The sequence below is a fragment of the Cololabis saira genome, chromosome 3 (assembly GCF_033807715.1).
Source record: "Cololabis saira isolate AMF1-May2022 chromosome 3, fColSai1.1, whole genome shotgun sequence".
Classification (NCBI taxonomy): Eukaryota; Metazoa; Chordata; class Actinopteri; order Beloniformes; family Belonidae; genus Cololabis; species Cololabis saira.
Window position 1 is genome coordinate 7,604,877 of NC_084589.1, and position 59,362 is coordinate 7,664,238.

At 43.3% G+C, this 59,362-nt stretch overlaps 1 protein-coding gene across 1 annotated transcript; it reads left to right on the forward strand.

Moving 5' to 3' along the window:
• The first annotated feature begins 4,585 nt into the window (after positions 1–4,585).
• LOC133440847 (anoctamin-10-like) lies at positions 4,586–36,023 on the forward strand. The gene is made up of 13 exons (XM_061718174.1): positions 4,586–4,741; positions 4,814–5,011; positions 7,385–7,519; positions 10,525–10,644; positions 12,099–12,283; positions 13,352–13,736; positions 14,977–15,032; positions 15,116–15,190; positions 16,107–16,295; positions 17,469–17,660; positions 21,661–21,789; positions 34,366–34,482; positions 35,750–36,023. The coding sequence occupies exons 1-13, from the start codon at positions 4,603–4,605 to the stop codon at positions 35,798–35,800; spliced, it is 1,971 nt and encodes a 656-aa protein (XP_061574158.1). The 5' UTR covers positions 4,586–4,602; the 3' UTR covers positions 35,801–36,023.
• The last annotated feature ends 23,339 nt before the right edge of the window (positions 36,024–59,362 follow it).

Sequence of the window (59,362 nt, forward strand, 5' to 3'; positions counted from 1 at the left end):
TTCTTCTACAGAGAATGTGTATTGCATTGTATGCACAGGATCCAGTTTAAGGGGTTTGAAAATTGCCAAAAGGGAAAGTAAAAACAATAAACTGCTTAAAAATAAAGCAGGAAGTCACTAATAAACATAAAACTTTGAACAGAGGAAAGGACTAGAGGGATAAAGTCAGAAGAAAACCCTGAACATGACAACGCTGGTAGACCGTGACAGGCCTTTTCTCTTCTCAACCTGTTTAGTGAAACTCGTACAATCTCTCTTTATGCTCTTCAAGTATTCACACTTTACACTTTATTATATTATATCATTATGTCAGGATGTTGTGCACGTCAACATGTCCAGGAAATCTCTCTTCCGACCCTCGTCAGTGTCCTTGCTGGACCAGTGAGGAAAAGACGAAGCTCGGCCCCATCACGTTCTTCCTGATCCCCTCTCCCCCTCTCCTGGTTGACTAGGGGGGGGGGGGGCACCTTTCAGAAATAGAAATAAGGGATACCCATGAGAGCCAAAAAATGGACATCCCCAAAACGTCTAAAATGCATAGAAATTTATACATTTTACACAAAAAACAAAATGCTTTGAAGTGCTTTAATAGCATTGAACTTGCATGACATTATATTATATTATTATATACCAATATTATAATATTAATATTATATAATAATATTATTATACTTAATATTATACTTATGACATATACGTATCACTTAGCAACCAAACACCGCTGCATTGCATTGTGGGAAGTTTCTGCTCGGCTAGTGTCCATCAATCCACACTAATAGATTTCTCCGAAATGAGTATGGATAGCGTACACTCTTTCTTTCTTTCTTTCTTTCTTTCTTTCTTTCTTTCTTTCTTTCTTTCTTTCTTTCTTTCTTTCTTTCTTTCTTTCTTTCTTTCTTTCTTTCTTTCTTTCTTTCTTTCTTTCTTGTCTATTTTGGTCATCCAAAAAACGATGTTTTTACATCGGTGCAACCATCATCATACAGCACACATGAGGAAAACAGCAAAACCAGAGAGGCATTACAGAGATGGCTCAAATAGATGTGACCAAAAAAGGTGTAGGCTGAAGCCTGAGCTTGTGATGCCTACCCTATTATCATACAATCAATACACACACACACACACACACACACACACACACACCCACAGTGCAATAATACATCTGTTACACTATCATATATTGTATGGTGGGTGCGAAGAAGCAAACCAAAGCCCAGTAATAGTTACACTATGAAATTTGGTGTCAATGAATTACAATATATCCGTACAGTTTATTACAGTTTTTTTTTTATACCCGTTGATAGTCTTAATTTTAAACGTTCTTTTGAAGGTATGGATTGAACTACACATTCTTAAGTCCTTTTCGCAACAATTCCATAGTTTTACACCATGTACTGTTCTTTTGACTTTGTTCTTGACTTTTGGTTTTTGAACGAACCGGCATTTCTCAGTTCATATTTGTTTTCCTGGATTTTGAACAGCTCCTGGATGCTGAGTACGTACTAATGTTTCATATGCACTAAAAAATCTCACATACTCATTTTGCATACCGTACTCATTAGGGTGGAAGTATGCAGCCATTTCCAGGAAACACATGGCAGCACCGTGCCCAAACATCCGGGCGGTTCTGTCATGTGGAGGCCTCAGATGAGGAACAGACTGTGTCATAGTTAAAAATAGAAGGAACAACATCCAGGAGGGTTTAATGGCTGTCGCAGCTGACCATTAAACCTAACCTTTATGTGATGTGATTTCCTCTCATCGGGGGGCGTGTCCCGGGCTGGTCACGTGACGAGTCTTCTGCCACGTCACTGCGCTCAAGCACGAGCACGTGGTCTCCGGACCGACAGACAGGGGTTGTGACGGTGATTAGTCCCGGACCAGCTCAGCCCCCCACCCCGGACAACGAGCACGACCGTCCCGACACGTGTCCCGGGTAGAGCAGGTGAGTCCCGCCGGGCCCGACACCTCAGAGCGCGGGTCCTGGAGCTCAAGCCCCGCCCCCTCCCCCGCGCGTGCCCGCGGCCGCTCAGCTGTTCCCGTGCGCGGCCCCGCGCTCCTGTCCGTCACTCTGCTGGAGCTGCCAAAAATATTACTTAAGTGAAAGTACTGTTACTTCAGAACAATATGACTCAAGTAGAAGTAAAAAGTAGTCATCCAAATAATTACTTGAGTAAAAGTAAAAAAGTACTTGGGGAAAAAACTACTCAAGTACTGAGTAACTGTTGAGTAACGTCTGATTTATTTTTTTAACACAACCATTCAATCAGACATAAGTACAAAATAATCATCTTCAGGCAAATTAAATCAAGAAAATAATAAAATAAATTAAAATTAATAAAAAATAGCTTAAATTTAAATAAGCTTAAAGTAAATGTATTACATTTATTTATTACTTTAGTACTTTAATAAATAATAAAATAGATAAAAGAACAGAATAAAAAAATAAATTAAGCACAAGTAGCACAAAATTTCAAGCCTTTGTACTTTTCTTACAACAAGCCCATGAACTCATAGAAACTCTGTGTGTGTTTGAGTCTGTGTAAATGTGACAAAACATGCAAAAACAAACATTTTTCCCAAAGAATCACCAGTGATGTCATGAGATTGACGCGTACGTGGATAAAAGGGATAAAAGAAAAGTAACAGCTCAACGTAGCCCAATGTAGCGGAGGAAGAGTTTCTTCTTCACAAATCTACTCAAGTAAAAGTAAAAAGTATAGTGATTCAAAACTACTCCTAAAAGTACAACATTTCCCAAAACTTACTCAAGTAAATGTAACGGAGTAAATGTAACTTGTTACTACCACCTCTGATGATCCAGGTGCCATAAAGTAAAAATCCTGTCCAGCAGTTGTTCCAACCCTCTGGAGAAGCATGTGAAGACAAGGCTGCAGCAATTTCTGCTGTTTGCAACATGGGAATTGGTTGTTTTTTGCAGAGGTGTTTAATCCAGGGGCCATAAAGTAAAAACCCTGCTGTGTTTCTGGATCAGCCTGTACATTTAGAACAGGTGTTTTCACTAACGACCTACCATCTACCTCCAGAGGAGCTGGTTTAGTGGTGTTTGGAACAACTGCTGGACTGGGTTTTTACTTTGTGGCACCTGGATTATACACCTCTGCTGGAAACACAGGCAGATTCCTGTAGTCACTTTCTGAAGGTCTACCAGCCACAGTGGAGCAGGTGAACACGTGACACACCCCGGTTCTACCTGCCACACACCTGCATTTAGGGAGGGGCGGCAGTGCACACACCTGCCACATACCTGCCACACACACCTGCCAGGTAGTACGTCTCAATAGGTTCTTTCTTTCTTTTGATAGTGTAGTATGTTATGTAATAAATACACCTGTATTTGGTTGCTGTAACTGTTCGATTTTATGACTACTAATCCATTTAATATTAGTTGTCTAAATCTTTGCAGGTGTGCAGTAATCCCTCACTATAACGTTCACCTTTCACGTCTAGCTGCTTCACAGATTTACATTGTGCATCGTGTTCTGCATTCTGATTGGCTAAACAGTCTCCCCACTTCTTCACTTCCTGTGTCTATAACATTGGTTGCTTAGCAACAATGCTGAGAACGGCCAATGAGCTTCAGCAGCAGCTCAAGAACAGGACCTTTGATGAATCGTTCATTACAGTCTCAGATATAATCCATGGTGGCATGTCGGTTTATAAGAATCTTTTTGCCCAGAAGAAAAAAGAGCGACAACAACGACCCATAACTATGTTCTTCTCTGGAAAAAACCCACCTGCACCACAGCTTTAGAAGAAAAACACGCTAAAGAGCGAGACAGGATGCAGCAGGAGTCAGAAGAGTATGGTGGCCGAGTATGCTTCAAACAGAAACAAATGCAGCTGCAAATAAAATTAACGCTTAGCAAATAAAATAAACGCTGCAAACAAAAAGAAACACTGCAAATATAAAGAAACCCCGCTGCAAATAAAATAAAAAAACGATGCAAATAAAAAAGCCACAACGGCAGTGAATTACCGGGGACTATTTTTGCCGATGCACTGGTGTTTTTATGTGAGAACATGGCCTAACACATTCAAAATTACACGTAGCAACGTTGAACACTAACCTTTTCACTTATTTTCTCGTTCGTTTGCAGTGGCGTTTATTTTATTTGCAGCGGGGTTTGTTTTTATTTGCAGCGTTTATTTTATTTGCAAAGCATTTATTTTATTTGCAGCGGCGTTTCTTTTTATACGCAGCATTTCTTTTATTTGCAGCAGCGTTTATTTTATTTTCAGCAATGGCGGGTCTCGGCCACTGTAGAAGAGCAGTGAAATACACGCCAGTCACAATTTGTCCTACTGTACTTATTGTATTTTTTTCATAATCATTTTTCATTTTCTCCCGTTCAAATTCAATAAATCGGGTTGCAGTGGGGTGGGGCTGATCTCTGCAATTTGAAGCCTTGTATAATAATTGTAAAAAAAAAAAAAAAAGGTTGCTACTTCGAGGATTTCACGTATCACGGGTTCTTCTTGGAACGTAACCCCCTCAAAAAACCAGGAATTACTGTATGGGTGATTGCAGCATGACTGGACCTCTGTTCTGTTTCCTAGGGCAGTGTACCTGTGGCTGGGATGATGCTGCAGGGGCTGCCAGCAGACGGTACCGGCCCCAGGTTCAGCCCCCTGGTGGCTCTGGAGCTGGCCGCCGACGCCAAAGAGGAGGCCGTGGCCTGGCTGCTGGGCAGGATAAGAGACAAGCAGCAGAATGGAGGTGTGGAGATGCTCTGTTATGTTCTGTTTCATCGTCCTGTCGCAGTTGTTAGTCTTATCCTCTCTCTCTCAGGCGCTGAGCTCCTGGTGGAGCAGCTGGGTCCTGGGGCTGGAGCGCAGGAGAAGGACAACCCCAACATGTTCGTGGTGGGGGCGTCCAGGCAGAGGCTGCTCTCCGGGGCCGAGGACGTGGGTCTCTTCAAGGAGTACAGCGATGGATCCATGAGGGCCTTCACATGCACCAACAAACACCAGTTCAAAGACTTTAAAGGTATTACAGAGTCAAACAATACAAAGTTAGCTGCACAATCAAACTCATTTCTACCAGTTATGCGTTTAATTGTTGACAGCCAAACTGTCACTGGTAAGTGACGGTCACTGTAATGGTCTGATGAAAACGTGAAAGAGGATATGGAAATATCTATAGAGGGTCTGCACTGATGTCACTTCCCTACTGGACCAGCCCCCTTACTCTCACTGAGTGGTAAAAACATCAGTAAAAACAGCTGCAACTAGTGGAGAAGACGGGATAACAGCTGATTATCAGCTTAAATTAAAGGCAGTCGGACTTGACAGTGGCCACGCTTACATGATGTTTTTTAATTCGGAAATTAATTATTCAGAATTAAATAATTCAGAATTAAACTATTTTCCTTCGAGTTTACATGGAAATAGTAATTCTGAATTGAGGTTTACATGGAAAACACGTTTGATGGTCTTTCTCCAATTCCTCTCCAGGTCTGGGGGTTGGGAAGGTTCTGATTGGATAGGGGGGGGACCGGAAGTTAAACTACCGGAAGAAAAACTAACTTACTCGATTAGCAACAACATGGAGGACCACATTATTAGATCATTATTAGCATCCTTTTGTATTTTTAGCCACTACAACTTTGAAAAGTTCACCATTTTGATGTTTCTTGTTTCCATCTGTTCTTTTAATGATTTCTATTTATTAAATAAATGTTCTCTGCTCTTGACCAGCGTTTACTGCTGCTGCATCTTGAAACTTTGTTTGGAAAACCAGCCCAGCAGGAATATAATCGTCATGGAGACAGACGGGCGAGGGAACGAGCAGAAAGAAAGACCGGGATTAATTTAAAGAGGAATGAGTGGATACATGATCTGGAATTATTCTATTCAGATTTAAAATCAGAATAAACCAGCCACTTACTTCGGAATTAAGTTTAATTCTGAATGGCCATTTTCATTCGGAATTAGGTGTTTACATGGTCATTTTTACTCATTTTAAATCTGATTTCATTTTAATTCTGAACCAAAGAGGAATTAAACTTCCCATGTAAACGTACTGAGTGACCCGTACAGTTACCCCAAGAACCAGTGGTCCATGGACATTAATATTTGGTACAGTTACCAAGAACCAGTGGTCCATGGACATTAATATTTGGTACAGTTACCAAGAACCAGTGGTCCATGGACATTAATATTTGGTACAGTTACCAAGAACCAGTGGTCCACGGACATTAATATTTGGTACAGTTACCAAGAACCAGTGGTCCATGGACATTAATATTTGGTACAGTTACCATGAACCAGTGGTCCATGGACATTAATATTTGGTACAGTTACCAAGAACCAGTGGTCCATGGACATTAATATTTGGTACAGTTACCAAGAACCAGTGGTCCATGGACATTAATATTTGGTACAGTCACCAAGAACCAGTGGTCCATGGACATTAATATTTGGTACAGTTACCAAGAACCAGTGGTCCATGGACATTAATATTTGGTACAGTTACCAAGAACCAGTGGTCCATGGACATTAATATTTGGTACAGTTACCCCAAGAACCAGTGGTCCATGGACATTAATATTTGGTACAGTTACCAAGAACCAGTGGTCCATGGACATTAATATTTGGTACAGTTACCAAGAACCAGTGGTCCATGGACATTAATATTTGGTACAGTTACCATGAACCAGTGGTCCATGGACATTAATATTTGGTACAGTTACCAAGAACCAGTGGTCCATGGACATTAATATTTGGTACAGTTACCAAGAACCAGTGGTCCATGGACATTAATATTTGGTACAGTCACCAAGAACCAGTGGTTCATGGACATTAATATTTGGTACAGTTACCAAGAACCAGTGGTCCATGGACATTAATATTTGGTACAGTCACCAAGAACCAGTGGTTCATGGACATTAATATTTGGTACAGTTATCAAGAACCAGTGGTCCATGGACATTAATATTTGGACACAAATCCAGTTTCCTGATATTTATATGAACTTAATTTCTCCGCCGGGGAAATACATGAAGCAAAGCTTGAAGGCTTACAAAAGTCTTGACTCTTGGTCCGACTTCAAGGCAGGATTTGTTGTAGAAATTAAAGTGATGAGGACACCGAACTTTATGATTTAACCGTTTAACGTTAGCTACCCAAAAATCCAACATTACCTGATACAAAATGGGAACCACAAATCCACGTTTTGGTGCCTGGAATCCAGTTGTTTCTGTGAATTGCAGAGATCCATTTGTCTCTCTTAAGTTTATTTTTCGGCAGTCTGTAAAACGATAACTCTGATTTCTTGCTAAATTCCCCCTATTGTCACTCCACCGTGATTTTGTGTTTTGGCATTTCCGCCTCCCTTGCCTGATGTTCTGTGTTCTTCCAGGGGACGGAGACAGCTTCCTCAGCACCGCCGAGTGCCAGTACGTCATCAAACATGAACTAGACACACTACGAGCCAAAGATGAGACTCACGTACCCGGATACAGCCAAGCAAAGCTCTACCCTGGGAAATCCATCAGTGAGTCTCACACAGCTGCTTTACACTCACGTTAAGGTGCCCTTCATGTTTACTACATTTAACTTACTGCAAAGGCAGGAAAGGAATTGAACCTTTTTTTTTTCATTGACACAGAAGATAGGAATTACAGCTGTGTAGAGTCCTTATTCTCTCATTGTAATTAGAAAGATGGACAGGGTGGGCTTTTGTTCTGTCCTCTCATCATCAAACAATGTGAATATGAGTACGGGTTTCCTTGAAAAGCTATGATAACACAAACTTGGTCTGTGAGTCCAGATGTCTGTGTTCACAGTCACATGTAAAATTAACACTCGTTACTAAAATGAGGACCCTTTTCTAAATAATCGTCAAAAATAGGGCTGGGGATCGATTCAAATGTCAAGAATCGATTGGATTCCGATTCTTAAGATTCAGAATCGATTATCACTCTTTGATTCGATTCAATCCGATATTGATTTGGGTTAGTGTTAAAAATGTTTTTTCAGCTGTTGCATGAATTATATGACTGTAGTTATGCAACATATTAATACTAGTATTATATTGAGATTCAACAGCAAGTATTGCAGCTAATGATGCTTTAAGGACCAATCAGCTCCCAGAATGCTGATAGAACTGCTTTCAGAAACATCGTGGGTCAGAATTATCAAACAGATCCAGGGAGGAAACAGAGGTAGGGCCCTATAAAATTGTTTTTATTTTTTCCCCTTTTTGAGAATTTGGTTTTTAGCATTTTTTTTTGTAAATGTAACCCCAAGACAGTATATAAAGTAATGAAATATAGACAATTTATGCAATTATAAGTGAAAACTGTAATGTTTTCATACCTTTTAAACATATTTAAAGGAAAAAACATGGCACTAGTTATTCTCGTGTCCAACAAAACATTCCTTTTTTGGGCATAAACAAAAAAATACCAAAAGTTGTAATGTAATGATGAAAAAAAAAAATCGATCTTTAGACATATGAATCGATTTTTAGGAATTAATATGAGAATCGATTTAGAATCGGAAAATCGATTCCTCAACACATGCTTAGTCAAAAACCTGCATGATCTCTAGACGACATGTAGAGAATGGTCAGAACAAGAGGATCTTATACGAGCAAAACTCAGTATTTAGGACAGAGTTTGGATGTGCCTCATGCAGATGTTTGCAGAGCCTGCCTGTGTCTCCAGTTTCCATCTCAAAGAGACTGGAAAATAAATATGGATGTTATTAAACCTTTCTCAAAACAGAAAGACTAAAGGTGCCTACCATTTCAGCATAGTACTGCGTGAAAAGAAGCTTGGGGAGCAGACTGAGTTCAGCCCGTATCTCTCCACTCTCGTCCTTTCCATCCCCTTCTCCCCGGCTGCAGTATGGAAACAATAAATATGCAAATGCGGTGAGATTTTCCCATGGCCGAGATAAGAAAGCGATGAACTTGCAGAGGAGACGTGCCTCCTCTCAGCAGCCCGGAGCTGATGAGTCGTGTTAAAGCTGAATGTAATCATTTTCCACAAATGACGCACTCAGTAAACGTCAGATGAAACGATAGAGTTTGTATTTAGTCACTTTGTGTTGGACAATAGGGATTAGCGCTACAGACGATGTATGTCGTGCAGTGGGAAAGCTCTCGGCTGTTTATTCAGCGGTGAGTTCAGACAGACAGAAGTGAGCGACAGATGCAGCAAGGATGCCGTCTGAAGGTCATGACCTTGACTAGATGACAGTTCCCTTCATGCACATTTCAGCTGGGAGGGAATATGTCAACATCATAAAGATTGTGCACTTGGTGACAAGTTTTTGATATTTGGCATGGTTCTAGGTATGGACATAAGGCTTTCAAAAAGCACCGCAAATAAATGGGAATGGCCCCTTAGTGGCTGGTTTGCAGAAAATTCAAATTGGCTCCCACCAAAAAGACCAAAGGTCATATCTCAGCTTCTCTTCGTCCTAGATACGAGGTCGGTAACCAAAAATGTTGAAAGAGCCATATTGGACCAAAAAGAAAAAAACAAATATGTCTGGAGCCACAAAAAATGAAAAGTCTTGTATAAGCCTTAGAATGAAGACAACACATGCTGCATGTATCTATATTAGTTATAACTGGGGGAAGATTTTTTTTTCATTATGCACTTCGAGAAAAAAGTCGAAATGTCGAGAAAAAAGTCGAAATTCTGAGAAAAAAGTCAAAATGTCGAGATTAATGTTGAAGTACAATCTTGAGGAAAAAGTCGAAATGTTGAGAAAAAATTCAACATTTCGAGAAAAAAGTCAAAATTTCGAGAAAAAAGATGAAATGTCGAGATTAAAAAGGAAAGGAAAAAGGAAGAAAAAAGAAAAAAAGGGAAAAAAAAGAAAAAAGAGGAAGAAAAAAAAAGGAAAAAAAGGTCAAACATTTTTGAAAAAGCTCCAGGGGCCACTAGGGCGGCGCTAAAGAGCCGCATTCGGCGCTAAAGAGCCGCATTCGGCTCTAGAGCCGCGGGTTGCCGACCGCTGTCCTAGATTGTTGTATATTGTCACTTTCTCTACTTTTTTGGTGCTAGGAATTCAATTCTGAGATACATTTCCTATTTCAAGGTCATGTTGAAGGTCATATTTAATTTTCAAGGTCATTTTTTGCACAAAGAACTCCATATCTCTAGAATAAAATCACATAGAAAGATTATATAGGGCTCACTATCGCTGTAGAATCAATCTGATTGGGTGAGAACAGTGGCCTTCATTCAGGCTTAGGATGAACAGAACCTCAGAACTAAGTCACAGTGAAAGAATAGGATTTTATTAAAATAAAACACAAAAAAGCCGTCCCAATTTGTTTGCAGTGGTTTTTGAAAACCTTATGTCCAGACCTAACACGATGCCAAATATCAAAAACTTGTCCCCAAGTTCACGATTTTCATGAATTCCCTCCCAGCTATTTTATTCATCAGGATTTTCTTTATTTAACAGATCAGAATGGCATCAACGTGCAGCGGCGGTAGAAAAATTGTGCATGAAGTAATTTTTCTTTTTTCTCCGCAGTCCGCAGATTACAATCCAAAGGAATCCTGATCCAAGTTTTTCCTCTCCATGAAAGTGAAGAACTGAAGAGACTTTCTTTTACTTGGTATAAAAGAGTCAAGTTGTCCTTCCAGCCACTCGGTAAGTGGAGGATGTGATGGTTTCTCCTGATCTGTCCAGTAAATGTGACGTTAGCGCAGCCTTCATTCGTGTGAGCACGACCTAGACAGAGACGGTGGTGAAGACGCTTGTTAGATCTCTCTACCTCCTTTACCCCCGTCCTCTCTCTCATAGTTGTCATTTGAACCCTTTCCAGCTTGAGAACACGGCTAGGAACCAGGTTTATCTCTGATTCTGAAACACCGGTGGCTGCAGCGCTTTAGACGGATAACCAGATGTTTATCGCAGTGGGGAACCTTCAGGGCCTTCTACGCCTTCAGAGAAGGCCTATAAAAAAAAAAAATAATAATAATAATAATAATGATAATAATAATAAAGTATTCAATCATTTTTTTTAAATCTCATTTAATTTAATACAATATATTTAACAGATTTTTACAGAAGCGTATTGCATTCACTTGAGAAAAAAAAATTGCTCTGTTTTTCTGAATTAACGAGATAATTATCTCAGAATTCTGAGAAAAGTTGTAATGAAAAAAAATAAATCTAATATATTCGAGAGAAAAAGCATGTTATTTTGCCTCATTCAAATCATCATCTTGAAGTTTGCATCATAACTTCTCCTCAGCTGTCGGTTTACCTGCTGATCTTCCACCCACTTTTCTCCAGATTGTCGCTACGTTTCTCCATTTTCTGTTATCTCTGTCTTATTTTTAAGTCTTATTTCAATGAAAAAAACACTGTCTTATATTCGGGCCAATACGGTAATTCCCTCGGGGCGCTCTAACCGGAATTAGAATCAAAACTAAGACAAAATAAATGCAAAGAAGAATACGCTACTTCTTCTTTAGCAGATAGAAGTAGAAGCAGATTTCAAACAGATAAATAGATACATAAATAGCGGTTATTTTCTCTTGGTTCTGTCCCGTTTTAATCAGCAAAGTTGCTGCCATGTTAAAAGACACTGTTAGGAAAGGATCTATTTAGGTACAAACATGTACATCATTTACAGTTCAAAATCCTTCTGTACATGTAGTAAATATCTAATCTAACAACATAAATATCTGAGGCTTGCATATCTTTTTTTTTTTTTTAAATAGAGTGGATGCTGCTTGTATGCAGGTGCAGTTTATAGTCCAGAAAATATGGTATACATTAATAAAATAAATATATATGATATATATTATATATTAAAAATGCATATATATATATATATATATATATATATATATATATATATATATATATATATATATATATATATGCGTCTTAGCTTTTTACAAACTTGGTATTAACCATTAATATATATGCAGACAAAAAAACGGGGAAAAAATGGTGGCAAAAAAAATAGTTGTAAGTTAGACGTGGACTCTGCGTCTAACTTTTTTAGTTTTTAGAGTTCTTCCGGCACTGGAAGCTCTCTGGGACGGTGGACAGGCCTCTCGGTGATGTTGCGGGTGGTTTTCTGTCCTCAGATGAGATCAGACACTACTACGGAGAGGGCCAGGCTCTGTACTTCAGCTTCCTGGAGTACTTCACCCTGGCCCTGCTGCCCATGGCCCTCATCGGCCTGCCCTACTACCTGTTCGACTGGGACGACTACGACAAATACGTGGTGTTCGCCGTGTTCAACGTGGTCTGGTGCACCGTCATCCTGGAGGTAGGAACCCTGCTCTCACAAGTACAGAAACTAGGGCTGTCAAACCATTCATTTTTAAAATCACCATTAATCGCATGTTGTCCATAGTTAACTCGCGATTAATTGCATATTAATCGCACATTTATTCACACATTTTTTGCAGTTCTAAATTACCTTAAGGTATTTTTTTATGTTTTTAATACTGTTAACAACATGAGAAAGGGCAAATATGCTGCTTTATGCCAATGTTTATTCAATTTTCCACAAAAAAGTTTATTCACGAAATTTCGACTTTATTCTTGAAATTTTATTTCAACATGAATCTCAACATTTATACATACATATAATACTCAATTATATGTATATATAAATATAGTCAAAATCAAAACAAATCAAAGAAAACAAAACAAACTCCCATCATTTAGTTGTGCTACTATGTATGTATGTACTAATAGAAGTAATTATAATGTATAATACTACATTATCATTACTTTACTCTAATACTACAATATAATAGAGAACGATAGACAGCAATGGTATAACAATATACTTGAATAACTATATAAGAGTAGATATGCTATATATACTGGTTCATACATTTACCTCCAATTATATACATAAAAATTACTATAAATCTATATATCTACATATCTACATATAACTATAAATCAATATATATTAATAGAGATATAGATACACAAATACTGTATGTATAATATAACTCAATATATATATATGTGTGTGTGTGTATATATATATATATATATATATATATATATATATATATATATATATATATATATATATATATATATATATATATATATATATACATATACATACATACCTACATATAACATATCTATATACATAATTTTAATCTATATATCTACATATTTATTCGGATCTGTATTTTGAATAGAATGTTTCTTTGTATCTTTTTTTTAAATGGTGATATGTTTTGACTTTGTTTTAGCTCCATGTTCAGGCTGTTCCACAGTTTCACTCCGCAGGTCGACATACGACATAACAGATTTGAAGGATGACTATATTGTTTTCCACGGATTAACCTCATGTCTTCTTATGCAGCTGTGGAAGCGCTGGAGTGCGTCTCTGGCCTACAAGTGGGGCACTCTGAGCAGGAAGAAAGCCTTCGAGGAGCCGCGGTCCGGGTTCCACGGCGTGCTGGGCTTCAACCCGGTGACGGGCCGCGAGGAGCCCACCTACCCCAACGCCCGGCGCCTGCTGCGCATCTACCTGGTGTCCCTGCCCTTCGTGCTGCTCTGCCTCTACCTGTCCCTGTACGTCATGATGATCTACTTCCAGATGGAGGGCTGGGCTCTCTCAGTCCACGACGCCGATCCCGGCTTCTGGACCGGAGTGCTGCTGTTCGTCCCCAGCATCATCTACGCCGTCGTCATCGAGGTCATGAACCTCATCTACAGATACGCTGCAGAGTTCCTCACCGGCTGGGGTGAGGACGCAGGTTTCTTTTGAAATGTTCTGCTTATTTGAAAAAGCAGTTGTTTCCATATAACAGTACCAGGGCTGGGGATCCATTTGAATCTGATTCTTAAGATTCAGAATCGATTATTCAGATTTGGTTCGATTCGATTCCGATATTGATTTAGGTTAGTGTTATTAAAACAGTTTTTTGAGCTGTTGCATGAATGATATGACTGTAGTTCTGCAACGTATGAATACTAGTATTATATTGAGATTCAACAGCAAGTATTGGCAGCTAATGATGCTGTAAGGACCAATCAGCTCCCAGAATGCTGATATACACTGCAAAAACTCAAAATCTTACCAAGAATATTTGTCTTATTTCTTGTTAAAATTTCTCATTTTTAGTCAGAAAATCTCGTTACACTTAAAACAAGAGTCATTACCAGAAAAATAACTTGTTATTTGACAATTTTCACCTGTTTCAAGTAAATTTTCACTTGAAATAAGTAGAAAAAATCTGCCAGTGGAACAAGATTTATCTTCTTATTACAAGCAAAAAAAATCTTGTTCCACTGGCAGATTTTTCTACTTATTTTAAGTGAAAATCTACTTGAAACAGGTGAAAATTGTTGTTTTTCTGGTAATGACACTTGTTTTAAGTGTAATGAGATTTGTTTGACTAAAAATGGGACATTTTAACTAGAAATAAGCCAAATATTCATGGTAAGATTTTGAGTTTTTGCAGTGTAACTGTTTCAGAAACATTGTGGAGCAGAATTACCAAACAGATCCAGGGCAGCAAACAGAGACGTATGAAATTGGTGTTATTTTTTCCCATATTCCGTATTTATTTCTTCGTCCTTTTCGGTTTTAAATTTTTGAGAATTTGATTTTTAGCATTTTATGCAAATATAACCCCAAAACAGTATATAAAGTAATGAAATATAGACAATTTATGCAATTATAATAACTGAAAACTTTAATGTTTTCATACCTTTATACATATTTAAAGGCAACAACATGACACCAGTTATTCTCGTGTCCAACAAAACATTCCTTTTTTGGGTATAAACAAAAAAATACCAAAAGTTGTAATGATGAAAAAAAATCAATCTTTAGACATACGAAACGATTTTTAGGAATTAATGTGAGAATCGATTTAGAATCGTAAAAAATCAATTTTTTCACCAGGCCTAGTAGCTCCTAGTAGTCGTTCACGGGGAGGGTGAGCATTCATGTTGTCCCTGTCCTCCCTATGTGTGTAGAAAACCACCGGCTGGAGTCGTCGTACCAGAACCACCTGGTTCTCAAAGTGCTGGTGGTGAGTGACTCGCCGGCGCCGGCGGCAGCTTCTCGTGTCGTTGACGGAGTTACAGCTTCACAGCTGCTCTTCTCTCCTTCTAGTTCAACTTCTTCAACTGCTTCGCCTCGCTGTTCTACATCGCCTTCGCCATGCAGGACATGGTGCTGCTCCGACAGGTGGGCCGCCCGTCTCCGTCCCTCTGTCCCTCCGTCTCTCCGTCCCTCCGTCCCTCCGTCCCTCCGTCCCTCCGTCCCTCCGTCCCTCTGTCCCCCGCAGTACTGGAGTTGAGGGGGGATGAGGGGGGATGGCATGCCCCCCTGAAATAAAAACGGTCCAAATCATCCCCCCCTGTAAAACTGCCATCCCCCCTTTCCATCCCTTATGTCATTTCATCAATGAATGTGGTTTTACTGCTATTTCTATTTAGAGTCATCACCAGAAAAATAACACCAGAAAAATAACTTATTTGACCATTTTCACCTGTTTCATGTCAATTTTCACTTGAAATAAGTCTAAATCTGCCAGTGGGACAAGATTTATCTTCTTATTACAAGCAAAAAAAATCTTGTTCCACTGGCAGATTTTTCTACTTATTTCAAGTGAAAATCTACTTGAAACAGGTGAAAATTGTTGTTTTTTCCAGTGAAGAGTCTTGTTTTAAGTGTAATGAGATTTTTTTTTACTAAAATGAGACATTTTAACTAGAAATAAGACAAATATTCTTGTTAAGATTGTGAGTTTTTGCAGTGATCCATGTTACTTATCCTGTGAAGGACAGAGTCATATTGATAAGTTCAGAAAAGTGTTTTTTATTGTTGTGTTTTGATGTATTTGATGTAAGCCCAGTGGATATTTAAAGCTTACAGAAGGCTGCATTTAACTGCTGCTATGTCATTCCTGCAGTATTTCTGCAGCTGTTTTGGTCACTGCTATTATTTGTAATATATTATATTATTTGTAATCAGCACAAATGATCTGTCCCCATATGATCAAATCCACCATCCCCCCTGATATTTTTTTACAACCAGAGTACTGGTCCCCCATGTCCTCCTCTCCCCCTCACCTCTTCCTCCCTGTCCTCCGTGTGTGCAGAGTCTGGCCACGCTGCTGATCACCAGCCAGATCCTGAACCAGTGCATGGAAGCCTTCCTGCCGTACTGGCTGCAGAGGAGACGCAACAAGAAGATGATCCGCAGAGCCCAGAAGAGGAGGAGCACGGAGGGCAGGGAGCTGCTCCTGAAGGAGCAGGTCTGCCTGGAGGCCGACATGAGCACATACCTGGTGGGTAGAAAGGAGCGGACAGAAGATCAACGATCTCACACACACTGACTACGTTTACATGCAGTCAAAATCCGGGTTAAGGTCAATATTCCGGTTACTGAAACATTGGGAATAATCTGTTTCCATGCGTGAGTAAACAGGGTTATCCCTGTTTACATGGTAGTTAATCATTTGGGATATCTGGATCAAACCAGCGACGCACGGAGAACGTCATGACGCAATTCCCATCATTTCTGCTTCTTCTTCCTGTATCCAAATTCAAAACAACAACAACAATAACAGCAGCACGGTGGATAATGAACAGCCCAGTAGAAGTCTTCTTCTTTTGTGCTTTGGTTCTGGTACTGTTCCACCAGGACTAACACTGTTCCCCGTCTCCTTCTTCATTAATGGAAGGCTAGAACGTGAATAAATGGCAAATGGAGCCGGAGCTGTGCCATCCATATCCATGTTCCCCGTTTCCACCAGAGACCCCCCGACACTTTGGACTGGTGGGAACGGGTAGAAATGATGGAGTTCACCGACGCCGACTGGTGGGAGAATCTCCGTATGTCGCTTCCTGCACTCAAAAGACCAAGATTCCTTGTGGAAAAGAACATGCGCATAAAACAAATTCATGTTCCGTTTGATGGGGAAATTCCGTTAGCCGTTTACATGACCCAATATTCAGTTAGAAAAGGAGTAACCCAGGGGTCATATTCGGGTTTTTAAAAACCAGAATATGAGCAAATTCCGGTTATTCAAAGGGGTTATTGGTGTTTACATGTTTATTGTTAATATTCCGATTATAAAAGGGTTATTGACTGCATGTAAACGTAGTCACAGTTTGTTATGACGGCTGAGTGTCAGTTATTCTGCTCCTCACCGGTGGAACAAACTTCCTGTAGACCTGAGGTCTGCTCCAACTGACAGCTCCTTTAAATCAGGATAAAAACTGTTTACTGAAGCGTACTCCTAAATTAAATACTTACCTGCTGTACTGTCCTTACTTTTTAACAACTTGTACCTTTTATTATTTTACCTCTTTTCTTATCATTTCATTTCATTTTATTTGTTATTTACTGTTTAATTGTGTCTTGCTGCTTTTAATGTTGATGTAAAGCAATTTGAATTACCTTGTGTTGAATTGTGCTGTAAAAATAAACTCACCTTTCTCCCCCGGTCGTCTCTCAGGGCACGTTTGACGACTACCTGGAGCTGTTCCTGCTGTTCGGCTACGTCAGCCTGTTCTCCTGCGTGTATCCTCTGGCGGCGGTGCTGGTGGTGCTGAACAACATCACCGAGCTCTACTCCGACGCCTTCAAGATGTGCCACGTGTTCAAGCGGCCCTTCTCCGACCCCGCTGCAAACATCGGGGTGTGGCAGGTGGGACACGCCCATGCTTGCTCAGTTTAGCCATGCACGGATGACAAGATTTGATTCGATTCGATTTGATTCCGATATTGATTTGGGTTAGTGTTATTAAAACTGTTTTTTCAGCTGTTGCATGAATTATATGACTGTAATTATGCAACATATTAATACTAGTATTATATTGAGATTCAACAGCAAGTATTGCAGCTAATGATGACTGTAAGGACCAATCAGCTCCCAGAATGCTGATAGAACTGCTTTCAGAAACATCGTGGGTCAGAATTATCAAACAGATCCAGGGAGGAAACAGAGACGCATGAAATCGGTTTTATTCTTTCCCACATTCCGTTTAAATTTTTTCCATTTTTGGTCTATTTCGTTTTTTTGAGAATTTGGTTTTTAGCATTTTTTGCAAATGCAAATGTTTTTATACCTTTAAACACATTTAAAGGCAAAAACATGACACTAGTTATTCTCGTGTCCAACAAAACATTCCTTTTTTGGGCACAAATGAAAAAATTCCAAAAAGTTGTAATGATTAAAAAAAATCTATCTTTAGACATACGAATCGATTTTTAGGAATTAATATGAGAATTGATTTATCCATCCATCCATCCATCCATCCATCGTCCGCCGCTTTATCCGTTCCCGGGTCGCTGGGGCAGCAGCCTCAGCAGGGATGCCCAGACTTCCCTCACCCCAGACACTTCCTCCAGCTCCTCCGGGGGGAGTCCGAGGCGTTCCCAGGCCAGCCGAGAGACATAGTCTCTCCAGCGTGTCCTGGGTCTTCCCCGGGGTCTCCTCCCGGTGGGACATGCCTGGAACACCTCCCTAGGGAGGATGGACATGCCTGGAACACCTCCCTAGGGAGGAGGGACATGCCTGGAACACCTCCCTAGGGAGGAGGGACATGCCTGGAACACCTGCCTAGGGAGGAGGGACATGCCTGGAACACCTCCCTAGGGAGGAGGGACATGCCTGGAACACCTCCCTAGGGAGGAGGGACATGCCTGGAACACCTCCCTAGGGAGGAGGGACATGCCTGGAACTCCTCCCTAGGGAGGAGGGACATGCCTGGAACTCCTCCCTAGGGAGGAGGGACATGCCTGAAACACCTCCCTAGGGAGGAGGGACATGCCTGGAACACCTCCCTAGGGAGGCGTCCAGGAGGCATCCGGTACAGATGCCCAATCCACCTCAGCTGACTCCTCTCAATGTGAAGGAGCAGCGGTTCGACTCCGAGCTCCTCCCGGGTGACCGAACTCCTCACCCTCTCTCTAAGGGAGCGTCCAGCCACCCTGCGGAGGAAACTCATTTCTAAGGGAGCGTCCAGCCACCCTGCGGAGGAAACTCATCTCGGCACATCGACCGCATAACTGCGGACGCTGCACCGATCCGTCTGTCAATCTCCCGCTCCATCGTTCCCTCACTCGTGAACAAGATCCCGAGATACTTGAACTCCTCCACCTGGGGCAGGACTTCCCCACCCGCCCGGAGAAGGCACGCCACCCTTTTCCGATGGAGAACCATGGCCTCGGTCTTGGAGGTGCTGATTCTCATCCCTGCCGTGTCGCACTCGGCCGCAAACCGCCCCAGCGCATGCTGAAGGTCCCGGTCTGATGAAGCCAACAGGACAACATCATCTGCAAAAAGCAGAGATGAAATCCTGAGGTTCCGAAACCGGATCCCCTCCGGCCCCTGGCTGCGCCTAGAAATCCTGTCCATAAAAATTATGAACAGGACCGGTGACAAAGGGCAGCCCTGCCGGAGTCCAACATGCACCGGGAACAAGTCTGACTTACTGCCAGCAATGTGAACCAGACTCCTACTCCGTTCATACAGAGACCGGACAGCCCTTAATAGAGGGCCCCGGACTCCATACTCACTGACCCCCCACAGAATGGCACGAGGGACACGGTCAAATGCCTTCTCCAGATCCACAAAGCCAATGTAGACTGGTTGGGCAAATTCCCATGAACCCTCGAGCACCCTGCGGAGGGTATAGAGCTGGTCCAGTGTTCCACGACCGGGACGAAAACCGCATTGTTCCTCCTGAATCCGAGGTTCAACTATCGGCCGTAATCTCCTCTCCAGTACCCTGGAGCAGACTTTCCCGGGGAGGCTGAGAAGTGGGATCCCCCTGTAGTTGGAACACACTCTCCGGTCCCCCTTTTTAAACAGAGGGACCACCACCCCGGTTTGCCACTCCAGCGGTACTGTCCCCTTCCTCCATGCGATGTCGCAGTGGCGTGTCAACCAAGACAGCCCTACGACATCCAGAGACTTGAGGTACTCAGGGCGAATCTCATCCACCCCCGGTGCCCTGCCACCGAGGAGCTTACGAACTACCTCAGTGACCTCGGCTTGGGTGATGGATGAGCACGCCCCAGAGTCCCCACTCTCTGCTTCCTCAGTGGAAGGCATGTCAGTCGGGTTGAGCAGATCCTCGAAGTATTCCTTCCACCGTCCGACAATGTCCCCCGCCTCCCCCGGGATCTGAGAGAAGCTCTCTCGGAGGTGGGAGTTGAAGATGTCCCTGACAGAGGGCTCAGCCAGACGTTTCCAACAGACCCTCACAATCAGTTTGGGTCTGCCCGGTCTGTCCAACCTCCTCCTCCGCCAGCGCATCCAACTCACCACCAGGTGGTGATCAGTTGACAGCTCAGCCCCTCTCTTCACCCGAGTGTCCAAGACATGCGGCCGAAGGTCAGATGAAACGACAACAAAGTCGATCATTGACTTCCGGCCTAGGGTGTCCTGGTGCCACGTGCACTGATAGACACCCTTATGCCTGAACATGGTGTTCGTGATGGACAAACTGTGACTAGCACAGAAGTCCAACAACAAAACACCGCTCGGGTTCAGATCGGGGAGGCCGTTCCTCCCAATCACGCCTCTCCAGGTATCACTGTCATTGCCCACGTGAGCGTTGAAGTCCCCCAGTAGAACAATGGAGTCCCCAGTTGGAGCACTATCAAGTACTCCTCCCAGGGACTCCAAGAAGGCCGGGTACTCCGCACTGCTGTTCGGCCCGTAGGCACAAACAACAGTGAGAGACCTTTTCCCGACCCGAAGGCGCAGGGAAACGACTCTCTCGTTCACCGGGGTGAACTCCAACACATGGCGACTGAGCTGGGGGGCTATAACCAAGCCCACACCAGCCCGCCGCCTCTCACCCTGGGCAACTCCAGAGTAGTGGAGGGTCCAGCCCCCTTCAAGGAGCTGGGTTCCAGAGCCCAAGCTATGTGTGGAGGTGAGCCCGACTATCTCTAGCCGGTATCTCTCAACCTCACGCACAAGCTCCGGCTCCTTTCCCCCCAGCGAGGTGACATTCCATGTCCCCACTGTGAGGGTTTTAGTCCAGGGATTGGGTCGTCGAGGCACCCCGCCACGACTGCCACCCAATCCACATTGCACCGGCCTTTCATGGACCTTCCTGCGGGTGGTGGGCCTACGGGACGGCGGACCCGCGTCGCCGTTTCGGGCTGAGCCCGGCCGGGTCCCACGAGCAAAGACCTGGCCACCAGGCGCTCGCCAGCGAGCCCCAACCCCAGGCCTGGCTCCAGGGCGGGGCCCCGGTGACACCGATCCGGGCGACGTAGCGGTCCTCTGATGTCTCCTCTTCATGACAGGCTTTGTGAACCGCTCTTAGTCTGGCCCGTCACCCAGGACCTGTTTGCCATGGGAGACCCTACCAGGGGCGAAAGTGCCCCCGACAACATAGCTCCTAGGATCACTCGGGCACACAAACCCCTCCACCACAGTAAGGTGGCGGTTCAAGGAGGGGGAGAATTGATTTAGAATCGGAAAATCCATTTTTTTCAAAACAGGCCTAATCCTAATTATCTGTGTGTTTACAACAATCAGCATCATCCTGATCAGATTATAACTCACATCTTTCTGAAAACTGCTTGTGCCGTCATTAATGCTGGGACTTGTGATGTGGTCAGAGAGGACGAGCGTCCCTCCCTTGTTCCTGCTAACAGTTCCCTGTCCTGTGTGTTGTCTACAGCTGGCCTTCGAGGCAATGAGCGTGATCGCCGTGGTTACCAACTGTGCTCTGATCGGCCTGTCCCCACAAGTGAAGGCGTACTTCCCTGAGTCTGACACGCAGCTCATACTGTGGACGGTGGCTGTGGAGGTAACACACACACACACACACACACACACACACACACACACACACACACACACACACACACACACACACACACACACACACCGGGTCTGGCGGTTCATAACTAGCTGTGATTGCTTTGGGATGACTGGTGTTAGTTGGGAATGTCCGGAGACAGCTGGTCCACTTGTTTTTCCACCGCTACGGTTCCCTGACTTCATCTTTAGTTACTTAGTTTCAATTAATTGTCCTTTCGTAAATTCTTTTTGCATCTGTGGCAGTCAGAATACGTGGTCAAAAACCAAAAAAAAACGACAATTCGACATAGAACGATTAACAACGTGATTAAGTGCAGTATAGTACAACACTATATAATATCATAACTTAACACAATGATCCTTATTATTATTATTTATACCACACATTATACATGTGTATATATATATATATATATATATATATATATATATATATATATATATATATATATATATATATATATATATATATATATATATGTGTATATATATATATATATATATATATATATATATATATATATATATATATACATATATATATATATATATATATATATATATATATATATATATATATATATATATATATATATATATATATATATATATATATATATATATATATATATGTATATACCACATATTCTGACTCCAACCCCCCGACCAATCGGTGGTCTGTAGTGTGATGATGTCAGATACAGCCGATTTAGCAGCTTAGAACCTCAGCAGAATAGTTACAGAAAAGTATCTACTCGGCACGTTAGACCCCTAGTGGAAAAGAACCAAACTGAGTGGTAAAACCATTGTGCTCGGGCTGAGATGGACATCCCAGACTCAGGACACACTAGCAGGACTGGAACCTCTACTCCACCTGTCCTCGTCTGCTTCTTTGTCCTCAGTTAGATTACTGTTATCATGGAGGTGTGGCCTCCTGTGTCTTTCCATGTACGCCATCAAACTGGTGCAGCTGAGGACATTTCTCCTCACTAGATGGAGCCACAGTCCCAATGTGACAGTCAGAGATTAAACAGCCTTCCTTTCTTTTTTTTCAACATGATCTTTGTTTGGTTTTTCAAAATCCTTCCAATGATACACAAAAATAAGAGCTCTTACATAAAAGGAAACATCAAGGGCAGCTGAATTATCGTCCAGCATTCCAATCATATTTCCTTACAAGTCAGGTATTTATGAGATATCATAAAGCAACACTCAGTTTAGTTTTATATGAGAAAAGGAAAAAGAAAAAAGAAAGAAAGTTACAACAATCAAAACAACAAAGGTTTCTCTATTTTTCAAGGGTTAGCCCAAATTATTTCACCGTTGTGCAAAGTTCAGAAATACAAACTCGAATGTACAATTCACACAGAATAAAGAAATCAAGTATCAAAAGAAAGGAAATTATTTTAGAACAGCAGAGGATCATCCGCCCCACACCAGACCACTTAAATCCACACTCAACATATATTCCATGAAAGGACCACAAATGTTTTGAAATAATGATAATTCCCCCTTTATAATGTAAGTAATGTTTTCCACAGGTAAAGTTGTAGACATTTCCTTAATCCGGTTGATGAATTTTGGTTTACTGGTTCTCTTCCATGAGAGTGCTCTGACTCTTTTTGCAAGCTATTTATTATTTTACTAGACATATAGGATATAAACCTAGGATAAACATTTTAGGGTCAAGAACAAATGTTATACCTAGTATAGTCTCTAAAGCTTGTTTAATCTCCCAACAGAATAGTTGAACTTTATTGCATTTCCAGATACAATGGAAGAACGTCCCTTCTCCTCAGGGATGGAACCATTACACTTATTGAGCTTTTCCGGCGTTATGATGAAACAGCCCTTCTTAGGCGAGGTACGTGAGGATGCTTTTCTTTCCCATGATTCCTTATAGGCAGGGGTTTGTGCGTTATTTGTGCCGGATCCTGCCGGAACAAGATCCGGCACCTCTCGATTTTGGCCTCCCTGCGTTCCGGGACTTATTTGGGCAGATCCGGCACCTCTCGTATATATATAAAACAATAATAATATAAAAACGTTTTTTTTTAATGTATAAAAAATAATAATATGCATAAATTCATTTACAGAACAAATCCCAAGCATTTCATGTTGTTTATAGAGATTTAACGTCATTTGAAAGAGTCGAAGATTTGTTGATGCAATGAAAAGATGGGCCAGCAAACCACGCCCCCGACCAAAAAAACTGGAAATTTGCTGGATCTGGGGAGCCAGCAGCGAGCAACGCAAACATGTCAAAAAGACAGCTGAATTTGATGTCTTTTTTCAAAAAGAAGGAAGAGTTGCATGATTCTTCAAAACAAAACCGGAAAAGCAACAAGCGGCGATGAGGGCAGCTGCAGCACAATCAATGTGGTCCTTGCGCCGCGGACACATACACATGAATGGATTTGTGTCGGTTGCTGTGGATTATGTTCTCACTACAAATAAAAAAACGGGCTGAAGCCCCCCATAATTTGATCTCAGCCCCCCCAAAATTAAGAGGACATTTTTCCCTTTCCAACGATACCAATATTGTGTTTGTACAATTTAAAACAGCATTATTTTGGGGTTGATGCAGCCGCGTCTCTGCCTGCCGTCACTGCACTGTGTCCAGCAATGTCCCGCCCACAGCAGCAACCTCATTAAAATCAATCTAAAAGCCCATTTGCAGAAGAATGAATTAAAGAGCAACGTAGACTTGGAACCGATTGTACAGTAATCCCTGGTTTTTGGTGCGGGTTACGTTCCAAAAAGAACCCGTGATAAGTGAAATCCGCGAAGTAGCAACCTTTATTATTTTAATTATTTTTACAATTATTATATAAATATTCCAATTCCAATATAATATTTATAATAATTGTAAAATAATCCAATTGCGGAGATCAGCCCCGCCCCACCGCGACCCGAATAATTGGATTTGAATGGGAGAAAATTAAAAATGATTATGAAAAAAATACAATAAGTACAGTAGGCCAAATTGTGACTGGCGTGTATTTCCTGCTCTTCTGGTGCTGCCTCCTGACTCTGTAGCGTCTTTTTCTCCTAAAGCCGCAGTCAGGAGTGTTTTTTCCAGAGAAGAACATAGTTATGGGTTGTTGTTGTCTCTCTTTTTTCTTCTGGGCAAAAAGATTCTTCTAAACCGACATGCCACCATGGATTAGGCTATATCTGAGAACTGTAACGAACACGGAGAGAAACCAGGGCAGCTCACAGCATGTGATGAGCTATCACTGCACCGGCCAGCGTGGCGTTGCTGTGTAGATGTTATTAATGAGTAGAGATGCACCGATCAGGATTTTGAGGGCCGATCACCGATCACCGATAACCAAAAAGCCGTATCTGCAGATCCCGGTATTTCCAATCACCGATCACAGCGTGAAATACATCAATTCTTCAATATTGTTGTCTCATGTACACGACACTGACATTGTATTATTAGGTATAAAAATTAGGAGATGAGAAAGTATCATGAATTGTCTGTTTTATTGCAGGCTGAGGCAAAGTGCAATATTTCACATTAGAGACTCTTAGAGACGATTTAGACTCAGTTACAAAGAGTAAGTGTAACTTAGTAGTTTAAGCTTTCCTGTAGTAATAATTATGTACAACATGTGCAACAACACAGACAACAGCAAACATGTCACTCTCTAAAAGTTGATACAAGTTGTAAACTATAAAACTTAGTTTTCCTGAGGAAAGAGGAATTACTGTAAATCTTAAAATAAAAATGTATTATGAATTATTAAGCTTTGTGAAAGCTTTAGTGGTAGCATCCGCCGTGTGTGAGGAAACTCTTGTGAGTGAAGCAAAACTCTTCATACTAGAACTCCAAATGTCCCTCGTGAAGCGACTGACACGACTGTCATCCTGCATGAGGGTTTGGACTGTATATAGTTTTCTATAACTCAGACAGGATTTCATCAGTGAAATATTAACGACGCAGCAGCGCGTACTGCGGATCCGCACAGCTAACGACATTTAAACCCAATGTTTTCTACAATGACAAACGGCTGATGATCAAGACGTATGAATTCATTAACTTACGATTTCTTTATTTTTCTTGCTGTCATTTATATGTCTCTGTTACAGCTGAGTTAGCAGCATTGCTGCACCTCCTGTTCTTTCTCTGCCTTAGCGGCAGCCAAGTTTGAAAGCTCAATATACTCCTTCGTGTGAGAAACTTTCAAATGTCCTATCAGGTTGTTGTGTTGAAATTCTTTTGTAACATTCCTCCTCAGGGTGTTTCCTTTGGACCTTGCAAACTGCAAATGTGTTGTCCTATTCGGACATTGTAAAACTCCCGTACCAGCGACGCCATTTTCAGTGTTGATGTTTTTTAGAGACGGTCACGCCCGTTTAGCAGACCTGGGTCTGAGATGTAGGAACAGTAAGTAGTTTGTTGTTGTAAACAAACTGATTATCTGATTATCTGATTATCTGATTATCCGATTATCCGATTATCTGATTATTAACTGATTGGCTGCTTTGGACTATTACTTTCCGATCTCCGATCAAAACCGATAGGGGCGTTATCGGCCGATACCGATCAGTTGCCGATCGATTGGTGCATCTCTATTAATGAGTGGGAGGGCAAAGTTTTAAAATGCTGAGTACCACGGGGCTCCATGTAAATGCACATAGATGCTCATGCATAATAACTGAGAGGTTGCTTTTTAAACCTAAAGTACTCAGCAAACCTTGAGGTGTTTGCATAGTTAAGAGTGAGGTTCTGCAGGTTAACGGAGGCAGACAGCAGTGTTCCCTCCCAGACTCGTCCCCTCTGGTGTCTGCAGTTCTCTGACTGCTGAGATCACAGACAGATCTGTCCATGCTGGCTGGGAGCAGTGATGCTCAGTGAAATATAAATATAGAGCTGGCTGGTGTCAGTGAGAGGTGAGCAGGCGGCCGGCCCGGCAGTGAAACAGACGGGCGTTGTTCCGCGGTCACGGGTCGGCCTGGATCACCTGCTCATCAAACCCACACAACAGCTGAGCTGGAACTGTCAAGTGAGGAGTGGTCACGTGACAGACTGTTCCTTCCCGTCCGTCACGTGACCTTTTCCTCCACGGTTCTGCCCGGCAGCTCGCTCCCAGGAAACTCATTCCTTTGTTTTCTAGATAATCGGATTATCTTACTCCGACAGACTCGGGCTGATGAGCTGCTCTATCAGAGCATCACTGGCTGAACGGGCAACTTAATCCTATAAAGCTTGGTTATGTAAGAGGACAGAAGCTGCCGTTCAGACTGATGTTGTTTCCCTACTTATGGAGCTTTTACACTAGTACCTATTCAGCTCTGCTCGACTCAATTCGGCCTGGTTTCTTTTCCATAACATTTCAGCACCTGCAGCAGAAGTAGGAGGTTGGAGAGAAGCTGCTGCACTGCAAAAACTCCAAATCCTAACAAGAATATTTGTCTTATTTCTAGTTAAAATGTCTCATTTTTACTTAGATTTTCACTTAAAATAAGAACAAGATTTTTTTGTTTGTAATGAGAAGATAAATCTTGTTCCACTGGCAGATTTTTCTACTTATTTCAAGTGAAAATTTACTTGAAATAGCTGAAAATTGTCAAATAACAAGTTATTTTTCTGGTAATGACTCTTGTTTTAATTGTAATGAGATTTTTTTGACAAAAAATTAGACATTTTAACTAGAAATAAGACAAATATTCCTGGTAAGATTTTGAGTTTTTGCAGTGTGTGACATTTTTTTAGAATCAGAATCAGCTTTATTGAGTCAGTTTAGAAAACTGTTATTGACTTCGGATACACCGGCGGCGCACGATGGAATTGTGCGCCTGTTTTCCAAAGGGTAACACTGGGATAGGGGGGGGGAGGAGAAAAAAATACATCTTCACATTGAATATCATATTTATTGTGTGATCTAAAGGAAGAAGACAACAACACTAAAGATGTAGAACCTGGAGGAGATGATAGATGTGCTGCTGGATCTGTGGCTTGTGTTTGATATCAAGTTAAAAAATGAGAGTGAGAGAAGATTCAAGCAGCAACGCTTTTTTTTTGTTAGTTTGTCTCTGTGCTGCTGAAAAGTCAGCTGGAGCCGTGAGCAGCTATGAAGAGACAGAGCTCCTGGTAGATCTGGTTGTTCCTTATCTCCGTCTAGATCCCTTTTTAATTCTCTCCTCAGCACCAGGTTTATGAACATCTGACCCTCAGAGTTGGATCATGAAACAGACTTTTGCTGCCGTTGCTGGTTGAATAAAATGAACAAGAATCCGTCAGAGTCTCTTTCTCTGATTTCCTCCTCCTGACTCAGACGTCTGACTCCAACCCCCCGACCAATCGGTGGCCTGTAGTGTGATGATGTCAGATACAGCCGACTCAGCAGCCTAGAACCTCGGCAGAATAGTTACAGAAAAGTATCTACTCAGCACGTTAGACCCCTGGTGAAAAGAACCAAACCGAGTTGAGTCGGGCTGAGTAGGTTCTAGTGGAAAAGCATCATAAGAGGAAAGTTCTGTGAGCTCTGAGTGATACTTTCTCCATGTGATCAGAGGGAGTCACTCGTCCACCGTTTGCCTGGACTTGTGATTGAGGGAGGTGTTCTGCACAACTTTACACCCTGGCATCATGTCCTGAGGTTTGGCTGAGCCTCTGCAGGCTGCGCAGCTTTGTACGAACATGCAAATGTACTGTGGATTTAGTGGATTTACACGCCACCATTTGTGAAGGACGCCGAGTCATTGTAGAGCTGAGGCCTGACACAGCAACCCCCCCCCACGCTTGCACGCAAACCCCAGAGCCCTGCAATATATCTACATCTATGGTTGGGGTTGATCCCTCTGCTGGGTGGGATCTGATTAAGGATAACAATATACATCTTTATACTCCGGCAACTACAGAAGAGTATCAGGGCCATGCAGGAGAAAATATTTGAGAGGGGAAGATTTTTTTTTATTGTGCAAAAATCAAAATGTCGAGAATAATGTTGAAATACAATTTCAAGAATAAAGTCGAAATTTCACCTTTTTTTCTCAACATTTCAACTTTATTCATGAAAATTTGACTTTTTTCTCAACATTTCAACTTTTATCTCCAAATTGTACTTCAACATTAATCCCGACATTTTGATTTTTTTCTCGACATTTTGACTTTTTTCTCAAAGTGCATAATGAAAAAAAAATCTTCCTCCTCTAGAATATTATTTTTATTTTTCTCCTGCCTGGCCCCAATACTCTTCCGTAGTCATCTCCCGAAAAGGTTGTTTTGTTTTTTTAAATTTTAATTCTTGTATAATCTGAAAAAAAGGCTGAAAGTTGTAATGGCTTCTTCTCACATGAAATGTGTGTTCCTCTCTCCTCATTAGCTGCAATGATAATAGAAATGCTAATTTTCCCATTAACAGTGAAGGGTTGTCGTGACGATGGTATTCAGTTCATTTCAGCTTAATAATTATACAGATTGCAATAAGAAATAGGGGAATATGTATTCTTCTAAAAATAGAAATGGTATTTATGCCCTCCAGGATTATTTCCATCGTCTCTTTCAGAACGTTTCCAGAAGAGACGATTAGTCCTGTCTGCCCCTCCCTTGTTAGGAGGATGTGTGTTTGAGGCGTTGTGATGGCCCCATGCTTGAACCCGGTCATTCATTGACCCATGCTGTACAGTGAGCGGTTTGCAGAGGCAAGGCATAAGCGAACTAAGCGGCTGCTTAGGGCCCCGTGACCACTAGGGGGGACGGCACCGGGGAGTCGCTGGTGGCCCAGATCAGAGCTGCAGCAGGACTCGGCCCCTGAGAGAAGTTACGAACGATGTTGGTGAAGGAGTTGGTCCACGTCCAGTTCTTTCACCGGCTTCATGCGCTCATGCTGGATTCGCACTGAAAGCGTCAAAAACGGCCTGGTGAGGCTCAGGACGCTATCTATATATAGCGTGCATCTTCAGTTTCCTATTTCACCATGGATCACACTTTGGGAAGCCTTCTTTATATTTAGGGCCCGAGCACTTACAGTGCAAAGGCCCTATTGTATCTGTAGGAATTGTTATTCTTTCTTTCTTTCTTTCTTTCTTTCTTTCTTTCTTTCTTTCTTTCTTTCTTTCTTTCTTTCTTTCTTTCTTTCTTCTGACGAAAGAAGGGCCTTTTTTCCCCCTAAACGTCCCCAAAAAGTCACCAAATTTTGCATGCAAGTCAGGCCTGGTGATAAATTTGATATTTAATGGTTTACATTAATGGGCGTGGCCTAACGGCTCAACAGCGCCCCCCGGAAAACTTTGTGCCTCAAGCCCCACAATACGGTTTGACGTACATGCACGAAAATCGCTACACACCTGTATCATGTCACAACTTAAAGAAAAGTCTCTTGGCGCCATGGCCGAAACCAAACAGGAAGTCGGCCATTTTGAATGAATCGTGTCATTTTGGCGAACTTTATGCCATTCCTTCGGCAGTTAATTCAGCCCGAACCGTAACGTGCACCCAGGAGTGTTATGCATCAAAACGTGCGTCTCTGTCCTGTGACAACACGTATTACTTTTCTCTTTCAAAAGCGTTACCGTGGCGACGCTAGAGGCCAAAAAGCGCGCCCACCCTTCATCTGATTGGTCCATATTTGATGTTTGATATTTGATATTTCATGGTTTGCATTAATGGGCGTGGCCTAACGGCTCAACAGCGCCCCCTAGAATACTATTCTCTTAACTTTTGAAAGGTTTGACATAAAGAGTCGTGGGTGGTGTCATCAGATTCTGTATTGAGTCCTTGAACATAATTGGTGAAAATGAGCCCCGCCCCTTCTTCTGATTGGTTGTCCCTATTTTCTGCTATAACATTTGAATGTTTTGACATAGAGAGTCGTAGGTGGTGTCATGGGACTCTGTAATGAGTCCTTGAGCTTCTTTGGCCTTAATTAGCCCCGTCCCTTGTTCTGATTGGTTGTCCCGATTTTCTGCTATAACTTTTGAATGGTTTGACATAGGAAGTCGTGGGTGGTGTCATATCTGATATGCTTATGGGGGGCGGTGGCTGTAAGTGCGAGGGCTCGTTCATCGCTGTTTGCAGCTTTAATTTAGTGTTATTTCTGCGTAGATAAGAGTGAGTTTGATGCTCCTTAACCAGGTTGGTCCTGGATCAACATCAACCATCATCGTTGGTCCCGGTGAAGCTGCAGTCTGTCTGAGTGAACACTGACACACCGGGTCTGAGCGGATTTAGTCATATTGTTTAAACTGTGTTTTGTGATTAATAAGCACAGTTTTTAATTATTTTTATTTTATCGATGTAGCAAATAAACTTGTTCAGACCATCCAGCTCCTCAACCATCAGTTACTGTTTCACATGAGCAGTTCAGGTAAAAACATCAGTCAAATCAGCAAAAATGTCAGTTTGCTGGATGAAATATATTAATTCCTGCACTAACACTTAGAGCTGTGCACTAAGTGTTAGTGCACAGCTATTCTTATGGTTGCATGTGAATGAGTGTACGTTTGTGAACATGAAAGTACAATCTGCATTGAGGGTTCTTGCTTCAGGAATCCCGGTCTGTGATTGGACGCTGCCTCGGCGTCGCCGCTGCTCATTTGCATAAAGTTTAGATTTTTCAACTTCAAATTGACGCTCTGGACGCCTCAAACGCCTCCAACTCCTCCGTGGCCTCAGACGCTTCTCGCAGCGTTTTCATAGACAATGAATGGCAACCGGACGCCTATGACGTCTATGACGCCTGTGGCACTTTCAGTGTGAATCCAGGGTCAGAGCAGACAGCTTTCAGTCTGAGCATTTGTAGTTGGATCACATCCGTTACTTCAAACTAAACGGAACGCGTGGCCAGACTGAGCCCGCTGTCACTCAGCATCCTCCATCTTCAGGCTAACCTTGTGCTGCTCACAAATATAAATGAGCCTGGAAGAGAATTACCAATCAGCTAAAAGCTGGGCGTTTATTGTGCACTTTAAATCAATGTGAGAGTCACTGAGATCAGGGGTTTCTGTTCTGCTGGTTGATTGGCTGCTTTGCTGACTTTCAGCGTCTGCTTCTCTCAGCAGAGATGTCGTCTTTGTGCTGCTGATTTATTAGAGTCTGAGTCTGATTCCTGACACACGGAAACCTGTTCCAGCAATGTGTCCTTCTCTAGTTTTACATCCCAGTTATAATATCTGTCTATCCATCCATCCATCCATCCAACCATCCATCCATCCATCCATCCATCCATCCATCCATCCATCCATCCATCCATCCATCCATCCATCCATCCATCATCCATCCATCCATCCATCCATCCATCATCCATCCATCCATCCATCCATCCATCCATCCATCCATCCATCCATCCATCCATCCATCCATCCATCCATCCATCCATCCATCCATCCATCCATCCATCCATCCAAAGACACATTTTATTCAAAATACAGATGCGAATAAACATATAGATATGTACATTTATATATATATATATATATATATATATATATATATATATATATATATATATATGTAGATATATAGACGTATATTATGGATATAGATATGTTATATGTAGGTATGTATATAGATATATTGAGTTATATTATACGTACAGTATTTATATATCTATATCTCTATTAATATATATTGATTTATAGTTATATGTAGATATGTCGATATATAGATTTATAGTAATTTTTATGTATATAATTGGAGGTAAATATATGTGTATATATATCATATCTACTCTTATAGAGTTATTCAAGTATATTGTTATATCATTGCTGTCTATTGTTCTCTATTATATTGTAGTATTATAGTAAAGTAATGATAATTGATTTGATTTGTTTTGATTTTGACTATATTTATATATACATATAATATGTATTTAATTTTTTTACTTTTTTGTATTATTTTTTTATGTTCGAAATAAAATCGAAATAGTCTTCAAATTCAAATCCATCCATCCATGCATCCATCCATCCACTCATCCATCCATCATCGTCCTATCATCCATCCATCCATCCATCATCATCCTATCATCCAGCCATCCATCCACCCATCCATCCATCCATCATCCATCCTTCCATCCATCCATCCATCATCATCCTATCATCCAGCCATCCATCCACCCATCCATCCATCCATCATCCATCCTTCCATCCATCCATCCATCCATCATCCATCCATCCATCCATCCATCCATCCATCATCCATCCATCCATCCATCCATCCATCCATCCATCCATCCATCATCCATCCATCCATCCATCCATCCATCTATCCATCCATCCATCCATCCATCCACCCACCCATCCATCCATCCATCATCCATCCTTCCATCCATCCATCCATCCATCCATCCATCATCCATCCATCCATCCATCCATCCATCCATCCATCCATCTATCCATCCATCCATCCATCCATCTTCGTCGGTCTCTCGACGAAGGCGTACGCTTTTTCTGCTCTTCTCCCTTCTTATCTGCCCTGCTACTGCTTTTGTCCTGTCTCGTCTTCAGAGCCTCTTCTTTTCACTCCCCTGCAAATCTACAATCATGGAATTGATTACTGGTCTCTCAGCACAATTGACCAAATTTTTGCGACAAGAAGTCAGGGGGTAAGGGAGCCCTCCTGCCCCGATGGGACATTTTTTGCTGGATACACAATGGATTCCTACAAACACTGGAAACCGTTGTGTTTGGCGATTCTGTCTGTCGAGGACATTGAAGATGCCTTCATAATTGGATTTATGATAGCAGGATTTCTCTTGATCGGAGGAGGGGGATTACCGGCGTACCGGGTGTACCGACAAACGCGTTAGTCCTCGACAGCTGTTTTGGCTCTTTCAGAGCTGCCGGACGTGGCTGAAGGGACAAGCAAGGCGATCAACGATCAAACTTTAACGTTGGGGGAGCAAAGCCGTAAGTTGGATGCGATTCTCGAACAGAATCGCAGGCTGGCGGCGGTCTTTGAGCTCATTGGCAAGATGGATAAGACCTTGGAGAAGTTGGAAGCTCGTCTTGGCGGAAATTGATCACAAATTCGTCTGATTGGAGTCGCCATTGATGAACCAGAGACTAAAAGGCAGACGGAAAATTACGGAGTCTGTCTATTTTTGCAATATAATTGTTGATTCTATAATCTGGCCTTGACAGAGCGGTTTGGCCGATCGCTCTGGTCACAATCTTTCTGGTGGAATGTAAACAAGGTGACTCTGCCCCCACTAACCCTCCCCTCTCAGGAACATGCCGACAGGCGCACAATACTATCGTGTCGCTGCAGGTGTATCCAAAGTCAAAAACAGTTTTCTAAACTGACTTAATAAACTTGATTCTGATCCATCCATCCATCCATCCATCCATCCATCCATCCATCCATCCATCCAGTTTAACAACTCTTCTTCTCCTCATGCAGCTTGAAGGGCGTCTGTGTCTGTGTCTCATCTTAGTCATCTTAGTCATCCGGCCACTCCCCACCTCTTCCTCCTCCTCCTCCGTCCTTGTGACGTCTTTGTCAAAACACTTTTTACAACATTAAGGAAAAAGGTTTCTCAGAAAAAGAGGAACACATGATCTAAGCGTAAATCACTTGGAGCCGTGACATGATGTGATGTTGTGATTCCAGCACGGGCTCCTGGCTTTCAAGTTCATCCTGACCTTCCTCATCCCAGACGTCCCCAAACACATCCAGATCAAGCTGGCTCGCCAGGAGTTCGAGTCCCTGGGGGCCCTCAAGAAAAAGGTGAGTCCACACTCGCTGGTCTTTGTGCTTTGTGTGGTGATAGTTTTCAAAGTGTGATGCCGTGGAGTAAAAAAAAGTTGTGTTTGAAACCAGGGGGCGAAAATCCCATTTCATAGTTGGGGGGGACAATAGAGGGAATGTGCATGACGTCACAGTGTCAGAACGACTGAGTGTCAGAGTATCAGCGTAAACTTTCAGTTTGAGCAACTGGAAAACATCTAAAATGGGAAAGAGCTGTTGTGCGATCGACTGTACTCATAGATTTAGCAAGAAATCAGAGTTATCGTTTTACAGACTGCTAAAAAATAAGCTTAAGAGAGACAAATGGATTGCTGGATTCCAGGCACCGAAACGTGGATTTGCGGTTCCCATTTTGTATCAGGTAATGTTGGATTTTTGGGTAGCTAACGTTAAACAGTTAAATCATAAAGTTCAGTGTCCTCATCACTTTAATTTCTACAACAAATCCTGCCTTGAAGTCGGACCAAGCGTCAAGACTTTTGTAAGCCTTCAAGCTTTGCTTCGTGTATTTCCCCGGCGTAGAAATTAAGTACATATAAATATCAAGAAACTGGATTCGTGGCCAAATATTAATGTCCATGGACCACTGGTTCTTGGTAACTGTACCAAATATTAATGTCCATGGACCACTGGTTCTTGGTAACTGTACCAAATATTAATGTCCATGGACCACTGGTTCTTGGTAACTGTACCAAATATTAATGTCCATGGACCACTGGTTCTTGGTAACTGTACCAAATATTAATGTCCATGGACCACTGGTTCTTGGATAACTGTACCAAATATTAATGTCCATGGACCACTGGTTCTTGGTAACTGTACCAAATATTAATGCCCATGGACCACTGGTTCTTGGATAACTGTACCAAATATTAATGTCCATGGACCACTGGTTCTTGGGGTAACTGTACCAAATATTAATGTCCATGGACCACTGGTTCTTGGTAACTGTACCAAATATTAATGTCCATGGACCACTGGTTCTTGGGGTAACTGTACGGGTCACTGTCTAGTCCAACTGACTTTAATTTAAGCCAATAATCAGCTGTTATCCCGTCTTCTCCACTAGTTGCAGCTGTTTTTGTCACTCAGTGTGAGTAAGGGGGAATGTGACGTCAATGCATACGCTCTATACAATTTTAGAGAGTAATTCCAGGGGGGGACAAGGAATAAAAGTTGTAGCCTGCCTTTTATACAGCATCTTTTACCGCAATTTGACATTTTCATCTCTCTATCTCGCCAACAGGCAGGCAGAAGACGTTTCTTAGCACTGGCTGAGTCCGCCTGCATGCAATGAATAAACTAATTATCAGCCAATCTCTCTCATACTTATACTTGTATGAGCCCTTACCCTGCCTGTTTTAACTTCTTGTTTATTCACCCAGTAATACAAAACAACACAATAATACAGCACATCCGACATAATACTTTGTTCACTGACTACGTTTCCATGCATCAATAACCCTTTTCTAACTGGAATATTATCAATAACCCGGTTACACGGCCATGTAAACACCAATAACCCCTTTGAATAACTGGAATTTACTCATATTCTGGTTTTTAAAAATAAGAATTTGACCCCTGGGTTACTCCTTTTCTTACCCGAATATTTGGTCATGTATAACCTAACGGGATTTCCCCATCAAAAGGAACAGGAATTTGTTTTATGCGCATGTTCTTTTCACAAGGAATCTTGGTCTTTTGAGTCCAGGAAGCGACATACGGAGATTCTCACGCCAGTCGGCGTCGGTGAACTCCATCATTACGACCAACCAGTCCTGACTGCACCTTCATCCAAAGTGTCCGGGGTGAAAACTCTGGTGGAAACGGGTAGCAGCTCCGGCTCCATTTACCATTTCTTGACGTTCTCGCCTTCCATTAATGAAGAAAGAGACGAGGAATAGTGTTAGTCCTGGTGGGCGGTCAGTACCAGAACCAAAGCACAAAAGAAGGAGACTTCTACTGGGCTGTTGATTATCCACCGTGCTGCTGTTATTGTTGTTGTTTTGAATTTGGATACAGGAAGAAGAAGCAGAAATGATGGGAATTGTGTCATGACGTTCTCCGTGCGTCGCTGGTTTGATCCAGATATCCCAAATGATTAATTACCATGTAAACAGGGATAACCCTGTTAGCTCATGCATGGAAACAGATTATTCCCAATGTTTCAGTAACTGGAATATTGACCTTAACCCCAATTTCGACTGCATGTAAACGTAGTCACTGTTCTAACTTCCACCACAGTCCATTACATTTTGGAGCTTTTACCTCTTGTAAAAGCTCTAAACAATCCCCAAACTAAAGGAAATACCTTAAAGAATAATCCTACACCAAACAATTTCTAGAATATATATTTATTGTGTTGTCAAACATCTGACAACGCTCTGGAGCGGGTTAAGTAGCTCCTCTCCCCTTCTCTCCTCTCCGTCTGTGACTATCACTATGTGTAGCTTTTAGGTTAGTTTAACAGCACTGGTAATTGAACAGCTTTTTGAACAATGGAGGATATATTTTGCAGACAGCCTGGAACTGGCGCTTTTTATAAGTAGGATGTGTGTTGTTGTAACTTATGTCACTATATCTGTGTGGCATACTCAGCTTTTACACCAGACTGAGTTGTGTAGGTGGCTGCTGCGTTGCTGAGTATTGGTGTGCGTGTGAGCACTGCAAAAACTCAAAATCTTAACAAGAATATTTGTCTTATTTCTAGTTAGAATGTCTAATTTTTACTCAATTACACTTAAAACAACAATTTCCACCTGTTTAAGTAGATTTTCACTTAAAATAAGTAGAAAAATCTGCCAGTGGAACAAGATTTTTTTGCTTGTAATGAGAAGATAAATCTTGTCCCACTGGTAGATTTTCTTACTTATTTCAAGTGAAAATTTACTTGAAACAGGTGAAAATTGTCAAATAACAAGTTATTTTTCTGGTCATGACTCTTGTTTTAAGTGTAATGAGATTTTTTGACTAAAAATGAGACATTTTAACTAGAAATAACACAAATATTCCTGGTAATATTTTGAGTTTTTGCAGTGTGTGGACTAAACCATTTCTAGGAATGGGAGGGGGGGGGGGGGGGGACTAAATCTTTAAAGATGTGTATAGAACATTATACCACGGTCTGTGTGAATACTGGATTCTGATTGGCTGGCAGGTGTATGTAATAACATACACCTAGAAAACAAGTTTGGTCAAATTGCCTGATAACTTAATAATGTCATTGCGCTGGATCAACTGCCAGGTGGTAACCACGGCAACAGAGATTCAGAGAAGAAGAGTCGGCTACCGCAGGACGGAGACATGAGTGATTTTGTAATTTCTTTTAATTTATTTGGTGAATTTAATTGCATAAGGACCTTGAAACTGAGTTATGGCTTGTTACAAAAAACTTTGTAACTTACCAGGTTCCAACGGCTGCAGACGAGAGATTAAATAGTAGCTCAGCCGCTCAGCTGTGGCTGTTATAAAACTAATGATTTACACTGAAAACACATTAAAGCATGAATAACTGATTTAATATTTATGTTTTTTGGTAAGTGACCGTGGTATAAGCGGATAATGCCCTTCTAGGTGAACATTAACATAAATATATGGACTTGGCCCCCGCGTCGTCCACATATTTATGTTAATGGACACCTCGTCGGGCATTAATCCCTTACTTATTGCACCATTATAATGAGCACTGCTTAATAAATACTACTGCATTGTTCAAAAATTATTAATTCTGTCTCAAATTAGGGGGGAGGGGGCAGATTTTACTAATGGGGGGGACATGTCCCCCCTGTCCCCCCGGGATTTTCGCCCTGAAACTCTTCTCAATCTGAATTTCCCAAGGAAGAACAGAAAGATGGTGAGCTTTAGGAGTTACTACGTGATTAACATTCAGCAGGTCTCCCTGCATGAACTGGGTGTGCAGAGAAGCATGTGCATGTCTGGCTGTCACTGAGACAGCTTCTAGTAGAGAGCAGGTGATCACTGCCCTTAAGCAAGGCAGCACGCGGCATCACGCCGCTGACTGTGTCTAAATCATTTCAGAGAAATAAATGCATCATTAAAATGTGAATCGGAAAGTTTTCTTCTTTTTTTTTATTATTTTTCAAAGCAAAGCAGTAAAACCAACACAAGGAAATGAATACAGAGCACATGGGTACAAGTAGACATAATAACTTGGATTTATATAGCTCCTTCAAGGCACCCAGAGCTTTACAGAGATCATTATTCATTCATTCACATCCTCACTGGTGGTGGTAGCTACGTTTGTAGCCACAGCTGCCCTGCAGACTGACAGAAGCGTGGCTGCCATATCGCACCAAACGGCCCCTCCGACCACCACCAACATTCAGACACATTCAAACACATTCACACGTACAGACATACATAATGCCAATCTATACATTTAGATTCCTATTCCAAGCCAATTCTTTAAGTCCAGACTTTATCCTTTGAGATGTGGCGGTATCCAGATAGTCAAGGAAAGGGTCCCTAATCCGGTAGAATGAAGGGTTTATCCCTCATGGCAGAGGCTTCAAACAGATGACATTTGTCACAGTTTGCAGCCATTGAGATAAAGTGGGAGCTTTATCAGAGATCCACAAAACCAGAATGCATTTTCAAGCACAGTGCAACAGAATATGTAGAAGATCTTTGTTACTGAATTCAGCTGGAAGCTCATCCTCTAATCCCAACAGGCGAGTTATTGCCGAACGTCAAGATTAAGGTTGAAATACAATTTCAAGAATAAAGTTGAAATTTCATTAATAAAGTCAAAATTTCGAGAATAAAGTCGAAATACAGTTCAACCTTTTTCTTGAAATTGTACTAAAATATCATTCTCAACATTTCGACTTTTTTCTCAACATTTCGACGAGGCATTTCGAAGTGCATAATGGAAAAAAAAAATCTTCCTCCTCTAAAATATTATTTTTATTTTTCTCCTGTCTGGCCCTGATACTCTTCCGTAAAGAACACAACTGCAGCTGGACATCAAAACTCTTCCAGTCCAAAGTGGAAAAAAAACAATAAACCGGTTCTCAAAACTCAGGAGCTCAGACACGAGAACCAGGACTAAGTTCAGTGAAAGACTGACCCTGCATTTACACTGAAAACGTCATAGACGTCGTAGGCGTCCGGCTGCCATTCATTGTCTATGAAAGCGCTGCGAGAGGCGTTGGAGGCTACGGAGGTGTTGGAGGTGTTGGAGGTGTTGGAGGCGTCAGGAGCAGCGGGTTGGAGGCTTTGCAGGCGTTGGAGGCGTCCAGAGCGTCAATTTGAAGTTGAAAAATCTCAACCTTATGCAAATGAGCAGCGGCAACGCCGAGGCAGCGTCCAATCACAGACCGGGATTCCCGAAGCCTCAATGCAGATTGTACTTTCACGTTCACACAAACTTACACTCATTCACATGCACACATGAGCAGAGCTGTCACTAAAACACTTTAATCTATTTAAAGAATTAATCTATTTCATCCAGCAAACTGACATTTTTGCTGATTTGACTGCTGTTTTTACCTGAACTCTGAATGTGAAACAATAACTGATGGTTGAGGAGCTGGATGGTCTGAACTATTTTATTTGCTGCATCGATCCAACGCAAAATAATTAAAAAGCTGTGCTCATTAATAACAAAACACAGTTTAAACATCAGGACCAAATCCACTCCGACCCGGTGTGTCAGTATCAGCGCAGACAGACTGCAGCTTCACCAGGACCAACGATGATGGTTGATGTTGATCCAGGACCAACCTGGTTAAGAAGCATCAAACTCACTCTTATCTACGCAGAAATAATGCAGAAATATAAAGAAGTGTGATCCATGGTGAAGAGGAAACTGCACTGCAAAAACTCAAAATCTTACCAAGAATATTTGTCTTATTTCTAGTTAAAATGTCTCATTTTTAGTCAAAAAATCTCATTACAATTAAAACTTACAATCATGACCAGAAAAATAACTTGTTATTTGACAATTTTCACCTGTTTCAAGTAGATTTTCACTTGAAATAAGTAGAAAAATCTGCCAGTGAAACAAGATTTATCTTCTCATTACAAGCAAAAAAATCTTGTTCCACTGGCAGATTTTTCTACTTATTTTAAGTGAAAATCTACTTGAAACAGGTGAAAATTGTTATTTTCTTCCAGTGATGATTCTTGTTTTAAGTATAATGAGATTTTTTTGACTAAAAATGATACATTTTAACTAGAAAAAAGACAAATATTCTTAAGATTTTGAGTTTTTGCAGTGTGAAGATGTGCAGCTATATATTGGTATATGCACTTTGTTTCCTCCAGTTCTGCAGCTTGAAAGCCCCGCTACTGCAGGCGTCGACAGACTTTCAGTGTGAATCCACCAAGCAGCGCGATGCAGGCGTCAGGCGATTTTTGACGCTTTCAGTGTGAATCCAGCATAATGGATCAAAACTGTGAAATTCCCCCAGCCTGCTTTGGTGCAGATAGCATGCTCCCTGCATGCTCGGAGGTCTGCAGAGGTTTCACAGAAAAGCTTCCCCATAGTCCAGATGACTATTTTTCAGTGCCAAACCACATTCTGCAAAGGAGAGGTACAAGTTTTTTGTTTGTTAAATAATATTTCACAGGATTTTACTTTTCCCCTTGGTTTAGTTCTAGAAATACAAATACACACACTCAGAGTTAAAATCAAATGAAAAAAGGCTGCGTTTGCTTTGAAGATGCAGAGATGCTGAATGAGAGTCCAACTTTGCTGGACAAAAAAAACTGCTGAAAATTACAACAAATTGCCAAAGTCAGGGGAAAATGTGAATATGTCAAACGTAGCTCAGACATTTAAAAACACTCATGATGATGGAAGAAGGGAAAAGAGAAAGAGGAGTTGAAGACAGGAGAAGGCACTGAAGAGAGGAACTCTGCTAATTAGAAGAAGATGGTCTTAAGATAGGATGATGAGCTGAAAAGAGGCAGATGAAGTCAAGAGGAAGATCAGCTGAAGCCAGGAAGATGACCTAATGACAAAGGGTTGACCTCAAAAGTGGAAGATCACCTGAAGAGGAGAATACAAGCTGAAGACAGGAAGAGAGGCTGGAGTAAACAGAATATCCAACAGGCTCACAGCGCTGCTCTCCCCCTCTCCTGTTAACCATTTAACCACTTTAACTGCATGAGATAGAATATAGATAGATATTGAGATTCCTCAATAGGAAACATCGACAGGTCTTCGATTGCTCTCCCCAGCACTTATTACCTGGCCCCACACTTGGAAACTCCTTGGTGGGTGTATTACTGAGATTTCAGGAGTCAGCATTCAACCAATGAAGACAGTTGCAAGGCAAGCACTGCAAAAACTCAAAATCCTAACAAGAATATTTGTCTAATTTCTAGTTAAAATGTCTCATTTTTAGTAAAATAAATCTCATTAGACTTAAAACAAGACTCATCACTGGAAAAAACAACAATTTTCACCTGTTTCAAGTAGATTTTCACTTGAAATAAGTAGAAAAATCTTGCCAGTGGAACAAGATTTTTTTGCTTGTAATGAGAAGATAAATCTTGTCCCACTGGCAGATTTTTCTACTTATTTCAAGTGAAAATTTACTTGAAACAGGTGAAAATTTGTCAAATAAGTTATTTTTCTGGTAATGACTCTTGTTTTAAGTGTAATGAGATTTTTTGACTAAAAATTAGACATTTTAACTAAAAATAAGACAAATATTCTTGTTAAGATTTTGAGTTTTTGCAGTGAGGCAAGTTTATTTGTATAAGACAATTCAACACAAGGTAATTCAAAGTGCTTTACATCAACATTAAAAGCGGCAAGACACAATTAAACAGTTAATAACAAATACAATGAAATAAAATGATAAGAAAAGAGGTAAAATAATAAAAAGCACAAGTTGTTAAAAAGTAAGGACAGTAGAGTACAGCAGGTACATCTCATTCTTACAATGGCAAGAATTACGTTTCTATACGGTCAAAACTTACAAAGACCGGGTCAGATACAGTATTACAAAAGTAATCTGTAACAATTCATACGGTGAATTAAACCAATTTGACAATTCTATGCCACAATGCCTGTTTCCAGGTCTTATTTCACAAAACTGACGAGAATTACGTTTCTATACGGTCAAAATGTACAAAGACCGGGTCAAATACAGTATTACAAAAGTAATCTGTGCCGATTCGTGTATATCTGGATATTTTCTAGCTGAATGGCGATACTCGATATATATCGATATTTTTTTCTGTGCCATAATTGGGGTTTCCCCCAAAGCATTATAGCATAGCATCTCTGTTAGCATCTCTGTTAGCTTCATTTTTTCTGAGGCAAACCCTTAAAAAAACAGTCAGTTTTAATACAAAGCCTCGTGCCAAATGTCACACAGGTTCCTTTATTAACAGAGGTCTGCACAATATCAAAATGTATAAAACAAATGAAATAAAATAAACTGCCTGCACATATAGAATAAAAATGCTTCTTGAATAAAATAAAACAAATATCCCTTTCCTGCATAACAATTAAATTAAAATACACTGCAATTGGGCCGCTCAGTGGCGCAGTGGGTTAAGCAGCGGCTCATATACTGAGGCTACAGTCCTCCTGCAGCGGTCGCAGGTTCAAATCCCAGCCTGCGCACCTTTGCTGCGTGTCATCCCCATTCTCTCTCACTACCCCTTTCCAGTCTGCATCTCAAAAAAAAAAAAAAATACACTGCAATTAATACAATGTAGACAGTCACAGGGAGACTTTTCCACTGAGGTTGACAGTCGTGCAAATAACAAAACATTTGTGCAAATCTCAAATAAAACATTCAAGTCAATTTGTCACAAAATAAGCTATATCAAATGCATAAAAAAAAAAAAAAATTTAATAATCGATATAAACGATATTGTATCGTACCATATCGCGTTTGAAAATATATCGATATATATTAAAATCTCGATATATCGCCCAGCCCTAATACCACACTGACTGATCATTGGCTCATTGGCTCTCGGCCTTCAGACACTGCGACGTGTTGCAGGTATGAAGTATTAAGTTGTTGGCAGAACTTGTGTAGCGTCTTCACATTCCCGCAGGGGACACTTGATCGGACAGGCAGGGGACTCTCTTCTCGTACTCACTTCTGGTTGTGTAGAGTGAAGGAGATACTGTCACACATACCCCGCTATCATTAGACAAGCAGCAGCTATATCTCCTTCCTTGAATGGAGCAGTAATGCAGAATCTAATCGTTATATAACGGATATAGCCCGGTCAGTTTTATGCACAACTTTGTAAAACTTAACCATGGCATTTAGGCCACGTTTACATATTTACAAAAACAGATATTTTCCCCGCTACGTTTTGAAAAATACCATCATTTACATCAGATCGTTTTCAAAATCTCTTCATTTACACGAACCTAAAGGTGCTATGAGCTGCCAAACCTGCAGGGGGCAGTGTAACGAGAAGATAAAGTCATGCTAGCCAATCAGAATCCTGGAAAAAAACATCAACATCAACAAATGCGACCTGTTGGAAGTAACTTTAGACTGGGCTGTAACTTCAGAATCATGTAACCCTGTAGGCATTTTTGAGGAAAAGATGGCATACAGCATTTTTTGAAAGATCAATGTGTCCCAAACCAGAATCCACCGTATGCCAAAAAAATTAGACCCCTGGTTTTCTATATTCCCACATTCAAGATGGCCACCCCATATGGTAAATTGGACTGTAAACGCTGTTGCCTATCCTGGTATAGGCTCATAGATCAAGCAATTCCTAAGTTACAATAATACTGTGTTTGGTATCATTTTAAAGGAGACATTTATAGCTCTCTTTCAAACCTAAAGTTGAACTTTTCTGACATACTTGGAGGTCAATACAGCTCCAGAAACCCCAGAGAATGTTAATTTTTCACCATTTTCGCCTATGTTATTTTTATTTGTATTAACTCTGTGACACCTAGGAATACCAGAGACATAAAAAACAAGTACAGCAATACTCACTCTCATATACAGTTTCAGAAAATGTATAATATCACCATATTATTTCTATCTTGTGGGTGATTGTGTGCTGGAATTCGTGGGCAGTTAGGATGCTGAAATACCGCAGTCAAGCAGCAGGTGGCGAGTTGCCACAACAACGAGTTAGCGAGACAACTAGCTAACATGGATGTTGCCAGTGCAAATATATGTGGTGGTGTTCATCTCTTCTATTAAGGATGAGTAACAGTAACAATAATTTTGAAAAGATGAATCATGTGTTTAAGTTAATCAAGTCATTTAAAAAAAATATCAACCAATTTCCTGGATTAAAGTTAAAGTTAAAGTTAAAGGGTTCAGTCAGTGAGAACATCAATGATGTCCGTTTGGGCATGTTTGTCAAGGGTCTGAAAATAGAGGGACTACTGCCCACCAGAGATGCTTTGAGCTTTCATATTCAGCGCGTTCACTTCCAGAGCTTGGTCTGGCGGCAGGCCCATTTGCGGTACCCGGTACCCCGCCCCCTGAAAATATGGGATAGGAGATGGAGGACAATGTGCTCATTCCTAAACTGATGTTGCTTCCTGCGATTCCAGATGCCTGTGAGGAACTAATGACCTGTGGTTGCACAACTGGATGCAAGACGGCCTGATGCGGTTGCAAACCAAACCCATGCACTGATTCTTGTCAGTGCCAAAAGTCAAGTGACTGTTGCATGAATATGTAGGCCTAAAGCACTGAAGACAAAAATGTTATAGCTCATCACTCACTCATCTTCTTCCGCTTATCCGTTCCCGGGTCACGGGGGAAGCAAAGTCAGCAGGGATGCCCAGACTTTCTTCACCCCAGACACTTCCTCCAGCTCTTCCGGGGGGAGTCCGAGGCGTTCCCAGGCCAGCCGAGAGACATTGTCTCTCCAGCGTGTCCTGGGTCTTCCCCGGGGTCTCCTCCCGGAGGGACATGCCTGGAACACCTCCCTAGGGAGGCGTCCAGGAGGCATCCGGTACAGATGCCCAAGCCACCTCAGCTGACTCCTCTCAATGTGAAGGAGCAGCGGCCCGACTCCAAGCTCCTCCCGGGTGACCGAACTCCTCACCCTATCTCTAAGGGAGCGTCCAGCCACCCTGCGGAGGAAACTCATCTCGGCCGCTTGTATCCGCGATCTTGTCCTTTCGGTCACTACCCAAAGTTCATGACCATAGGTGAGGGTAGGTGCGTAGATTGACCGGTAAATCGAGAGCTTCGCCTTTCGACTCAGCTCCCTCTTCACCACGACGGTCCAGTACATCGGCCGCATAACTACGGACGCTGCACCGAACCGTCTGTCAATCTCCCGCTCCATCGTTCCCTCACGCATGAACAAGATCCCGAGATACTTGAGCTCCTCCACCTGAGGCAGGACTTCTCCACCCACCCGGAGAAGGCATGCCACCCTTTCCCGATGGAGAACCATGGCCTCGGTTTTGGAGGTGCTGATTTCCATCCCTGCTGCGTCGCACTCGGCCTCAAACCGCCCCAGCACATGCTGAAGGTCCCGGTCCGATGAAGCCAACAGGACAACATCATCTGCAAAAAGCAGAGATGAAATCCTGAGGTTCCCAAACCGGATCCCCTCTGGCCCCTGGCTGTGCCTAGAAATCCTGTCCATAAAAATTATGAACAGGACCGGTGACAAAGGGCAACCCTGCCGGAGTCCAACATGCACCGGGAACAAGTCTGACTTACTGCCGGCAATGAGAACCAGACTCCTGCTCCGATCATACAGAGACCGGACAGCCCTTAGTAGAGGGCCCCGGGCTCCATACTCACTGAGCACCCCCCACAGAATGGCACGAGGGACACGGTCAAATGCCTTCTCCAGATCCACAAAGCACATGTAGACTGGTTGGGCAAATTCCCATGAACCCTCGAGCACCCTGCGGAGGGTATAGAGCTGGTCCAGTGTTCCACGACCGGGACGAAAACCGCATTGTTCCTCCTGAATCCGAGGTTCAACTATCGGCCGTATTCTCCTCTCCAGTACCCTTGCGTAGACCTTCCCGGGGAGGCTGAGAAGTGTGATCCCCCTATAGTTGGATCACATTCTCCGGTCCCCCTTTTTAAAGAGAAGGACCACCACCCCGGTTTGCCACTCCAACGGTACTATCCCCTTCCTCCATGCAATGTTGCAGAGGCGTGTCAACCAATACAGCCCTACGACATCCAGAGACTTGAGGTACTCAGGGCGAATCTCATCCACCCCCGGTGCCCTGCCACTGAGGAGCTTATGAACCACCTCAGTGACCTCGGCTTAGGTGATGGATGAGCACGCCCCAGACTCCTCACCCTCTGCTTCCTCAGTGGAAGGCATGTCAGTCGGGTTGAGGAGATCCTCGAAGTATTCCTTCCACCCTCCGACAATGTCCCCAGTCGAGGTCAACAGCTCCCCACCCACACCGTAAACGGTGCCGGCAGAGTACTGCTTCCCCCTTCTGAGGCGCCGAATGGTCCGCCAGAATTTCCTCGAGGCCGACCGAAAGTCTTCCTCCATGGCCTCCCCGAACTCCTCCCAGACCGGAGTTTTTCAATTTCAATTTCAATTTTATTTATATAGCGTCTAATACAACAGAGTTGTCTCTAGACGCTTTACAGAGACCCATACCCAGAACATGACCCCCGAGCAGTTATTACATAAACAATGGCAGGTAAAAACTCCCCTAGTGGGAGAAAAACCTTAAGCCAAACAGTGGCAAGGAAAAACTCCCCTTTAGGAGGGAAGAAACCTTGAGCAGGACCAGGCTCATCAGGGGGGACCCTCCTGCCGAGGGCCAGACTGGTGGGTCAGGGACGGCAACAGCACAGTTTTTGCCTCCCGGACCGCCCGAGCCGCGGCTCGCTTGGCCTGCCGGTACCTCTCTACTGCGTCAGGAGTCCCACCGGCCAACATAGCCCGGTAGGACTCCTTCTTCAGTCTGACGGCATCCTGTACTTCCGGTGTCCACCACCGGGTTCTAGGATTGCCGCCACGACAGGCACCGGAAACCTTGCGTCCACAACTTCGAGCCGCCGCGTCGACAATGGAGGCAGAGAACGATGTCCCCCGCCTCCCCTGGGATCCGAGAGAAGCTCGCTTGGAGGTGGGAGTTGAAGATGTCCCTGACAGAGGGCTCAGCCAGACGTTCCCAACAGACGCTCACAATCCGTTTGGGTCTGCCCGGTCTGTCCAACCTCCTCCTCCGCCAGCGCATCCAACTCACCACCAGGTGGTGATCAGGTAACAGCTCAGCTCCTCTCTTCACCCGAGAGTCCAAGACATGCGGCCGAAGGTCAGATGAAACGACAAAGTCGATCATTGACCTCCGGCCTAGGGTGTCCTGGTGCCACGTGCACTGATGGACACCCTTATGTTTGAACATGGTTTTCATTATGGACAAACTGTGACTAGCACAGAAGTCTACCAACAAAACACCGCTCAGGTTCAGATCGGGGAGGCCGTACCTCCCAATCACGCCTCTCCAGGTATCACTGTCATTGCCCACGTGAGCGTTGAAGTCCCCCAGTAGAACAATGGAGTCCCCAGTTGGAGCACTATCCAGTACTCCTCCCAGGGACCCCAAGAAGGCCGGGTACTCCCCACTGCTGTTCGGCCCGTAGGCACAAACAACAGTGAGAGACCTTTTCCCGACCCGAAGGCGCAGGGAAGTGACCCTCTCGTTCACTGGGGTGAACTCCAACATATGGCGGCTGAGCTGGGGGGCTATTAACAAGCCCACACCAGCCCGCCGCCTCTCACCCTGGGCAACTCCAGAGTAGTGGAGGGTCCAGCCCCTTTTAAGGAGCTGGGTTCCAGAGCCCAAGCTATGTGTGGAGGTGAGCCCGACTATCTCTAGCCGGTATCTCTCAACCTCACGCACAAGCTCCGGCTCCTTCCCCCCCAGCGAGGTGACATTCCATGTCCCCACTGTGAGGGTTTTGGTTCAGGGATTGGGTCGTCGAGGCACCCCGCCACGACTGCTACCCAGTCCACATGGCACCAGCTCATCACGGTCCTTCCTGCGGGTGGTGGGCCTACAGGAAAGCGGGCCCACGTCGCCGTTTCGGGCTGAGCCCGGCCAGGTCCCATGGGCAAATACCCGGCCACCAGGCGCTCGCCTACAAGCCCCAACCCCAGGCCTGGCTCCAGGGAGGGGTCCCGGTGACGCCGATCCGGGCGACGTTACAGTCCTTTGTTCTTTCTCCTCCATGATTGGCGTGAACCGCTCTTAGTCTGGCCCGTCACCTAGGACCTGTTTGCCATGGGAGACCCTACCAGGGGCGTAATGCCCCCGACAACATAGCTCCTAAGATCACTCGGGCACACAAACCCCTCCTCCACAGTAAGGTGGCGATTCAAGGAGGTGAAAAATGTGATTGTTCAGTGAAATTTTTGATGAATTAAATTGATGAAAATCACTCAGGCCTTTGAATATTGCTTACTAATAATAGTCTTTACAAAATGCTGGTCCAAAGAATGAATGGTGGTGAATGGGACTGAGCTGGTTACAGCTATTTCAAGCCTTATAATAACTTCTCACAAAGAAAAAGTATGGTTATATCATACATTTCCTGACTCGTCAAAGTCCATTGGGTATTGTGGTTGTTGTCTTTTGGGTCGTTGACATCTCTTGATCCCAGAAGATAAAATTAACTAGATAGTTTAGGCGAAAAATTGTATGGAAATGTGTGTAATTTATGGTTTAAGGAGGCTGTGTGACCTCTATGTTTGTCAGAAAACACAACCGTGGGCTCAGATAAAAGCTGAGAAGGTCCCCTTTACATTGATACCAAACAATCATATATCTACTATTGACAAATAGGAAACTGATCAACATTTCTAACTTTAGACGACAAATCAATAGTTGTGCTAATTAATCAATAATTATGACTAAACGATAACTTTGACAGCTTAGCATACGGCAGAAATGGATTCAGCACAAAAAAATCATACAGAAACGATAGAGAAAGTGCTTTTCCTCAAAAATGCCTACCATGTTGTTTTCTAAGGGACGTTTTCAATTTTCGGCCCTGACTACTTCCAACAGGTCGCACTCATGATGCTGGTGACGTTTCTCTCGCATGATGTGACGTTCTGAAGCCTAAATGTCCGTTTCCCTCTGTTTACAAGCAAACGTGAAGACGGAGTTTTTGCAAATCTCCACTTTGGCCGGAGTTTTCAGAAATTATGGTTTTTGGTGACTCTGAGCTTCGTTTTCGTGTAAACGAACGACCAAAACACATGAAAACACCACCGTTTTTCTACGTGTAAACGGGGTCTCATTCTTCCAATGCAGCGTGTCTCATCACTGCTGCACCTGCTGCACCTGTTGCACCTTTCGCACCTGCTGCATCTGCTACATTTGCTGCACCTGTTGCATCTGCTGCACCTGCTGCACCTGCTGCATCTGCTGCACCTTTCGCACCTGCTGCATCTGCTGCATCTGCTGCACCTGCTGCTCCTGCAGCACCTGCTGCACCTGCAGCACCTGCTGCACCTGCTGCACCTGTTGCACCTGTTGCACCTGTTGCACCTGCTGCACCTGCTGCACCTGCTGCACCTGCTGCACCTGCTGCACCTGTTGCATCTGCTGCACCTGCTGCACCTGTTGCATCTGCTGCACCTGCTGCACCTGCTCCACCTGTTGCATCTGCTGCACCTGCTGCATCTGCTGCACCTGTTGCATCTGCTGCACCTGCTGCTCCTGCAGCACCTGCTGCACCTGCAGCACCTGCTGCACCTGCTGCACCTGTTGCATCTGCTGCACCTGTTGCACCTGCTGCACCTGTTGCATCTGCTGCACCTGCAGCACCTGCTGCACCTGCTGCACCTGTTGCATCTGCTGCACCTGCTGCTCCTGCAGCACCTGCTGCACCTGCTGCACCTGTTGCACCTGCTGCACCTGTTGCATCTGCTGCACCTGCTGCACCTGTTGCATCTGCTGCACCTGCTGCTCCTGCAGCACCTGCTGCACCTGCAGCACCTGCAGCACCTGCTGCACCTGCTGCACCTGTTGCATCTGCTGCACCTGCTGCTCCTGCAGCACCTGCTGCACCTGCTGCACCTGTTGCACCTGCTGCTCCTGCAGCACCTGCTGCACCTGCAGCACCTGCTGCACCTGCTGCACCTGTTGCATCTGCTGCACCTGCTGCACCTGCTGCACCTGCAGCACCTGCTGCACCTGCTGCACCTGTTGCATCTGCTGCACCTGTTGCACCTGCCTGAATGTTGGTTTCAGCCAACTCAGCAGAGAGAAACAATCTGAAGATAAACACGAAGGCAAACTTTTTTTTCTCTCATTATTTATTGTGAAGCTGTGACTTCATGTAAATAATTCAGTTAAGCTTTGGGTAAAGACTTATTTTGTTTGGCGTTATTTTCCAGAAATGGATCGAGAGCCTACTCTTTAGATTTGCATTAGTCTGTGTTTGCACTTTCAGATATGCTCTCTCTCAAATCCAGGGCTGCTCGCCCCCCCACCTCGCCAACCCGGCGCTGACGCCCATGCGGAACTAAGTTCTGCTGCAGTTCCTCTGCTGACCACTAGAGGCTGCAAAAGCAAGGCAATCTATTGATTCTTATGTTAAGACATCTTATGTTATGTTTCATAATTGATTGGCAGTTGGCTCAGCCAATTCCTGGCCGTTAACACTGCCTCATCCGTAATCGCCATGCTACCACGTTTTGTGAAGCAACCACCCGTTTGTATTAACCCAGCGCGGGCTACACGTCGACATGTTAAATGCGAAACGAGTCACAGCAGCTCTGCAGATATTTCGGCAGGTTTCAGCTGGAGGAGCTGGAACTTTGATTGACATGTTGTGGGCGTGCCCCCGTCGGCTTCAACTGGCCTGCACTCCATACGTAGATAAACGGGTCTTCAGAAACCCGGGGGTCATGTGACCAAAGTCTTCGTCCATTGTTGCATACAGTCTGTGATTAAACGGATGCGTTCAAAGCAGCTGGCTGTTAGGGTGTAGAGATGCACCGATCAGGATTTTGAAGGCTGATCACCGATGTTGCCAAGTATCTGCCGATCCCGATGTTGCCAATCACTGATCACAGCGTGAAATCCATAAATTCTTCAATATTGTTGTCTCATGTACAACACTGACATTGTATTATTAGGTATAACAATTAGGAGATGAGAAAGTATCATGAATTGTCTGTTTTATTGCAGGCTGAGGCAATATGCAATATCTCACTCTAGACTCTTAGACATGATTTAGACTCATGTAGCTTCTAGCTTCAGCTTCCTGTGGTAATAATTATGTACAACATGTGCAGCAACACAGACAACACACATGTCACTCTCTAAAAGTTGATACAAGTTGTAAACTATAAACCTTAGTTTTCATGAGGAAAAAGGAATAAATCTTAAAATAAAAAATGAATTATGAATTATTTAGCTTTGCTAAAGCTTTAGCGACAGTGACTGCCGCCTGTGATGAAACTCTTGTGAGTGAAGCTCTTCACACTAGAAATGACACTCCTGAAGCGACTGACATGACTGTCGTCCTGCATGAGGGTTAGTGTTGGATGTGACTGTATATAGTTGGTAAAACTCAGGCAGACATTCATCAGTGAAATATTAACGACTCAGCAGCACGTACCGCGGATCCAAGCAGCTAATGACGTTTAAATCCGGTGTCTGCTACAACGACAAATGGCTGATGATCAAGGCTTATGAATCCATTACCGTACGATGTAGTTCTTTATTTTTCTAGCTGTTGCTGCTATCTTTTATAGGTCTCTGTTACAGGTGAGTTAGCAGCGTTGCTGCACCTCCTGTTCTTTATATAATCCTTGATGTGAGAAACTTTCAAATGTCTTATCAGCTTCATTGTGTTTTAATTCTTTTGCAACATTCCTCCTCGGGGTGTTTCCTTTGCACACACCTTGCAAACTGAAAATGTGTCATCCTTTTCAGACGTTGTAAAGCTCCCGTACCGGTGAGGCCGGTCACGCCTCCTTAGCAGACCTGGGTCTGAGATGTGGGAATGCACACCCTTGTGTTGGTTTGTTGTTGTAAACGTCATCAGATCGGCTTTGAACTATTATTTTCCGATCTCCGATCAAAACCAATAGGGGCTTACCGGCCGATACCGATCGGTTGCCAATCGATCGGTGCATCTCTACTAGAGCGGCTTTCCGATTGTGCGCCCATGTAGGTACAGTCCTACTCCTCAATTTATTATGTAACGTGTATTAAGAACTCATCACAATTCGTCAACTTATTCTTTAAAGATTAATAGATGAAGGTTAAATATAGTATTTTTGAATACGATGTATCCTTGGAGGAATAGATGCATTTGCAGTGAAACAACAGTTAATTTCTATGATTGCAGTTTCCCCCACATACATAGTTTTGAGAGAGCAGTCCAACATCTGGGGGTGAAAACACAGACTAGTTCTCAGATCTAAACCACATGCTCTTGATTATTGGCAGGAAAATAACGCCATAAGTCTGAGCTTATGTTCTGGTTTGTGTGAGACAGGAAGTGGATGAAAACCACTGCATGTGTGTGTCTGAGTCCTGCTTCCTCTCTGATTGGTGAGGACAGATCAGGATGAGCAGAGGACGTGCAGGACAGACCACAGCCAGGTTCCTGAGGTCCCTGAGGTTCCTGAGGACATGTCAGTATTAAAGGGGACCTATTATGGCATCTAATTTCTATTTTAAACAGGCCTTGAATGTCTTAAAAACAAGCTTTTGATTGTTTTTGCTAAATAAATTAGAAATTCAGCCTCTGAGCCATGTCTTTATCTTCCCATTCTCTAACCTCATTATCTATGCAGGATTCTGAGTGGGCGGGGCTATGATAATGAGGCTCTATGCTGATTGGCTGCCTGAATGACGCGATACACCGCTACAGAAAAACGGCGGAGTTACACCGTGTCCGTGTCCTCACCGTCTCCTAACTGCATGTTATGCGAGCGAGCGTCAGCCACAAAATCAATTCCATTGCTTTATTTTCTATTGGACTGTCCTAACTGGCTGCAGCGCAGCGTGACGCAGCGCCGTTTTGAGCTGAACATTTGTCGGACGTCCTGCTTATATTTTCTTCCTGTCACTGGCGTTGAAAGCCGGTTGAAAGCGCTGTAGGAAACAGTCATGATGAGGAACGGCTGATCCAGTTAGTTGAAATGAGAAGTTATCTCTATGATTCCTCCTCATTTCACTACAAAAACCTCAAAAAGTGGCAGCTGCTGGAGGGAGACACGTCACGCAGTGCTACGATAGTCGGACGCTCACATGCAGTTACACGGTGTTTAGTTGTGGGTGTGGTTTGCATTTTGGTTACGTAACGAAAATGAGCAGAATCTTATTGGCTCGTAGATCCACATCAGACTGGACTGCTCATCTGGGCGGCTGTACAGACACTGCAGAATTTGGTTGCTTTCCTCCTTCTCTGAGTTGTCAGGCTGAGGGGAGACCACTTTATATATGTTAAAGCAAGAGAAGACCTGTTTTCATAATAGGTCCCCTTTAAGCCTCCATGTGGAGAAGAGAGAATGACGATTGAATCAAACACTTTGACTACAGTATGTTTGTGATTTTTTTTAATGGTCATTTTCATTTTGTTTCTTATCAGTTTAATATTCTCGTATCCAGCTGTAAATAACCAGAGCCATGCGAGGACGGCGTCTCCGGTGCTTCTGGGAGATCTTTCTAATGTGACTAAGACATGTTCAGACACTGTCTTGCTCTCTGCCACTAGGTGGTGGTTGGTACATAGTTTCATGACTAACCGTGTGTGTGGAAGCAGCAGTGTGATGTATTTATAGATCTCTATGTTACGTCTGTCTGTAACCATGAATGGATGCGTGCGCTGCCTGCTCACTCATTTGCATATGAAAACACTATTCACATCACGTCTGAATAGATAGGAAAATGAAAGGACAGCGATGCAGAACCCGGGTTTATCAGACGTTATGTGGCAGGACTGTGGATCCATCCAGATTCTTAAGATTCAGAATCAAGATCAAGATTTGATTCAATACGATTCGATTCGGATATTGATTTGGGTTAGTGTTAAAACTGTTTTTTGAACTGTTGCATGAATGATATGACTGTAGTTCTGCAACATATTACTACTAGTATTATATTGAGATTCAACAGCAAGTATTGCAGCTAATGATGCTGTAAGGACCAATCAGCTCCCAGAATGCTGATAGAACTGCTTTCAGAAACATTGTGTAAAGAATTATCAAACAGATCCAGGGCAGCAAACATGAAATCAGTTTTATTTTTTCCCACATTCCGTTTGAATTTTTTCCATTTTCGGTCTATTTCGGTTTTTAATTTTTGAGAATTTGATTTTTAGCATTTTATGCAAATATAACCCCAAGACAGTATATGAAGTAATAAAATATAGACAATTTATGCAATTATAACTGAAAACTTTAATGTTTTCATACCTTTAAACATATTTAAAGGCAAAAACCTGACACCAGTTATTCTTGTGTCCAACAAAACATTCCTTTTTTGGGCATAAACAAAAAAATACCAAAAGTTGTAATGATGAAAAAAAAAAAAGCAATTTAGACATACGAATCGATTTTTACGAATTAATATGAGAATCGATTTAGAATCGGAAGATCGATTTTTTTCAACACAGGACTATGATGTGGTGTTCTCAGGTATGGGATGACCATCAGACCTTGAAAGCATCCGGTCACTGTTTTGAAATAGTCCCTGAAATCTAAAGCAGCCAGCGATTTAATACCAGACAGTCAGAAGGTTCTTAGATGCTGGTTCTCTTCTCCAGAAACCTCCCAGCAGCTGAAGCATTCAGCTGGTCACGGCTGCAGTTACCCGAGGCCCGTGTCGGGGTACGCCTGATGAATCTGCAAATGAAAATAAGGGCTTCATCCTTCACCATGGCAACTAAATAGAGGGTCTGCATTGATGTCACTTCCCCACTGGACCACGCTCTGTCACTGAGTGGCAAAACCATCTGCAACTAGTGGAGAAGACGGGATAACAGCTGATTATGGAATTAAATTAAAGGCAGTTGGACTTGACAGTGACCCGTACAGTTACCCCAAGAACCAGTGGTCCATGGACATTAATATTTGGTACAGTTACCCCAAGAACCAGTGGTCCATGGACATTAATATTTGGTACAGTTACCAAGAACCAGTGGTCCATGGACATTAATATTTGGTACAGTTACCAAGAACCAGTGGTCCATGGACATTAATATTTGGTACAGTTACCAAGAACCAGTGGTCCATGGACATTAATATTTGGTACAGTTACCCCAAGAACCAGTGGTCCATGGACATTAATATTTGGTACAGTTACCAAGAACCAGTGGTCCATGGACATTAATATTTGGTACAGTTACCAAGAACCAGTGGTCCATGGACATTAATATTTGGTACAGTTACCAAGAACCAGTGGTCCATGGACATTCATATTTGGTACAGTTACCAAGAACCAGTGGTCCATGGACATCAATATTTGGTACAGTTACCAAGAACCAGTGGTCCATGGACATCAATATTTGGCCACGAATCCAGTTTCCTGATATTTATATGTATTAATTTCTACGCCGGGGAAATACACAAAGCAAAGCTTGAAGGCTTACAAAAGTCTTGACGCTTGGTCCGACTTCAAGGCAGGATTTGTTGTAGAAATTAAAGTGATGAGGACACCGAACTTTATGATTTGACCGTTTAACGTTAGCTACCCAAAAATCCAACATTACCTGATACAAAATGGGAACCACAAATCCACGTTTCGGTGCCTGGAATCCAGTTGTTTCTGTGAATTGCAGCGACCCATTTGTCTCTCTTAAGATTATTTTTCAGCAGTCTGTAAAACGATAACTCAGATTTCTTGCTAAGTCTATGAGTACAGTCGACACAACAGCTTTCCCATTTTAGATGTTTTCCAGTTTCTCAAACTGAAAGTTTACGCTGACACTCAGTCTTTGTGACACTCAGTCTTTGTGACACCCAGTCTTTCTGACACTCAGTGGGCATAACCCGCTGTGAAGTCGCATCTGTGACATCATACGCATTCCCTCTATAGATAGTGTGGCAGGTTGGAGAGGTGGATGGGACACGCGCACCTGTGTCCCATCTGCCTGAGTGGATCTCTCCACCCTGCCTGACTTATAAGGCGGAGCTGGACAGCAGAAAAGAGGTGGGAGCTGCTGTCATGCGGAGGTGCTTGTGCACGGTGTGTGGTGTTTTGTGAAATAAACGGTTCTGCACGAAACGCTGTGTCTCTCCGTCCTTCGGTCGGGCCCCCGTGGCACTCGCCCTGCCACATCTGGCTCCCAACGTGGGGCTTCGAAGGACGGACGAGAGAGGCATGGAGCGGGCCCTGGACGCGCTCGCCCAGGCCATGGCGGGCATGACAGCCGTCTTCCGGGACCAGGGCGAGCGGCAGCTGGCCGCGATGGAAGCGCTCGTGGCCGCAGGGAGACCCACCCCTGCGCCAGCAGCGCGGGAGGAGAGGGCGGCGCCGCAGCTCAGGGGCCGGGAGGCAGAAGCTGCGGGCCGCCAGGCGACGGCTCCCGAGTGCTACGGGGCCCGACCGACAGGATAGAGGAGGACACGGAGTTTTGTGCAGAACCCTTTTATTTCCAACACCCAGGACACACGTGCTTCAGCAGCCTTTCCAACAGCTTCAGTCTGACCCCAGTCTCAGCAGCAGCTTCTCCTCTTATAAGGCTGGCAGGGTGGAGAGGCTGACGGGCCACACCTGTGTCCCGTCAGCCTGAGTGGCTGCAGCTCCTCCACTCTGCCACAGATAGATGCACAGCTTTCCTGTAATGCTCTCTGCAGCAAGCAGGCGGTCGTCCACCGGGCTGCGTCTCCTGGAGTCCACGCTGAACGCTACTCTGTCTGTCTCCTGTGTTTCAGAAGATGCTGGAAGCCTCGGACCTCGCCCGGAGCGTCCAGTGAGGAGAGGAGGCCCCGCCTGGCGACGTCGGCACCGCCGTGCACCGCGGGGACGCTGCACGCAGGGGGACACGCAGGAGGACCTGCCATGTCCTCCCACATGGAGATGTTATTGTTGGTGGAAGAAGCATTAATGTGTTGTATTGCTGATGTTGGGGGGCGAGTGTGGGGCAGGTGGGGATCATTCACATCACACAGGAGGCTGTACCTGCTTTTGAAAGTATTTATTTCTCCCCCATGACTGTTGATGAACACGTTTGTGTTCTGCTGATCAGCGGTTCCGGCCCATCTGGGCCGTCGTTTGCACCAAAACAAGACTGATGAGCACGAGTGTGCGGTGAACTCCTGCTCAGCAGCACTAACACGACACTCCTGCTGCTACACCGTTATCCCTGGTCACTAATCAAAGTGTTTCTGACAATCGGCATGAAGATCCCGCGTCTGCAGCGCCAGCCGCTAGGAACCCGCCAGCACGCCGGACCGAACCGGGTCTTACCTGCCTTTTCCTCCGCGCACCAGATCCTAGCTGATGTTCTTCTGCCGTGTGGTCACTGGTTCTGTTAGTGTAAACACCTAGAAGTTTAAACCCTGCACTCTCACCTCTGGTGCCTTGACATGTAACCTGAATATTTTTTTTCTACGCTACAGAACAAAATGCATTGCATCTTGGAACCTACGATCAACGGTTGAAATAAATGGAGAAAAAGCTTGACGTGTTGGGTTTGACTGCTGCAACATGTAAATGTAAATGTACTTTGTTTATATAGCCCTTTACAGCCACCACTAGGTGAGCTAAAGTGCTTTAAAAGATACAGAAATACAAAATACAATCATAAGACAGAGCAAAAAATAATAATAATTAAAGCTGCAAGCAGCGATGAACGGGCCCTCCACCCTTGTGCATGTTCAGGCTGCAGTGGAAGCTTGTATGACTTGATGTAGATTCTTCAGGTCTGGACATTTAGTGGATGACACCACCCACGACTCTCTATATCAAACCATTCAAAAGTTATGGCAGAAAAAAGGATCTATCAGATATCGACCAATCAGAAGAAGGGGCGGGGCTAATTTGCACCAATTATGTTCAAGGACTCAATACCGAGTCCGATGACACCACCCACGACTCTTTATGTGAAACCATTCAAAAGTTATGGCAGAAAGTCAAATCAAATATGGACCAATCAGATGAAGGGTGGGTACGCTTTTTGGTGTCTAGCGTCGCCATGGTAACGCTTTTGATTGAGAAAAGTAATGTGCGTCGTCGCAGGATGGAGACGCACATTTTGATGTATAACACACCTGGGTGCACGTTACAGTTCGGGCCGTATTAACGGCCGAAGAAATGGCATAAATTGCGCCAAAATGACAAGATAAATTCAAAATGGCCGACTTCCTGTTGGGTTTCTGCCATGACTCCCAAGAGACTTTTCTTTAAGTTGCGACATGATACAGGTGTGTACCGATTTTCGTGCATGTACGTCAAACCATATTTTGGGGCTTGAGGCACAAAGTTTTCTAGGGGGCGCTGTTGAGCCAATTAGGCCACGCCCATTAATGCAAACCATTAAATATCAAATTCTTCGCCAGGCCTGGTTTGCGTGCAAAATTTGGTGACTTTTGGGGCACGTTTAGGGGGCAAAAAGGCGAGAAAAATTCCTACAGATACAATAGGGCCTTCGCACTATAAGTGCTTGGGCCCTAATTAAAGATGAAGAGTGAAAAGTGTCACCACACTACTGGGTATTAAAAGCCATTCTAAATAAATAGATTTTAAGCCTGATAGGTTGCTGCAGGCTTGAAACGGGCCGGACTCTGAGCCGGGCCTCCTGGTTCCTGGTGCTCCTGAGTCTCAAGTGTCTTCTAGGAATGATCAGACAGTCAGGAGGTGGATGAGCAGCTGCCGGACATGAAGATCCTCCTCAGCACCGCGTGGCCCATAAGTCACCACTAAGTGCTTGTCGACACCCTGGGTGACCTGGATCTGGCGCCA

What these genes read in the sequence shown, in the direction of transcription:
- LOC133440847 (XM_061718174.1), top strand. Translation starts at nt 4,603, where the DNA reads ATGATGCTGCAGGGGCTGCCAGCAGACGGTACCGGCCCCAGGTTCAGC. An exon ending in AGACAAGCAGCAGAATGGAG is followed by an intron (nt 4,742 to 4,813) that starts GTGTGGAGATGC and finishes TCTCTCTCTCAG; the next exon opens with GCGCTGAGCTCCTGGTGGAG. An exon ending in CAAACATCGGGGTGTGGCAG is followed by an intron (nt 17,661 to 21,660) that starts GTGGGACACGCC and finishes TGTTGTCTACAG; the next exon opens with CTGGCCTTCGAGGCAATGAG.